Source organism: Lactuca sativa, chromosome 4 (genome assembly GCF_002870075.4).
Source record: "Lactuca sativa cultivar Salinas chromosome 4, Lsat_Salinas_v11, whole genome shotgun sequence".
Lineage (NCBI taxonomy): Eukaryota > Viridiplantae > Streptophyta > Magnoliopsida > Asterales > Asteraceae > Lactuca > Lactuca sativa.
Genome location: NC_056626.2, coordinates 146,988,552 through 147,060,640, shown reverse-complemented (window position 1 = coordinate 147,060,640; position 72,089 = coordinate 146,988,552). Strand labels below are relative to the sequence as shown.

General features: G+C 36.1%; 1 long non-coding RNA gene, 8 other non-coding genes and 1 pseudogene across 9 annotated transcripts; 9 read left to right on the top strand and 1 right to left on the bottom strand.

Moving 5' to 3' along the window:
- Window positions 1-11,940: 11,940 nt before the first annotated feature.
- LOC111892251 (insulin-degrading enzyme-like 1, peroxisomal) lies at window positions 11,941-13,614 on the bottom strand (annotated as a pseudogene).
- Window positions 13,615-19,727: 6,113 nt separating this feature from the next.
- LOC111892340 (U4 spliceosomal RNA) lies at window positions 19,728-19,879 on the top strand. The gene has a single exon (XR_008232294.1). It is a non-coding gene; the product is annotated as a U4 spliceosomal RNA (small nuclear RNA).
- Window positions 19,880-20,203: 324 nt separating this feature from the next.
- LOC128133969 (U2 spliceosomal RNA) lies at window positions 20,204-20,399 on the top strand. Its single transcript, XR_008232290.1, has one exon. It is a non-coding gene; the product is annotated as a U2 spliceosomal RNA (small nuclear RNA).
- Window positions 20,400-21,129: 730 nt separating this feature from the next.
- LOC128133966 (U1 spliceosomal RNA) lies at window positions 21,130-21,293 on the top strand. Its single transcript, XR_008232287.1, has one exon. It is a non-coding gene; the product is annotated as a U1 spliceosomal RNA (small nuclear RNA).
- A 31,186-nt stretch (window positions 21,294-52,479) lies between these two features.
- LOC111892339 (U4 spliceosomal RNA) lies at window positions 52,480-52,631 on the top strand. Its single transcript, XR_008232293.1, has one exon. It is a non-coding gene; the product is annotated as a U4 spliceosomal RNA (small nuclear RNA).
- A 323-nt stretch (window positions 52,632-52,954) lies between these two features.
- Window positions 52,955-53,150, top strand: LOC128133968 (U2 spliceosomal RNA). Its single transcript, XR_008232289.1, has one exon. It is a non-coding gene; the product is annotated as a U2 spliceosomal RNA (small nuclear RNA).
- A 730-nt stretch (window positions 53,151-53,880) lies between these two features.
- Window positions 53,881-54,044, top strand: LOC111892330 (U1 spliceosomal RNA). Its single transcript, XR_002850502.1, has one exon. It is a non-coding gene; the product is annotated as a U1 spliceosomal RNA (small nuclear RNA).
- Window positions 54,045-54,860: 816 nt separating this feature from the next.
- On the top strand, window positions 54,861-56,312 carry LOC111892305 (uncharacterized). Its single transcript, XR_002850486.2, has 2 exons — window positions 54,861-55,631; window positions 56,004-56,312. It is a non-coding gene; the product is annotated as an uncharacterized LOC111892305 (long non-coding RNA).
- Window positions 56,313-70,652: 14,340 nt separating this feature from the next.
- Window positions 70,653-70,804, top strand: LOC128133970 (U4 spliceosomal RNA). Its single transcript, XR_008232291.1, has one exon. It is a non-coding gene; the product is annotated as a U4 spliceosomal RNA (small nuclear RNA).
- A 323-nt stretch (window positions 70,805-71,127) lies between these two features.
- On the top strand, window positions 71,128-71,323 carry LOC111892336 (U2 spliceosomal RNA). The gene has a single exon (XR_002850508.1). It is a non-coding gene; the product is annotated as a U2 spliceosomal RNA (small nuclear RNA).
- The last annotated feature ends 766 nt before the right edge of the window (window positions 71,324-72,089 follow it).

Sequence of the window (72,089 nt, the reverse complement as noted above, 5' to 3'; positions counted from 1 at the left end):
GTTCTAATGCCAACACCAACAATATAAGACTCCACATATCAAACGATGGGCTCCAGTTGCAGGGACACCTTTAAAAGATGGGGGCGGTAGGGCAACATATGCCTTTTTTTTTTAAACTCAACCATCATTTACCAAATACAAACAAGCATTGATAATTGGTTATCAAAATTGCACATTCGAATATACTCCAATAATTTCACATCAACATAAACAGATAAATATAATGAAAATAAAACCTAACTAAACAAAATTTATTAATTGAGTTAAGAGAGAAACATGGAGCACCCGGTGTAACGACCCGTCTCCGGTATGATGATTCCATGGTATTTATTTTGAAGTTTTGCAAGAGGGACTCGGCGAGTTCATAGCCTGACTCGACGAGTAGGGATGGGATTTCGAGCACGTGTTAGCTGGCGACTCGGCGAGTCCATATTCTGGACTCGGCGAGTCTGTCTGTCTGGGAGAAACCCTAAATCCCCGGGTTGCTCCCTATTTAAGCCACCTTATAGCCCCCAATCTCGCCTCCTTCACCCTCAGAGAGCTGTGAGAAAACCCTAATTCGTTCTTGAGTGTTTTAAGTGATCTTGTGTGCATTTGTGAATGCTTGAAGAAGGAGAAGAAGAAAGGAGCAAGGAGAAGAATTGTAGAGCAAAGATTCAAGGGAAAGCAAGAGTTCTTTGAGGTATTCTTCGGATTTCCTTCCCTTTTATACTTTAAAACCCCCTCTAGATCTAGTTGATGCTTTTCTCAAGCCTTATGTTGATATGGAAGCCCTTTTATGTCGAGATATCCTTAGATCTGTTCATTTAGGAGTTGTAGAGCCTAGATCTATTGCCTTTATGGAGCTATTTTGCATCATAACCCTAGATCTACCCTTTTAAGTGCCTTTTTAGCCTTTATTCCCTTTTTCATGTGTTTGTACACGTAAAGTTGGAAACTTTACGTGGTAAATCAGCTTATTGGACTCAGATCTATCATTTGTATGTAATGGATTCAAGCAGAATCGAGTGTAGAATAGTTGCATGGTTGTGACTCGGCGAGTCGGAAGAACGACTCGGCGAGTCGAGTCGCGAGTCCCCGATTTCTTCCCTTTGAGCGGTGTCGAGTGGGACCAGTGAGTAGTGGAGTGGACTCAGCGAGTTTGAGGGTAGACTCAGTAATGGAGGGACTCGGCGAGTTGTTCATACAACTCGGCGAGTCCAAGGCAATCTTCTTAGCTCGAAGAACAACTCGTCGAGTTGTTCATATGACTCGGCGAGTCGGATGCAGATTGCCTAAGTTTTTGATTCAAAAGAAGAACTTGTCGAGTTGATGCCATACTCGACGAGTAGCAACGAGTAGGGTCGAGGAGTGAGAATAGGGACTCGGCGAGTCGGCGGCCCAACTCGGCGAGTCAGGTCAACTGTGAGTTGACTTTGACCGAGAGTTGACTTAAAGGAGTCATTTTACCCAATGCAGTGTTTAGTATTTGATTGAGTGTGTTTATGGACTTGTAGCCGGGGAGATACCGGAGCAGCAGCAGTTAGCTTCCAGAGCCATTCACACAGCAGCCAGTTCACGAGGTGAGTTTCCTTTCAGTAGGAACGGGTCTACGGCCACAATGCCGGCCCGTTTAATTAGCAGTAGTCCCGGACTTTGGTCTGATGCAGTAGCTAGAGTGCTTGATGTCTTTGTGATTCAAGCATATTTGTGTTATGTGTTCCGGACTCTGTTCCGATGCAGTATGCAGTATATGTGATTATAATAGTTGTTATGTTTTATGCTATGCCATGATCAGTCAGTTCCGGACTTCGGTCCGATGCAGTTAGTTCTGGACTCTGGTCCGATGCAGGGGACAAGGTCCCAGTCAGTTCCGGACTTCGGTCCGATGCAACTAGTTCCAGACTTCGGTCTGATGCAGTGGGCAAGGCCCAGTATGTGCTTTATATATGTATTGCATGGTATGTGGTAGTTTGGGGGAGCTCACTAAGCTTCGTGCTTACAGTTTCAGTTTTGGTTTCAGGTACTTCCGCAAGCAGAGGGAAGAGCTCGGGATGATGGCATCGCACACACCACAGCTTCAACTTTTATCCTGGGAGTTGATTCAGTTTTTGATTTTGATATGACATAGATATGATACAGTTTTCCGCACAGTGTTTTTATTATGATTGGAATATATCACGTATGGTTTTATGATATGACACTCAGATTATGGTTTTTGGTTATATTGAAAAATGAAACTTTTGGGTCGTATTTTTGGGTCGTTTCAAGTTGGTATCAGAGCCCTGGTTTGAGGGATTCGGATACACTTCCGGGTGTATCTGAACTCAAACTAAGGGGAAATAAAAAGATTTTTTTTAAAAGGAAAATGTTTTCTAAAGAATTTTGAAAGCACTTAGAAAGAAAGAAATTTTTAAACGAGATAAGGGTGTGGTGCATGCGATCAGCCAAGCTCAAGTAAGTACTCCCAAATTACCCATACAAGTTATTTGTTCAGTTTCAGTTCCAGTAGAACAACATGCTAGTATAGGACTAAGGATCTAGGAGGATGCCTTATGTGCCTGCTTTATGTGTTACAGCTTTATGAGTATTGCATGCTAGTATTGAGTAGACAGCAGTAGGATAGCCTGTTTAGGTTATGCCTGATAGTATGAGCTTAGCATTGTATGCTAGTACAGTTTCTCGTTATGAGAATAGTTTTGCCTGAGTATGTTTCCTTTATCCGAATGCTGCTTGCTTCGTGCTTTGTGGGGTTCTGAGTAATGGGAGTTAGCAATTAGGTGAACACGTCACACCACATGTGATCAGGGTTGAATAATCCCAGAGTACCGGAATTGGCCCTATTGCGCAACTCTTGTTTGAGTCCAACCGTTATAGGGACGAGTCTTTTACTTGAAGGATTATCTGAGCCTCGTCACATGTGATGGTGTTCAGGTGGTGGCTAATTAGCATTATAAAGAGGCCTTCAGCAGCTGAGGACTAGTTGTGTTGAGTCTGAGGTTTCCTTAGGGCAAGCCTAGGATGAGAGTAGCAGAGATCAGTAGTAGTAGAAGTGACTTGGTGGAGTCAAGGCAGTTCTTGAAGAAAGTACGGATAGATGTGGAAGGTAGTATGGGCCCGTACTACTGAAAGCAGAGGATCCGTACTTGAATCAAGAAAGGCTGAGACAAGACCAGGAAGCTAGTTGTAATATCAATGATCCCTTGAGATATTTCAGTTTTTTGATGTAGTTGTGATGTGTTTCAGAATGGTGGTTTTGCGTTCGAGACCAGCAGCCGGCAGTGGAGGTGTCGGGGAGGGATCAGGTTCAAGCTCGGGGGATGAGCGCATGGATGAGCAGACCCGAGAGTTTCTTTCTTCGGAGATTACGCGCATCATTATAGAGCAGACTCCTGTCATCTTCGGTTTGATCAAGGAGGGAATTCTAGAGCTGATGGATGAGAGATTGGGCACCTTCCGTGCCGAGGTGGCGGCCATGATGGGGTCGCACACCCTTACATTCAGGGAGTTCAGGGCATGTGGAGCTCCGGACTATCATGGAGCGCGAGACCCCATAGCGAGTACTAGATGGTTGGCGGATGTGGACAACGCTCTCCACACTAGCAGGTGTCCCGAGGGGGACAAGGTCAGATTGGCATCCTGTCTTCTGAAGGATAGGGCACGGGATTGGTGGGAGGAGGTCAGACATTCCATTGGAGATGACGCATCATTGGACGCCATGACCTGGGCTGATTTCTCTACCAGGTTCAGGGCGGAGTTTGCACCGGTTATTGAGGTGCAGCAGTTAGCTAGGGAGTTTCAGGACCTCACCCAGACTACAGAGACAGTGGCGGAGATCACCGCCAAGTTCAGGGAGAGGGCTCTTCTCGTTCCTCAGTACGTAGCCGATGAGGAGATGAAGAAGGCCCGTTATCATGAGATGTTGCGGAGCGATATCCGCCAGTTTGTGAGCCGGTCCAGCTGTAAAACGTTGGATGACATGATTGCTAGGGCTCGGGAGAGAGAGATTGATCTCGAGATGGAGAAGAAGAGGAAACCGGAGGCGGTTTCGGGTACAGGTAGTTCGGGCAAAAAGCCCAAGGTTTCAGATCACAGATCTAGGAGTCAGCAGAGCCACGGTTGATGTGGCAAGTGTGGGAGATTGCACGAGGGGGCGTGCAAGGCAGGGGGTTCCGGCTGCTACAAGTGCGGTCGGATTGGGCATTTGAGTAGGGATTGTACGGCCCCTGCTACTGCCGTTGCAGCATCAGATCTGATTTGCTTTCAGTGCAATCAGAGGGGACATAAAAAGTCCCAGTGTCCGAGTTTAGCCGTAGCAGGGAAGGTGGTTGCACCTGCCCCTGCTACCTTGAGGATTATAGATGGCCGGCAGGGCCGAGCTGATGCGCCAGTGGCGAAGAGTAGGGCGTTTCAGATGACAGCAGAGGAGGCGCGAGCGACTCCTGATGTGGTGACGGGTATGTATCTTCCCTTCATCTCTTTATTATTATTATTGATTGGATATTGCTTATGATTGTATGTTTCATTTAGGGTCGTTCTCTGTGAACGACATTTCTGCTATGGTATTATTCGATTCGGGGGCTACCCGATCATTCGTATCGCTTGCGCTTAGCAAGAGATTTAGTAGAGCTCCAGGGGAGCTGGATTGTCCATTAGAGGTTGAGATAGCAGATGATAGGACCGTGAGGGTCGGCAGAGTGCATAGAGGGTGTTCTCTTCAGTTGTTTGATGAGCAGTTTTCAGTGGACCTGGTACCTATTTCCCTGCGAGGGAATAAGGTTATTGTGGGCATGGATTGGCTAAGCCCCAATGGGGCGGTGATTGATTGTGAGCTTCAGCTAGTGAGGGTTCGCACTCCCAGTGGGGGAGAGTTAGTGATTCAGGGCGAGAGGCCACAACGTGGACCGACCTTTTGTTCCGCCGCAAGGGCGAGGCGCTATGTTCAGCAGGGTTGTGCCGGTTTTGTAGCTTACGTCTTGGATGCCCGGGAGAAGGGCAAGACGACAGTTGATGATGTTCCTATAGTGCGAGACTACCCGGATGTGTTTCCCGAGGATTTGCCGGGGATACCTCCTGAGAGACAGGTTGAGTTCAGGATCGACCTAATTCCTAGTGCGGCTCTGATAGCCAAGTCACCGTATCGACTAGCTCCCCCTGAGATGCAGGAGTTGTCTACACAGCTGCAGGAGCTGTTAGGCAAGGGTTTCATTCGGCCGAGCAGTTCGCCTTGGGGAGCGCCGATCCTGTTTGTGAGGAAGAAGGATGGGTCGCATCGTATGTGTATAGATTATCGGGAATTGAATAAGGTAACGGTGAAGAACCGTTACCCACTTCCGAGGATAGATGATTTGTTTGATCAGCTTCAGGGAGCATCTTGGTTCTCCAAGATCGATCTACGCTCCGGTTATCATCAGATGCGGGTTAGAGATGAGGATGTACAGAAGACTGCTTTAAGGACCAGGTATGGTCATTATGAGTTTGTGGTGATGCCATTTGGGCTCACCAATGCTCCAGCCGCGTTCATGGATCTCATGAATCGCTTGTGCAGGCCGATGCTGGATCGGTAAGTGATAGTATTCATAGATGATATCTTGGTGTATTCCAAGACGCAGGAGCAGCACGAGGAGCACCTGCGGGTGGTGCTGGAGGCTTTGAGGAGGGAGAGACTCTTCGCAAAGTTCTCCAAATGTGAGTTCTGGTTGTGCGAGGTGCAGTTCCTTGGTCACCTCGTCAACCAGAAGGGTATTTTGGTAGATCCGGCCAAGATAGAGGCCGTGATGCAGTGGGAGGTCCCGAAGTCTCCATCTGAGATTCGGAGCTTCCTAGGGTTGGCAGGGTATTATCGGTGATTTATTCAGGATTTCTCCAAGATAGCAGTGCCGCTCACCTGACTGACCAAGAAGTCGGTGGTATTTCGTTGGGGGCCTGAGCAGCAGGCAGCGTTCGAGACCCTCAGACAGAGATTGTGCGAGGCTCCGATCCTTACCTTGCCAGAGGGAGTAGAGGACTTCGTGGTCTACTGTGATGCCTCGATCACAGGTATGGGAGCAGTATTGATGCAGCGAGGCCATGTGATAGCTTATGCCTCGAGACAGTTGAAGCCTCACGAGGCTAATTATCCTACCCATGATTTGGAGCTGGGGGCGGTTGTGTTTGCCCTCAAGATTTGGAGGCATTACCTTTATGGGGTCCGTTGTACTATTTACACGGATCACAAGAGTTTGAGGTACCTTATGGATCAGCCGAGTCTGAACATGAGGCAGAGGAGGTGGTTGGATGTGCTAAAGGATTATGATTGTGAGATCCTTTACCATCCAAGGAAGGCCAACGTGGTGGCCGACGCCCTAAGCCGCAAAGTGTCGGCGGCCCCTATCAGAGATTTGTGTTTGAGGATGACAGTGATCACTCCGTTGTTGGAGCAGATCAAGGAGGCTCAGGTGGAGGGCCTCAAGGAGGAGAGGCAGAAGTGTGAGAGGATAGTGGGCCGAGTAGCCTCGTTTGATTATGACAGTCGGGGATTGCTGACGCTTCACGGGAGGGTGTGGGTACCGTACTGGGGTGGAGTACGGCAAGTGTTGATGGACGAGGCTCATAAGTCTCGATTTTCTATCCACCCAGGGGCGACGAAGATGTATCGAGATCTTCGACCTGCTTATTGGTGGCCCTGCATGAAGCGGGACGTCGCCTGGTATGTTGAGAGATGCCTGACCTGCAGGCAGGTCAAGGCGGAGCACCAGAGACCTCACGGCAAGATGCAACCGTTAGACATTCCCGTGTGGAAATGGGAGGACATCACCATGGATTTTGTCACCAAGCTTCCCAGGACCTCACGAGGAGTGGATTCGATATGGGTAGTAGTGGATCGGTTGACGAAGAGTGCCCATTTTATCCCGATCCAGGAGAGTATATCGGCGGAGAAGTTAGCCGATATCTATGTGCGAGAGATTGTGGCACGTCATGGAGTGCCGGTATCGATGGTGTCAGACCGAGATGTCCGTTTTACATCCAGATTCTGGAAGCGGTTCCACGACGAGATAGGTACTCGTCTCCATTTCAGCACCACTTTCCACCCTTAGACGGACGGGCAGAGCGATAGGACGTTTCAGACTCTCGAGGACATGCTTAGGGCATGTGTTCTAGATTTCGGTAGCAGTTGGGATACGTATCTTCCGTTAGCGGAATTTTCGTATAACAACAGTTATCATGCGAGCATTGATCGACCTCCCTTTGAGATGCTTTATGGGAGGAAGTGTAGGACCCCGATTTGTTGGGGCGAGGTCGGTTAGCGAGTCATCGGGAGCACAGAAGTGGTGCTCAAGATGACCGAGTTGATCCAGCAGGTCCGTAGTAGACTGCAGACCGCGTAGAGTCGGCAGAAGAGCTACGCCGACAGGAGGCGTTCAGACTTGGAGTTCCGGGTGGGGGATATGGTTCTTCTGAAGGTCTCACCTTGGAAGGGTGTCATCAGGTTCCGGAAGAGGGGCAAGTTGGGCCCCAGATTTATTGGTCCTTTCAGGGTTTTGGCCCGGGTGGGTCGGGTTGCTTATCGGTTAGATCTTCCTGAGGAGCTTAGTCAGATCCACAACACTTTTCATGTGTCTCAGTTGAGGAAGTGTTTGGTGGATGAGTCAGCAGTCGTTCCCCTAGAGGATATTCAGGTTGATAGCAGCCTGAATTATATTGAGAGGCCGGTCGCGATTCTGGACCGGAAGACCAAGACCTTGAGGAACAAGGAAATTCAGTTAGTGAAGGTGCAGTGGTAGCACCGGAAGGGGTCTGAGTGGACGTGGGAGGCTGAGGAGGAGATGAGAGAGCACTACCCAGAGATATTTGCAGATTCAGCCGTAGCAGACTTCGAGGACGAAGTCTGAGATAAGTGGGGGAGAATTGTAACGACCCGTCTCCGGTATGATGATTCCATGGTATTTATTTTGAAGTTTTGCAAGAGGGACTCGGCGAGTTCATAGCCTGACTCGCCGAGTAGGGACAAGATTTCGAGCACGTGTTAGCTGGCGACTCGGCGAGTCCATATTCTGGACTCGGCGAGTCTGTCTGTCTGGGAGAAACCCTAAATCCCCGGGTTGCTCACTATTTAAGCCACCTTATAGCCCCCAATCTCGCCTCCTTCACCCTCAGAGAGCTGTGAGAAAACCCTAATTCATTCTTGAGTGTTTTAAGTGATCTTGCGTGCATTTGTGAAGGCTTGAAGAAGGAGAAGAAGAAAGGAGCAAGGAGAAGAATTGTAGAGCAAAGATTCAAGGGAAAGAAAGAGTTCTTTGAGGTATTCTTCGGATTTTCTTCCCTTTTATACTTTAAAACCCCCTCTAGATCTAGTTGATGCTTTTCTCAAGCCTTATGTTGATATGGAAGCCCTTTTATGTCGAGATATCCTTAGATCTGTTCATTTAGGAGTTGTAGAGCCTAGATCTATTGCCTTTATGGAGCTATTTTGCATCATAACCCTAGATCTACCCTTTTAAGTGCCTTTTTAGCCTTTATTCCCTTTTTCATGTGTTTGTACACGTAAAGTTGGAAACTTTACGTGGTAAATCAGCTTATTGGACTCAGATCTATCATTTGTATGTAATGGATTCAAGCAGAATCGAGTGTAGAATAGTTGCATGGTTGTGACTCGGCGAGTCGGAAGAACGACTCGGCGAGTCGAGTCGCGAGTCCCCGATTTCTTCCCTTTGAGCGGTGTCGAGTGGACCAGTGAGTAGTGGAGTGGACTCAGCGAGTTTGAGGGTAGACTCAGTAATGGAGGGACTCGGCGAGTTGTTCATACAACTCGGCGAGTCCAAGGCAATCTTCTTAGCTCGAAGAACAACTCGTCGAGTTGTTCATATGACTCGGCGAGTCGGATGCAGATTGCCTAAGTTTTTGATTCAAAAGAAGAACTCGTCGAATTCGGCGAGTCAGGTCAACTGTGAGTTGACTTTGACCAAGAGTTGACTTAAAGGAGTCATTTTACCCAGTGCAGTGTTTAGTATTTGATTGAGTGTGTTTATGGACTTGTAGCCGAGGAGATACCGAAGCAGCAGCAGTTAGCTTCCAGAGCCATTCACACAGCAGCCAGTTCACGAGGTGAGTTTCCTTTCAGTAGGAACGGGTCTACGGCCACAATGCCGGCCCGTTTAATTAGCAGTAGTCCCGGACTTTGGTCTGATGCAGTAGCTAGAGTGCTTGATGTCTTTGTGATTCAAGCATATTTGTGTTATGTGTTCCGGACTCTGTTCCGATGCAGTATGCAGTATATGTGATTATAATAGTTGTTATGTTTTATGCTATGCCATGATCAGTCAGTTCCGGACTTCGGTCCGATGCAGTCAGTTCCGGACTTCGGTCCGATGCAGTTAGTTCCGGACTTCGGTCCGATGCAGTCAGTTCCGGACTTCGGTCCGATGCAGTTAGTTCCGGACTCTGGTCCGATGCAGGGGACAAGGTCCCAGTCAGTTCCGGACTTCAGTCCGATGCAGCTAGTTCCAGACTTCGGTCTGATGCAGTGGGCAAGGCCCAGTATGTGCTTTATATATGTATTGCATGGTATGTGGTAGTTTGGGGGAGCTCACTAAGCTTCGTGCTTATAGTTTCAGTTTTGGTTTCAGGTACTTCCGCAAGCAGAGGGAAGAGCTCGGGATGATGGCATCGCACACACCACAGCTTCAGCTTTTATCCTGGGAGTTGATTCAGTTTTTGATTTTGATATGACATAGATATGATACAGTTTTCCGCACAGTGTTTTATTATGATTGGAATATATCACGTATGGTTTTATGATATGACACTCAGATTATGGTTTTTGGTTATATTGAAAAATGAAACTTTTGGGTCGTATTTTTGGGTCGTTTCACCCGGTCTTCTCTGAATCCAACACAATACCAACTTTAAACAAGACATTGCTAAAGACTTAAATCCAAATAGGTTACAATCAAAGACATACAGAAATACAAAAGGAAATAAAAGACAAAGAATAACCAAATACATTCATACAACGAACCTGGATACACAACTTCTGCATTTGGTGAGTAAATATGTAGGAATTTGAATAGATTATTGCCTCTATTCAACTACTACAAAAATAATTGAATACATAAACTCAATGGAGATGAATTGGTACTCTCAAGTTAACTCAGTCACCAAATTGAGAAATATTGTGATTTTAAGTAACTTGTGGGAGTCTTTAAGAAAGAGAATCTGCAAAGATTGAAGAAGTGGGTGAAAAAATAACAAGAAATACTTAGAATCATAAACCACCAAAATACCATAGAAAAAAAAAGAAGTTAAAAGACCAAGAAATAAGAAGATTATATATATCTCCCCTATGAAAATCAATTCATCAGCAAAAATTTAAGAAGGGAGGAAGAGGTTGTGGTGGTGATGGTGAGAGTGTTTAGGAAATCGAAATCCATGCATGAACTTAGCGTGAAGAGGTTGTAGTGTTGGGAAGAAACATTGATGGTGATGTGGGAAAAGCATAGGTCACTACTAGAAAAACATCCTTTTACGACGTTCATTGCGCGTCGTAAAACGCTGAGACGACGCGCAAATGCGCATCAAGAAAGGCCCTGTCATAAAGAGAGACGACACGCTTTTGCGTGTTGTCTATAGATGACGCGCATTTACGACGCGCATTTATGACGCACATTTACGACGCGCGGTTATGACACGCAATGCGTATCAAGGAGGCCCTGTCATAAAGGAAGACGACACGCGTTTGCATGTCGTAACCTTACAACACGCATGCTTATGACACGCAATGCGTATCAAGGAATCCCCTGTCATAAATGAAGATGACACACATTTGCATGTCATAAATTTCAGTGACCATTTACGATATGCATTTACGACGCGTCTTTACGATACTCATTTACGCATAATACAAAAATATGTAAACAAATATATACCAAAACAATCAATTTCATCCAATAACATCATGTCAAAAATTTTGTAATACATTGATATTAAGGGGATCTAATTGAACATTGTTATTGATAGGTTTTCCCTAACTATATAACCTAATACTACATTGTTATTAAGGGACACCTCCTGCAATGTAATGTTATACAAACTAAAAGATATACACAAAGATCATAAACATCAAACTCCAACTAAGTAGAGTTGCATATTGCCTTTCATAATTCTTTAAGACTAATGAACCTCTGCTCCGATAATTCTTATGACCTGATCCAATAAAAGTCAAAAAATTAATATGCTAATACAATTACCAGCTTGTTCCAGCTGCATTAAAATGCTCCATAGCTTGATGCCTCACCTCAACCTTTGTACTTCTATCAAGCCTCTGATACTTGAACCCCTTAATTGATAAGTATCTTGCTAGAATATCCTACATCTTAACCATCTACAATGCATTCAAATATACATATATATTAATACATAACACAATGAATAACCAACTAATAAAAGAGCAAAATCATTTTACTAATCGAAGTTAGTGAAATACAAGTAATATATACTTGTAAATTCTTGAGCCTTTAATAAAGTTTGTTTTTTGGGAACTTCATCTGCTATTGCTCCAAAATAATAACATTTAACATAGTTTATTTACAACATTTATGAATCCATATAATATTAGTAGCATAAGCTAGGAGTAAGGATTTTGAATAAGAATTAAGAAATAGAAAAAACCGCTGAAACAACTTGAAGCTTCCATCAACTATATTGGTCAATAACGTTATTTTTATACCAATATTTACACATTAATGTTATTTTTATACCAATAAATTATCCTAAGGCCAATAATCAAGTGTTATAAGTAAAAAAAATATTGGCCGTTAAATTTCATCATTTTAAATAAAAATATTGGCCATTAAATTTCATCACTTTAAATAAATATAAATAAGTAAATAAAAAGAAACCACCATTCTATTTAGATATTTAATTATAATATTATTCATAAACGATATATTTATTAGTAATATTCCAATATTTACAATTTTGCCCTCACCCGCATCTCTTGAAACTGAAAGCATACAGAGGCCTTGATCTCCTGAAACTCAAAGCATCTTCAATATTAACAACTTTGCCCTCGCCTGCATCTCCTGTGTGCTCTGTAACATGTGTGGTCGAGAAGACTTGCACACTTAAAGCCTTTTTTTGTGGAGCACCCGCTTTTATATGTTCATCAAAAAATTGAATCATTTCTGCCTTGCTCAACTGCTTCAATGCAGCCACCTGTCTCATTACATTGCCAACAATTAACTTCTGTCTTTAGATAAATAATATTTTAAATAAAAGTATCAAGAAAATGACACAATGGGCAAATTTGTAAAAAGCTCCATACGTCGTGATCTTTCCTATCAAATTTGAGGGCACCATCTTGGATTCTCGCCAAAAGTATAGAGATTCTTCTCTTAAGTTCTTGTGCTTCTCAAGCTTCATCTCAATCAGTGCATTAACATTGTTCTGCACCATTATAGTATTAGATATTTAGATCAATAAACAATATTCAATATTTCATATGATAATTCCAAATTGATAAAGAAAACACAACTCTTGTGACCTTGAATTCATCATCTGGCATCTCATAGAGTTTAGTCTCAAACATCTTGAGAAATGCTTGAACCCTTGACTCGATATGTTTAGGGCCCTGTTAAATCCAAGAAACGGGATTAGTATAAATGAATGTGACTGTAATAATCTGTTATATATGAATTTTCTCTCTTGGTTTTTTTTCGTATTGGAGTTTTCCACATATATTTTTGTGTTCTTATTTCTTCATCATCTTTTATTGGGCAAACCGTTGGAAATCTTTGAAACCCTCTTTAGTATAGCAACATGTAACACCCTTTTGTAAGTTGTCCACCCTATTTATCAGATGCTGTGATGGGAATAGAGATTGAGACAAAGGTTTTGTCCCCATAAAAAGTACATCTTCAACATGTTGAATCATGAATTCGGCTTCATTTGATTCAATATTCTCTAGTTGTTGTATAGCTTTAGATAACAAAAGAAGAAAAAAATCATAACTGGTAGTAATGTTATAAAAACCTGCTGCATAGCACTCTATGAAGATTCTTGACAAAATTTGAGGATAAAATATTGAAAGATGTTCAGGTTCAAGAACAGAAAGAATTTCAAGCTCATCAGTCCAAGGCCATGATCCATCTTTTACAAGTAATGAGAAGTGATACATGGATTGCTGATATGGATGTTGAAACTTGTAATTTTCATATTCTTTTATCACCAGTTCCTATAAAAAAGACAAGTAATTACACATACATAAGTAACAATATAAATTCATCGACATAACATAAGTAGCAATGCCTTTTTTTTTTTACCTTGATCACATAGAAAGAGAACTCCACAGTTCAGTCTGATTCACCAGCAGACAAGCTTGTTGCCCAACCCAATTTCTTCAAGACATAGAAGAGGGATCCTTCTCCTTCATGACCAATTAAGTGTCCTAGATACCTACTTGGCCCTTCCATGTAATGATGAATGCCAGGTGTCACTGGCCATGTAATTCTCAGCTTGTGACCACATTTTACAGGAACAGTTTTCACAATAACCTGATAAATAAATGCAACAAGACAATATGTATCCCAAAATCATACAAATGATACATAAAGCAAAAGAAGCTTTAAGGACTCAGACCTGAAGATGTTTAGGGTGCATGGTTGACCAGGGAAACTGGGATGGATGCAGTCAAGCTAGGTGGAAGCAGACAAGCTAGGGAAGAGAAGTGTCGCACACGGTGGAGCAGTAGTGTAGGGCGCAAACCACATATTCGTGATTCTCTCTCCCAAAATTCTGAAACGATAAGTTTTTGGATAAACAACGTAGTTTTCTAAATTTTGGGATGAATCATAGTTGTAAAGGTCAAAGTGAAAAATCTAAAAACATAGAACTACTGAATCAAATCAAGGATACCTTCTAACTTCGATTTCAAAAATGAGGAAATTAGGGTTACCTTCTAGCTTCGATTTGAAATTAGAGAAATTAGTGTTACCTTCGACATTGAATCAGTTACATCTGGAGCGAAATCTCCCACAAATATCGATAGATCTGAACCGGTGCTTTCTCCACACTTTTCTCCTGTGCTAAAAATCGCTCAGTTTAACCGGAAAGCTTGATCAGTATTTGGCATCATGGTTCCATTGTAGGGCTGGAGGATTTTCTCAGTGGATGAATGAGAAAGAAACTAGATGAATCCATAACGTTTTGATTGGCCAGTCTGTTTGTTTGTATTAGTTTTATAGATTTAACCTGTAAATTTAATGAATAGAGTGTCACGAACGCCGGTTTGCGAGAAGCCTGACTGGAGATAAGTTTCCCCTTATCTACTAAACGGATCAGAGAAGAGGAAGAAGGAAGGAGAGGGGAGAATCGATTGCTAAGATGAAAGATAGAAAGAAGGTAGAAAAGCGGGCTTTGAAAATTTTGGGGATTTCGATTTCCCCCTTATCTACTAAACTCGCGTTTCTTTAAAATTATGAAGTGACACTCACAGAGAACGCGCATTTAGCATAAAGCACCCTCCGTGTTTTTATTTTTTTTCTTACGATACTAATTTAAGGGCACGCGATAATGCGTGACCTAAATCCTTAAATTTTTTGAAGAGATGACACTTTTTTAATGTCACTTTCTTTTGCGTAACATTAATCAACGAGTGTCGTGGTTTGCGCGTCATAAAAGGGTCTTTTTCTTGTAGTGGGTGGTTGTGTGTGGAATCATTTCACGAGAGAACAAACAACATCAATGAGATATGTTAATGTAGAAACAAAAAACGGTAGAGGATAAGGTGTTGGATTAGGTGTCTAAGCTCATTATTACTATAATTGGCATATACTTGAATTGATGGTAGCACAGTCCGTTTGGGTTAGCCTTAAAACCTGGTAATTCAATAGGATACCTTTTAGAGAGAGAGGGAGATAGATTGATTTATTAATTTATTATATGATTAATAAATTAATTAGAAATCAAAATAAATGATTTGTTAATATATTATGAGAATAATATATTAGTTAGAAATATTGTTATTTAATTAAGAATTAATCAAAAATGAATTAGAATTAATTTTGGGATTAATTGAATTAATTAAAAGTACAACGACCTAAGCTGTAATTGTTCAATAGTTGAACAAAAGGGTTCCAAAACCTTCCCCATAAGAGATGTACGGTTTTTGGCATGATTCTAAGGTTTTTAGAATATCCCTTGGAGATAATTAGGAAACTAAATAATTACCTGATCTAAGATATTATTATTTTAATCAAGGGTTATATAGGCTTTCTTGGTTAGCTATAAATAGAGTCTCATATCCTTCAAATTTTGGCCACTTGACTCCTCAAGAGTATAACTGAAATTTTATCTCTTATATCCTCTCTCTTCAAGTTTCCTTGGTTGTTAGGGTTTAAGAGTGAACAATTAGAGGCACGAATCTTGTGGTTTCAGCTTCCAAATCAAAGAAGAACGGATTTTTGATTGTTACTACAAAATAAAAAAGGTATGTAATTTTTAACTTGTTTTTCAATCTCGAAATTACCTAGGGTTCATAGGTTTATTGTTGCTCAATAGAATGTTACTACGATAGTGTTATAACATAGATCTAATAGGTTGCATATACTATTAAGTGTTAATGATTTATCCGCGTTAATACATGTAAAACCCATCATAAGGTCTGATGTCGGAGGGATTTCAGAGTAGAAGGAACGGCGGTAGAATCGATTGCTTCGTTTATGTGGTTGAAGGGTGAAGATGAACACAAAATTAATGATCGCTTAAGGGTAGGACGATGGCGTCAACATGTACATTGATGAACAACGTCGACTGTGTAGTGTAGCAGTTCCGGTACGAGCTATGATGTATGTTATTGGTTATGAGAAAGAAAGTAGCGAATCAAAGTATTATGAAGATGACGACTAGAGAAAAAGAGAGAACGAGGATTAGGTCTAATTTTTTTAGAGACAGGGGAAATAAAAATATTTAAATTTTGGTAAAGAGGGAAAATATAATAAAATGTTAGTAAAGAGGGAAAATTGAAATTTTATAGATGACGGAAAAAAATTGTACTTCCTCCGAATACTGTCAACACTGTAACGAAACTAAGACTTATAGTCGCATGTCTTTTTTTTCTTTTATGGTTACCATACAAACTCTTATAGCCACATGTCTTTTTTTATCTTTTATGGTTACCATTTTTTATATTTAGATAAAATAAAAAATAAAATGTAACTGTAACATACTTTTAATTTCAAGTTTCATGTTTTAAATGTCATAATAAAATATTTATAGTCAAATGTTGTAATTTTTTAATATTCAAAATCATTAATTTTAGACATATATATGAAATTAAATCGTTATCATAAAACAAATATAATCACATGTTTTTTAAATATCATAATAAAATACTTTTGGTCACAATAATCTTCCGTGATTATTGGCTAATATTTGTCACAATTTTTATGTAAAACAATGACAAAATGTGTGAAAATAGTTTGCAATGGTGACGAATTTTAGCTAACATGTGGGCTAACACTTTACTCAAGTTTGATTAATGATCTTTAGTGATGCAAATTCCCAAAACCCCCATGACCACCCTTTTTTAAAAACCAGTGACCACAGGTCCGTTTTGTACTAGTGTAAAGTCGTAATTTTATGGATATTACATCTTTTATCTCATCATTTAGCAAGAAATAATCTATCATTACTGGATATAGTATTATTAATATTGTAATATTACTTTTACTATTTAAGAAATTGTGTATCTCCATTGGCTTGTATAAGATATGGGTATTCCATTTCATCACCAAATGTGATCGGGTGTCATAATAGATGTGCTACCCATATTTCCTATAATTACATGTTTTATGAACACAACAAGCACCGTAATATTGACCGGCCGTTTCTATCGATAATCTATCACTAGAAATATAGTTTGTCTATCTCCCACCTCCTCCATGCGCTAGAATACTTATTTATTTATTAAAGCTTTTATCACCATCGACGCTTCTGTACTCTTATTTCCAAAAATATTATATAAAAATGTAAATCATAATAACTTTGAGGAGGGATGATACTATTATGTACATTTATTTTTTAAATCGACATATATTAAGAAAAAATGAGCCCAAGTTAGGCACAAGGTAGCGAGGAAAAACATGCCATTTCAGCAATTTACATATTCGAGCTAGATGAGTTTAACCAAGTACAACAATCCAAAGTCATTTTACTACTCCTAACCGAAATACAATAGCACGCTTTCACAATACAGTTTTGAAAAAAGAGTCTCCGGTTCTCCACACACCCTTTTTAAAAGATTCATCGAGAATGTCGTTTCTTAAATCCCACAGTCCCCCTAAAAGCGAAGTAGACACATCATACAAAATATTTTTCTCTGTATTTGGCACCCAAAATGAGGTCTTAGAGTGTCCAAGTCTTAAATTTCGTAGTTCCCCCGCAACACACGCTACACGACCATCACATGAGAGATAAATCACATAACAAAGACGAGCAAGGGATGATGATTGGGTTCTAATCCCAACATCAACAATATAGGACTCCACTTCTCAATGGATGGGCTCCCATTGCATGGACTCCTTTAAGAGCATTAGGTATGGGCCCGTTGAGATGGTGTTATAACAACTTATAACACCAAGGGGGAAATGGTGTTTATGGTGTTATGACCATGTTATGAGGTAATTACAAAAAAATCCAATAACACGCTTTCACAATACTGTTTTGAAAAAAGAGTCTCCAGTTCTCCATGCACCCTTTTTAAAAGATTCATTGACAATGTCGTTTCTGAAATCCCACAGTCCCCCTAAAAGCTGTAAACAGAAAAAAGAGGGTTGGGAACCATAAATAAATAAACAAATAACATTGGTTGTCAGTTAATTCTGAATTAGTTACCCCCACAGGCAATAAAAAACAAATGAATTAAATTTTTAAAGTGAAAGATAAATTTTTAAATTAATACCATCATTTAACTTTAAAAGATTTTTTTCAACTTTGATGGCATGTAACAGAGTTTTGGCTGAAATTTTCAATTTTGTCGGCATATAACAAGTTATGACTTAAATAATGATATTAGATATTTGGGCAATCAGGTTTTTTTCGGTTCTTAAATTATTTTGCCGAAAGTGGTCCAATTTGGTATTATTGATCTTACAAAAGGCAAGTCTCATGGTTCTTTTAGCATATCCATTGAGTTTAATACTTTATTGTTCATATTTGTTTTTTTTTTAAAAAATGTTAAATCTTGTTTTAGTGAATGCAAGTCAGTAGGAAGTAAAGGTGCAAGAAGAGAAAAATACTAAATATGGGACGATCATGGTTATTTCAAGCCAAAATAAAATTCAAAAGTAACAAATGCTAAATTTAAAAGATAAACACTTGTAATGCATAATACATATTATACTTCCTAAATAAGTAACCAAAAACTAACATCATCCCCAAATAAATTACATATTAACTAACATCAATAAATTATAATTATAGTGTCTTGATTTTTAATTATACATTATAGAGAGTCAGTTAATATGTAGTCATTATTTTTGTATTCGTCTCGGTTTTGAACTACAAAAACTATATTCAAATAATAAAAATGAAATGTAACATATACGATGGTAATAATGCAAAAATAACCTTCAAATTTGGTTTGATACAAAAAAATAGTCTAAAACTTATTTATAAAAGCAACAAGAAATAACAACGAACTTTCAAAAAGAAATGAGAAATTACAACTAACTTTTAAAAACTATCAAGAATGTATAATATAGGATGATAATAATGCTTAAAAACACCGAGTTTGGTCTGATGCGAAAAAAAGTAATTTTATATGAAAGTTGGATTGCAGTAATACTAAAAGAACCTATATGTTTTTTATCTGATGCAAAAGTGGTCGAAACATACTTTTAAATTGGCAAGAAATAGCAATGAACTTTTAATTCATCTTGAATAACCATTTAATAGCTATTTGTGAAAGATATGAATACTCAACATTTAAGATCATAGACCTTACTCAAACGTCCGTAAATATTTGAAGTAAGCATTCATTTTTCCATTATTTTATCATTATCATAAAATAAAAATAAAAAATCATCATTTGTTTAAATTGTTTAATTCGTCTCATAATAACAAGTAAGTTGTGTGCCAATTATGTATTTTGACATTTTTAATAAGTTATGGGCAATATCTAAATCGAGCAAGCATAAATGTTTTTATATTTCTTTGTTATAGAGTTTTATATATATGTAATATTGTGTGTGTGTACGTGTGTGGGGGGGGGGGGGGGGGAGGGGGGTTATGTGGTTCATTTCAAATGCTATTTTTTAAAATAAACAATTCTATTTCATAATATAACCATAAAATAACAATGTATTTTGAAAGTACATTGTCAAACGTTGGATTATACTTACGTAGACCCGTTTTTGCGCATGGTTAACTATATATAGCTATTTCCGGTGTCACAAGTAAAAAAGGTTTGAACGTATTTTGTGGCGATGAAGGTCGTTCAACTAATAAAACAAAAAATGGTGTCTACAAAGAGGTCCTTCAACGACTATAGACATTTATATTTTCTTTATTCGTTCCCCGCGTTTAACGCGGGTCATAATCTAGTTCAATTATAAACTGAAAATAAAGGATGAGGTAGGTATATGATGATGCATGCGTTTCTGTAGAGGGACCGGGTGAAATTAAAGAGTTTTGTTAGTCCCACATCGGTAGGAAAGTAGAAGGTGTTGAAAGAGAGGGAAGAATAAAAGGTGAGGTGGAGGGGCATTAGAAGCATCTTTGCGCTTGGGGCAATGACGCAGCTAATGAGGTATTAACCGAGGCGCGTCAATTGCTGGTTGAAAACTATTTCCAAACTCCCTCTTTGGCCTTGGGTCTCCCTTGGCCATCGAGAATTTCTGGAAGGGTTTCCTTTGACTGGGAAGCCCTAAAAATTCTTAGTTTGTCAAAACTTTAGTATATCCTAATCCTCCCTCCTAATTAGATGGCCTAAGAGTAATATTAATAATCAGACAGTTTTCATGTAATCAAAAAAAAAGTCTGTTAGTAATTATGTGATTTTTTTTTTTTGTATTGTAATTAAATATGGATAGTATTTTTGACCAATTAAATGCATTGATGTTTGTGAAGTCTACATATACGGGAGATTAAATCAGCAAAAATAAAGGTTTGCTCTCCCACATCGGGTGAGAGAAGATTACATACAAGATGGCAGTGGCTATAGAAACCAAGCCCCAAGAAAACAAAAAGCATACCTTTCTCGGCCTTTTGGCTAAGATCAAGTGTAGTATCTGTTCTTATCAGTTTAATATCTGATATGTAGGCCATCGGCCTACTCGATATTAATCTTATTTTTTATGGGGGAGAGTCCATCACAGTGGCTTGCTGCTGGGTCTCTCGAGTGTCGCCTTAGCGTTGCACTACAGCCAGGGCGTGGCGCACCCCTCTAATCCTAGTCTAAAAGTACTTTTAATAGTTTTGAATGGAAGACTTTACTTCTTACCTTGTTATGTCTAATACTTCTATCAGTTTATTCGAACTAGGATCCAACATTCCAAAGAAGAGGTTGGAATTGTTTTTTAGCCTTGGCACACCCGTAGCTCCAATGTAAGTTTAAAACTTATATATATTGGCCTTTAATTAGTAAGATAGGAAGCAAGCTTTTCCTGTGTTCGGAAGGCATATATAGTATAACAGATCCTGCTCAATTAGTAAGATGGTGATCACTTTTATCAACGTTTCCTGATCGCAGTACTGTTCCTATTATACACTTCATCTATAAGTTGACATCGGTAATAATACTACTACAGCACAAATAAGCATATTATGTGGAATTTGATTATGACTATTTATTTGATCCAAAGAAAACATTGTAATTCAGAAGCATGCATCAACTTTGTCTTAATCTTCAATTTTGGAATGGACTTCTCCCATTTACCACAATCAGAGATTACAATTCTCTTAAGAGGGAGAGACCGTATTGATCTAACAGGCCCAGACACACTTGAAATAATGCAATTATATAACTGCCATTTGGCTGTGCGTTTTGCCCAGAGGAAAGGGGAACTAATGGAACACTACAATATATGATGTGAACCTGATCCCACATTGGAGGCTGAAGAAAGAAAACAGAAGCTGGGTTGTTGCATAAAAGGTGAGGGCAGGAGAATGGAAAACTCACTTACCTGGACAGGGTCTATGGGCGATCAAGAAGGTCCATGGCCTAGGTTGGTGATCTCCATTGCACATTACGGAGAGGTGCCTGTCTAAGGTCGGCCCAAGTTGGTCGAACCTATGTCATAATTTGTGCCAGTGGGGGCCTGCGTTCGCGCGGCCCCTACCAATATCCTAGTTTCAACATCTAGCTTTTTTATTGCTTCTTTGAAATAACTTAAATCTGAAAATAAAAATTAAAGAGGATATGTTACAAAAAAGGATGCTTTCAAAATTTCAGGATTTTTTCAAGGTGTAGATTTTTGTCTAAATATGGAAGAACGTGTTAACCAAATGTCTCCGTCACATTTTTCCTTTCTCGAATTTTCAATATCAACTTTCTCTTTACATCTTAATCATGAGAGCTCCTCATGCTATGTTGGTTACTCTATCTGGACCGGGCTTTTTTAGAATGGGGAAATCATAAAATACAAAAATGTGTCCATTTAAATCTAACATGTCTAAGTCCACCGTTACATCTAAAATATATTTTATTATCACAATTCTCCGATTCGGATTAATAAACATCGCATAATAACTTTCAAATTGCACGTCCAAATATCTTTTATCATTCAAATTTCACATCCAAACATTCTTTAGTATGATAAATTTAGTTTCCTAAGGAAATATTAATATAAATTAATATGTGGAGGGTTATTTGGTAACTTAACCAAAGTATAGGTTCCAATACTAATTTAGATAAATTAAATGGACTTAGTTTGTAAATGACTTCCAAATAAAGACTACAAATGGGTCATTTAGTTTTTAAGATTTAAATCTTGGACTTATGTTCATAGATTTTTCAAGTAAGGGTAGTTTGTGACATTTTTAAAATGAAGTTTTAAATGGTTAGGACTAGTTTTGAAATATTTCTAGGAGAGGGGTGAATTTTGGACATTTTAAAATGAAGTTTAAAAGCTTAGGACTAGATTTGTAAATTTTTTGAGAATGGGGTGAGAAACATTTATTTGGCATGTATGTTTGGTTAACTGGAGGTCCTCTCTTCTCGTTGAGTCCGTGCACACACAAAAAAAAAGGTCCTGTGGCTTCTGATCGATCGATGAAGGGCAATAATCAACAACTAAAAAACAAGACGGAAGTGGAGGTTACTTACAGTCATAAGAGGTGGCTGATGGCGGTGGCATGAGCTCCGACGAAGTGGCAGGGGGGAGGGTTCCGAGTAGTTGCTGCCTTTGGTTCTCCTTCTGTTTTCGAGCTGAAATCGACGAGGGGAAGGGTTGGGCTGGTGGTGGGGATTAAGTAGAGGTAATAAGGAGGTGCTGGTGGGTTTAGGTTGGTGGAACGGTGGTGTATGGTGGGGTGTGTGTGTGTGTGTGTAACTGAGAGAGTGAGATAGAAAGAGTTTAGAGAGAAAGAGATCAAGAACTTGAGAGGGGAGATGATGGTTGATGTTGTGAGGATTGAGGGAAGACATGAGCTTCTATTTATAGCCTAATGAGGCACTTACATGCCTAAGGAAGCCATACTCTCAAATAAAATCAAACACTCAAGATGGACATAGGCCTTGTACAATTGGAGATGGGGTGTAAGCAAGAAGGAAGGGAGTGGTGGACGGAGAGAGGCACGTGGGCTTGAGAAATTGGGAAAAGAGCTGATTATTCTTTCTACTAGCAAAGCCATATGGGCCCCACATGAGGTTACACTCTTTAAATACCCAAAAACACACATAATCGGGTGCATCAGGTCCTAATGTCAAGAAATTTTTCGAACGTGCCGATAGATAGAGTTCAATTCAAGGATTTCAAAAACCCAAACAGATTAATTGATCGAGTTACGGAACTCCAGGAAATCGCGTTTAAAGTTTCGCGTCTAAATAGCCCATAATGCTCGATTTTTCGATTTTCGCAAATATTTTTGCTAAAAATATTTTGAGTATGTAATCAAATATTAGGCTATAACATGAGCCCAAAAAAGCTCTCGGAATTTCCATCAGAGGTGTGTAAGTGCCTCAACGAATCGATTCAGTTTTACACGATTAAAGAAAATTAGTGTTTTACTTTCTGTTTTCTTAAAACTATCGTATATTTTTCATACGAACTCCGTTTTGGACGTTCTTTAAATTTTCAGAAATTAAGTAACACGTACTATAAGATTTTAATGTTTGATTTGCTTATAACTACTTAATACAAATTTTCAGTTTTCCAGACGCATTACCTAGTGTTACAGTTTTAGCTGTTTGATTTGTTTGACATTTTCCACATTTGGAAGTAAGGTATCGTTTGATGTCTTATAATATTTTAAATGAACTCATTTATTTTACATTAGATGCACTACAATTGAATGAGTTAAATTACAAAAATATTTATTGTAATTTAGTCGTTTGTAGTTTATGACCTAAATTCCGGGATGTTACAATAAGTTAAAATTAAGAAATATATTTATTTGATTACCTACCTGCCATATATTGGGTTCAACCATTCAACATATGCAACCCTTTTCTTTATCTCTTCGGCTAGCTTATATGCATGTCCATATGTGGAATAATAACCAATATAAGGATCAAAATGAACTAATAAATCTCTCTATCAAACTCATTTACATTGGGAACTCATGTAATTTAGCATGATCATGCCATCTATTTAAACACATGGTAAGCGTTATTTATCAGATTGTCAGAACAATATGAGATAAAGAAAATCTGACAAATTTATAGTACCTACAAAAAGAAAAAGCAATGCTGACTAGAGATGCTCCTTTTTACAACCTTAACTCATCCATTATTCACAAAACACACACAATCATGGATAATTGGTTATCAAAATTACACATTTAAAAATACTCCAATATTTTTACATCAACATAAACAGATAACTAGAATAAAATTAAAACCTAAATGAAGTAAATCGATTAACTGAGTTAAGAAAGCAACAACGAACACTCAATACCTTATTTCAATTGATTTCCATTTGTTCTAGTTATCTCAGTTTTCTCTAAATCCAACACAATACCAATTTTAAACAAGACAATGTTAAAGACTTAAATCTAAACACTTGACAGTCAAATAAATATATAAAGAAATAAAAAAAGGAAAAGCCAAAGGCTAACCAAATACAAGAATACAACTAACCTGGATACACAAACTTCTTCCTTTAGTGATTACATATGTTGGAATTCGAATAGATTATTTCCTAGATTCAGGTAATGCAAAAATAATTGAATGCATAAACTCAACGGAGAATAATCATTACTCTCAAGGTAACTCAGTCACCAGATTGAAAAATATTTTGATTTGGAGTAACTTTTAGGAGTCTTTAAGTATGAGAATCTACAAATATTAAAGAATACGGTGATAAATTAACAACAACTATTTGCATCGTAAACCCACCAAAAGACCATAAAAAGAAAAGAAGCTAAAAGAGGCTGTGGTGGTGATGGTGAGATGGTTTAGGAAATCGAAATTCATGCCTGAACCCGGCGTAAAGAGGTTGTGGTGTTGGGGAGCAGTGTAGATGGTGATGTGGGAAAGCACCTATAGTTGTGTGGAATCGTTTCACGAGAGAACAAATGATGTCGACGAAATGTGTTGATGTAGAATCGAACACCAATAGAGGATAAGGTTTGGTGTCAGAGAGGGATTTCAGAGGAGATGAGGATGTCGGAGGAGAAGGAACGACGAAATAATCAATGGATTCGTTTATGAGGTTGAAGGGTGAAGATGAACACATAATCGATGATCGCTTCAGGGTATGATGGTGGTTTCGGCGTCGACATTGATGATTGGCGTCGAACGTGCAGCAGTTCTGATAAGGGTTGTTATGGATGTAATTGGGTATGAGAAAGAAAGTAGTGAATCCAACTGTTTTGGAGACGACGGTTAGAGAAAAATATAGGATGAGCGATTAGATCTAATGTTTTAGAGACAAAGCGAAATGAAATCTAATTTTCGTTAAAAGAAGGAAAAATATTAAAATTTTAGTAAAGAGGGAAAATTGAAAATTTTATAGATGATGGAGAAAAAATTGTAATCCCTCAAAATACTAGTTTCACTTTTCAACACCGTCACCATACAAACATTTATAGTCACATGTGTTTTTCTTCTATCTTTACTATTTTTAAATTAATACAATAAAAATTATAATGTAACTATAAAATATTTTTAATTATAAGTTTTAATTTTTTAAATGTCATAATAAAACACTTACAGTCACATGTTGTCATTCTTTAATATTCAAAATAATTAATTGTAGACACTCGTATGAACTTAAACTACTATCATTAAACACTTATAGTCACATGTTTTTTTTTTTTTTTTCATTTCAAAATAAAATACTTACGGTCACAATTATCTACCGTGGTTATTGGCTAGTGTTTGTCAAGATTTTTATGTAAAACAATGACAAAATGTGTGAAAATAGTTTGCAATGGTGACTGATTTTAGCTAACATGTTGCTAAAACAATATTGTAATTTGATTAATAATTTTTAGTGACGCAAATAACCAAAACCATGACAACCCTTTTTTACAAACAATGACCGTAGGTCCGTTTTGTACTAGTGTAAAATCTTAATTTTAAGGATATTACATCTTTCGTTCCCTCATTCAACAAAAAATCATCCCTCGTTACCAGATATAGTATTATAAATATTTTAACGGTACTTTTACTACTTAAGAAATTGTGTGTTTCTGTTGGCTTGTATAAGTTCTGGGTATTCTATTTCATCACCAAATGTGATTGGGTGTCATTATAGATATGTTACCAATATTTCCTATAATGACATGTTTCATGAAAACAACCACCTTAAGATTGATTAGAAGTTTCTATCGATAATCTGTCACTAGAAATATAGTTTGTCTATCTCCCACCTCCTCAATCCGCTAACATATCTATGTACTAGGTTAAAACTCGTGGAGTCCACGGGTGTTAATTTTAAATATAATTAAAAGAATTGATTGCGTAATAAAATAATATATCATTATTTTAAAAACTTAAGAGTTATAATGTTGTATTTTCTTTTTCATTAGTGGCATATTTATAATTTATTGTTAGTTTTCAAATTCTTATTGCTTGTGGATTTTGTTATGTATTTTAATTTTTAATCATTGGATATTTTAATATTTTCTAGTATTATTATCTCTATGTTAATATTATGTATAGTATTTACGCTAATAAGTTTGAATATATTTATTTGTGCCGGTAAAAAATTAATATTCAAACTATTGATGCTTTTTTTATTGTATGAGATAATTTTTATACAAATAATTTAATATTTAATCATCACCTTTTCATAGTCATTTTTAATTTTTGTTTTATATCAAGAAGATTTTTTGACTAATATCTTTGCAACCAATTTTCTCCTATTGTTCATGGTAGATTTGCTTCAAACCAAATAAATTAAATTAAAATTTATAAACCATATCAAACAAATTAAATTAAAATTTATAAACCATATGAAATATCTCCGTGAAACATAATATCAAACCCTACATAGTAGAAACACCTTGCATAAATTTCAACCAAATTCGTAGTCAAGTGATTATGCAAGAAAAAAATGCATTGTAAAAAAAATTGAACACAAAACATCAAAACCTACATAGAAACACACTCCAGCTTAATCAGGCAGTCCATTTTTAATCAAGAATACTGCACAATCATTAATACTAAAAATAAATACCAAATATTTAGGAACCTATACAAAAAGAATGAATATATGAAATCTTAAATATGATCCCTTATTTCTATTATCAATAAATTTTGTGCATAATAATATAAAGAAAAAAAGTAGGATGCTATAGAACACAAATCAACTAAAGTACATTGCTATTTCTTGCCTTTAACCTTGAACTAAAACCCAGAAAGCAGGAAAGTTTATTTCAAATATCTTAATTTATTCTAAAACTAATCGAGATTCCTTGATACTCTATATTGGTAAACCTCCAACCGACCTTAAAGTCTTTGAAAAGACTAATAAATATCTAGTGGTTAAGAATTGAGATGGTGGAAACCTGCAATAGAAAACTTCACAACCCTATTTAAATTGTACATACATGATGCTAACGACTCCTTAAGATTCATATTCAATTGATATACATCAAAGTAACACAAAAGATCTAAAGTCAAAAGATGATTATTATTTTGAGTAATATGTCGAACATTTGGTGTTATCTTGATTTCCTTTAAAAGAGTCCTTTAAAAGAACGACTTTAAATTTTACTTGTACCTTTTTTCCAATTCTTGAAAAAATAATAATAACACCATATACAATTCAAAACATTTTCTTTGTATATAAATGAACTTAATCTTCTTTACCATGAGGCCGAATTGAATCTCCAAAAAATCTTCTTAGTCAAATTCCAAAAGTACCAAATAACTTTATGAGCAAATCCATTGTATAATCCAATCACTTTTCTATATAATGATCTGTTAAAAGAGTACATCTTATGGAACATGACATCTCCTCAGCCCCTCCTGCATAATGTTATATACAACAATAATTTTTGTTTATTTTTTAATAAGTTAATATATAAGCACAAGATTTAGGAGCAGAGGGGTATTTCTGGAAGAAAAAACAAACAGAGTTATAGACTCATATCTTTTGTAATCAGTGGATAGAAGACATAAATCACCCAAAAACCTTATTTGAGATTCAATGGAACTAAAAGGTCAGCATATAAAATGTTAAAGAAATCACAACACCTCTTGGAAGTATCCTCATTTGATTAAGATTCAAGCTTAAATTTCCTTACGCCCTAAAAAATCAAATTTCAATATCTAAAATCATGCAGTAAGAAAATTACAAACATGAGTCAAAATATTTTTGTAGCAATGACAATCAAAATGTGTTTCAAATATGAGAATTTTACACTTTAGCCAGTGTATATTAATTGGAAAGGAAACCTAACTTAATTAAACAAAAACACACAATTTGAAATGTTGATCAATGCAAACTAATACATACAGCAAGAATTTAGTATCTCAACTATAAGTGATAGGGATTTAGAACACACAACAAAATATATACATGTGTTTAATAGAATAGAACATACCTGGATTAAGAACTGAAACTGGTTTGCTATTTCCCAGTACACTTGGAGTCTAACAAGATTTAGTATCTCCACTATAAATGACAATAATTAAAACACACAACAGAAGAACAGATGTTTAGAGTCTCTCAATTGTCCAAAAGAATATTCAAACTGAAAAAAGAATAGCACCCAACACTACTGAATATTAATGGTGAAAGGCGATGTATAAATAAAAACTCTTGCTGTGAATTCCAAAAAGAATGTTCACGTCTCAATTTGAGTGTAAATGTCTTCAATTTCATCTTCAAAATAATCAGTGACTGCTATTTATATTTAAAAAAAATTTAACTAAACCCTAAAAGAATTAGGTTTTGAAGATCACAGAAGTTGGTATTGTTAAATATGGGCAGCACAAACTTTAGTGAAAAACTGTGTTAACTTTAATCTTGTGATGATCGTTCAACCAATCAGACATTGAAAGAAAGAACTATTGCTTTGGAAAGAACATCAACAGAAACTGTGATTTAGACCAATTAAACCCTAACGAAAGGCAAGTCCACGTATGTGATTTTAGAGAACAGATGAGAATACCCGAAGAAAAAAAATAGAAGGAGAAGGAGAACAGCCAAGAACGCTTGCTCGTCGACATCATCGTCTTCATCCAATGTCGCCAATTCTAGAGATAAGTTTGTTTCTTGGAACTGGAGAATACGACTAATATTAGGAATTTCAAGTGTTCCACGAAGAACCTAAGAACCTACAGAGGAATGGAATGGAAAGAGCATCAACATATCAACATATAATAATGTGTTTAAAACCCTACAATGGAGAAAACGCAAATGCATTTTGGATCTAGAGAAAGACGATTTGTATACCAAGAAGCAACGCTAGAGGAAAGCGATTAACATCATCCTCGTAATTTCAAGAAAACAGAGGTGAATGCGAGACCAGATAAAACATATAAAACAAAGCATCTTACATTGTTACATCTTTGGGTTGAATAAAAAAATACAACACCATAAACACGTTCCACGTTCACTTCTAATAGACGGATGAAGAGACCATAATCTTGATGTTTGTGAATTGTGTCTCATGTTCGAAGACACTAAGAAGTTGAAGAAGGAAGCGTGCCGCCCTAGTTTATATGAATTGATTTGGAGATGATTTCGTTTCAAAACCCTAGCTTCCTCTAAAAGCGGTAGCCTTGTAACTGTTTGTGAGATAAAACGAAACCGCATGTAGAGGAAATTTAGGGAACTTCATAGAGTGAAAATGAGTGGGAAAAAATAGCGCAGTGCTAAGAGAATGACACCCGGCAAAAATGTACTTATTTATTAAATTAGGATTTATTATCGCTTTTATCACATGGATACTTCTCTACTTTCCTTTGCAAGTTTTTGTTATATAAAAATGTCAATCATATATAATAACTTTGAGGAGGGAGGATACTATTATGTATATTTCTTTTTAAATGACATATATTAAGAAAAAGAAAGCCCGAGTTAGGCACATGCTAGCGAGGAAAACCATGCCATTACAACAAGTTACGTATTCAACCTAGATGAGTTTAACCAAGTACATCAATCGAAAGTAATTTTACTACTCCTAACCAAAATCCAAAATTTTTTATTTCTTAATACTGTTTTGAAAAAAGTGTCTCTATTTCTCCACACACCCTTTTTAAAGGATTTATCGATAATGTAATTTCTTAAATCCCACAGTCCCCATAAAAGCGAAGTAGACACATCATACAGAAGAATTCTTTCTATTTGACACCCGAAATGAGGTATTAGAGTCAGTGGCGAATCTAGGACTAAAACTTACGGGTGTCCATCTCAGATTGGGTAACTAAAGCACCAAGATTAAAAAAAAAAAAAAAATCGGGTCAGATTGTTAATAAACTATCCAAGACAAATATAATAAACTTTAAAAAAAAAATCGGGTCAGATTGTTAATAAACTATCCAAGACAAATATAATAAACTTTAAAACTGAAGATTAAGAGGTTAAATATACTTCTACATATATTTTGAAGGGGATAGTTTTTCATCGTTCCTATGTGTTTTTTCTTGATCACAAGACAAAAGAGATTTTGTTTTGCTTTTCTTTTTAAAAAACCTTAACATTATTGTTGAAATAAAAGACAATGGTTGAAAACTCTTACAAATTTTACATTGAACTATAAGTTAAACGATTAAGGCGACATTAATACAATTTTACCATCCATTTACTAATTTGAAAGCATCACTATTAAAACTATAAAACCCTAAATCTAACTCTAATTAAACAACTAATAACATACTAATACAACCTTACTACCCATTTACAGATTTTGAAACAAATACTTATGCTAATAATTTGACAAAAGAGTAAATATGATTTACCCTAGTAATTTGACAAAATGGAACTTGGTAAAAAAGTTTTCTAGCCATGTTGCTAGTGGTAGGGCCTGGGGGAATTGTTTGTGACTGTGTGACATAGACTTTTCGTGTACTACAATAATCAAGGAAGGCAGAGGCAATGCTAGACTTTTTAACTGTTTCAGATTTCTTTGTTTTAATTTACAAAGTAAAAAAAAAAAGAGAGAGAGAAAGAGAATATGGACTCACATAAAAAGGGGAAAGCCATAACCGAGATGGAGAAGTTCACCAAAGCAGGTCGTTCAAGGTTGTCGGTCGCCGGATGAGAGTAGCAAATGTCGATAGAGACATCAAACAATGTATATGGTCTCTATGACAGCAGATATATGCATAAAACGACACGGAGGGGCAACAAAGAGCAGGAAGGGCAGCAAATGGCAGATATGGACAACAGACCAGACCATTCTACCGGCGACAAGAAAACAACGATCGTCGGCGAAGATGGTAGAGCATGACGACAGTGATCAAAGAGAAAAGATTATGTAATTTTTCTTTAGGGTTTTATGGCTTTTTTTTTCAAGTTTTTAACTTTTACCCGTCTTCCATATCATTTTTTATTTCTTTACTTATTCATTTCCTCTTCTTTTCCGTTTCCTATTTTTTCTAATTGTTTCCATTTTATAAAATTTTATACTAATATGTTACAATTATGTAATTATTGATTTGGTTTGGTTAAAGAATTCATGGGTGTCCTTCTAAAAAAATCAAGGGTGTCCTAAAAAAATCTTATATACTCTCTAAATAAAATTTCAAAGTAAGGGGTGTCCTTGGACACCCTTTGAATATACGTAGGGTCGCCCCTGATTAGAGTATCCAAGTCTTAAATTCCGTAGTTCCCCATGTAACACACGCCGCATGACCATCACATGAGAGATACGTCACATAACACAAACAAGCAAGGGATGATGCATGGGTTCTAATGCCAACACCAACAATATAAGACTCCACATATCAAACGATGGGCTCCAGTTGCAGGGACACCTTTAAAAGATGGGGCGGTAGGGCAACATATGCCTTTATTTTTATTTTTTTAAACTCAACCATCATTTACCAAATACAATCAAACATCGATAATTGGTTATCAAAATTGCACATTCGAGTATACTCCAATAAATTCACATCAACATAAACAGATAAATATAACGAAAATAAAACCTAACTAAACAAAATTTATTAATTGTGTTAAGAGAGCAACATGGAGCACTCAGTCTTCTCTGAATCCAGCACAATACCAACTTTAAACAAGACATTGCTAAAGACTTAAATCCAAACAGGTTACAATCAAAGACATACAGAAATACCAAAGGAAATAAAAGACAAAGAATAACCAAATACATTCATACAACGAACCTAGATACACAACTTCTGCCTTTGGTGAGTAAATATGTAGGAATTTGAATAGATTATTGCCTATATTCAACTACTGCAAAAATAATTGAATACATAAACTCAATGGAGATGAATTGGTACTCTCAAGTTAACTCGGTCACCAGATTGAGAAATATTGTGATTTTAAGTAACTTGTGGGAGTCTTTAAGAAAGATAATCTGCAAAGATTGAAGAAGTGGGTGAAAAAATAACAAGAAATACTTAGAATCATAAACCACCAAAATACCATAGAAAAAAAAAAGAAGTTAAAAGACCAAGAAATAAGAAGATTATATATAACTCCCCTACGAAAATCAATTCATCAGCAAAAATTTAAGAAGGGAGGAAGTGGTTGAGTTGGTGATGGTGAGAGTGTTTAGGAAATCGAAATCCATGCATGAACTTAGCGTGAAGAGGTTGTAGTGTTGGGGAGAAACATCGATGGTGATGTGGGAAAAGCACAGGTGGTTGTGTGTGGAATCATTTCACGGGAGAACAAACAACATCAATGAAATATGTTAATGTAGAAACAAAAAACGGTAGAGGATGAGGTGTTGGATTAGGTGTCTAAGCTCATTATTACTATAATTGACATATACTTGAATTGATGGTAGCACACTCCGTTTGGGTTGCCCTTAAAACCTGGTAATTCAATAGGATACCTTTTAGAGAGAGAGGGAGATAAATTGATTTATTAATTTATTATATGATTAATATATTAATTAGAAATCAAAATAAATGATTTGTTAATATATTATGAGAATAATATATTAGTTAGAAATACTGTTATTTAATTAAGAATTAATCAAAAATTAATTGGAATTAATTTTGGGATTAATTGAATTAATTAAAAGTACAAGGACCTAAGCTGTAATTGTTCAATAGTTGAACAAAAGGGTTCCAAAACCTTCCCCATAAGAGGTGGACGGTTTCTGGCATGATTCTAAGGTTTTTAGAATATCCCTTGGAGATAATTAGGAAACTAAATAATTACCTGATCTAAGATATTATTATTTTAATCAAGGGTTATATAGGCTTTCTTGGTCAGCTATAAATAGAGTCTCATATCCTTCAAATTTTGGCCACTCGACTCCTCAAGAGTATAACTGAAATTTTATCTCTTATATCCTCTCTCTTCAAGTTTCCTTGGTTGTTAGGGTTTAAGAGTGAACAATTAGAGGCACGAATCTTGTGGTTTCAGCTTCCAAATCAAAGAAGAACGGATTTTTGATTGTTACTACAAAATAAAAAAGGTATGTAATTTTTAACTTGTTTTTCAATCTCGAAAGTACCTAGGGTTCATAGGTTTATTGTTGCTCAATAGAATGTTACTACGATAGTGTTATAACATAGATCTAATAGGTTGCATATACTATTAAGTGTTAATGATTTATCCGCGTTAATACATGTAAAAACCATCATAAGGTCTGATGTCGGAGGGATTTCAGAGTAGAAGGAACGGCGGTAGAATCGATTGCTTCGTTTATGTGGTTGAAGGGTGAAGATGAACACAAAATTAATGATCGCTTAAGGGTAGGACGATGGCGTCAACATGTACATTGATGAACAACGTCGACTGTGTAGTGTAGCAGTTCCGGTACGAGCTATGATGTATGTTATTGGTTATGAGAAAGAAAGTAGCGAATCAAAGTATTATGAAGATGACGACTAGAGAAAAAGAGAGAATGAGGATTAGGTCTAATTTTTTTAGAGACAGGGGAAATAAAAATATTTAAATTTTGGTAAAGAGGGAAAATATAATAAAATGTTAGTAAAGAGGGAAAATTTTCCCAAAACCCCCATGACCACCCTTTTTTAAAAACCAGTGACCACAGGTCCGTTTTGTACTAGTGTAAAGTCGTAATTTTATGGATATTACATCTTTTATCTCATCATTTAGCAAGAAATAATCTATCATTACTGGATATAGTATTATGAATACTGTACTATTACTTTTACTATTTAAGAAATTGTGTATCTCCATTGGCTTGTATAAGATATGGGTATTCCATTTCATCACCAAATGTGATCAGGTGTCATAATAGATGTGCTACCCATATTTCCTATAATTACATGTTTTATGAACACAACAAGCACCGTAATATTGACCGGCCGTTTTTATCGATAATCTATCACTAGAAATATAGTTTGTCTATCTCCCACCTCCTCCATGCGCTAGCATACTTATTTATTTATTAAAACTTTTATTGTCACACCCCGAAAACCGAAGGCAGAAACATTTCCGGGGTTGACTCCACGTTGAGTATCAATTCCAATGCACATAGTAAGTAAAGTAAAACAACCATTACATTACATATTGAAAAGTTTTACAATTGTTTTAAAAGCAAACTTGTACAGTTGTGATACATAGTATATATATAAACAAAATGAAACATGTCTTCTGCGCACTCCATCTTTGGACAAAAGGATCTTCGGTACCTGTTCTAACGTTGACCTGAGAACACAAGCGGTTTGAAAATCCGCATAATGCTGGTAAGTTCGTAAGCGGTTTTGTTTTGTTAAAATGTTCAAGTTCCTTTCTGTTTCTGAAAATGTTACACACACCAAGAAAATCCCATATTTTCTTAAAAGGTTGGTTAATGGTTCTCAAGATGAAAAGCAAAGTAAGGTTGTACACTGAAAACACGTTTATCCTTGTGAAATGTACAGTTAGGTTATCTGGTTTGTTATACTGTTCTGGTTATGTACAAATGTATTCCCAGGAAAGTCCCATACCTTCCTGATTGTTGGTTATCAAATGTATTACCCTTCTGAGATGAAAAGTTACCCGATTTGTTACCCTTTTTTTTATGTATAATGTTCCCCCAGGAAAGTCCCATACTTTCCTGACTGTTGGTTACCAATGTGAAAGATGTATACTGAAACCTGGTTATCTTGTAAAATATATTACGTTATTCATTATTACTATTAAGTAAATTTCTGTTATCCTAATTGCGAGTTCCATAACCATACGATAGACTAGATGTGGCAATAAGTAGTACACATCACCTTATGACTTTCGTCACCCTTGAACCATTTCGGTTCGGCTGTAGCTAGCAACCAGGTGTGGGGTAGTCAGCCCCGTATAGATCTATACACTCAAGTCACGCTCCCTATCCTAGAGATTCTGGTTACGGGTGCAGTCCTCCACTCGCGTATCTCTGTGGAGTGTTCGCCGAGGACGTGTCTCCAATCATACAGGACTAACAATTTACTAGTAATAATATGATAATCCTCCACTCGCATATCTTTGTGGAGTGTTACCGAGGACAAAACAGTGTACAAGTTTTATGTTCAAAGGTTCTAATGTCATGCTTTTAACTGATAAAATGTGGAAAACCATTTGTGAAATATATATAAAACATAACAGTTTAAAATCCATTTCACAAATATATGTTTACGTGATCTGCATGTTCAAACGGTTATCAGTTGTAACAATCAGTGTTAAAAACATATAAAATGTGAAACACACACATGAAAACAAGTTTTGAGTACAAGTAATTCCTGGTACTTTGCTTGTGTTCCCCACTGAAAACAGTGAAAAACAGTGAAAAAGGGTAGGGATATGAACTCACCAGACGAGGAAATGTGACGATTTCGGATGCTAAACGTTGGTTCGGGGTTTGATTACTCGCGAGGTTCCTATGTAAAATGGAATAATGTCCAAATATATCTAATTAGATTCACAAATACTAATTAGATGGGACATTACACTCCAATGAGCTAAAACACTTCAAAATGAGTGTTTGGAGTGACCTAGGTGACATCTACGGACGTGTAATGATGCGAGGGACTTGGGAATTGAGTTTACTCTTCAAGAGTAAACTCCTAATGGAGTTTGCGGCCATATATCCCATACATACATGAGTTCACGGCCGTGAACTCATGTTTGGGTGATTTTGAGTGCTAAATGGCTTGAATGGACATGGGAAATGCTAGAATGGATTTTTCTAATGCCTTAGATTGGATTGATTCAACATATACATCACTTATGGGAGTTCACGGCTGTAAACTTGTAGTTTACGGCCGTAAACTCCCCCAAGCTCAAACCATATTTATTTTGTGATGCTTAGGACAATCACATGTGATTCTAACTAATTTTCCAAGCCTTGGTATGAATTTAGGGTATCATTTGACATGTATAAAGGAGTTTACGGCCCATGAACATGTTCTTGGGGTGACTTGGCCATAAACACCTAATTGGAGGGTGTTTGACATGTTTAAGGTCCCCAAACTATTTTTAGATGATTCTAGGATTTATTCCAAGGCTTTTGGTGTAGTTGTATGGCTTTCTAACATGTTTAAATGAGTTTACTCCCCATGAATGAGGAGTTTATGGCCCAAGCATGCTCCTTGGCCGTAAACTCTTATTTGTCCCTCAAAATCCATGTCTAGGGTGTTCTAAGTCCGGGTTTGAAAGCCTTAAGGTCGTATCTAAGTCCCAGTGATGATTTGGAAGGGTTAAATTGCTCAAAAACCCCAATTTTATGTGTTTACGGCCCAAGCATGTTCCTTGGCCGTAAACACATGTTCCACGTCCAAAATCACAATTTAAACATAGATTTGAAGGCTTAAGAGGTTGGATAACAAGTTAGGAAGGTTACCTCTATGATTTGGAGCCTTAATTCATTGATTTTGGACCTAAATCTTGGGTGAGGAGAGAGGTTAGAGAGAAGAGAGTAGTGAGATGAAGCAAAAGCTTCAAATGAAGGCTTAGAAAACTTTAAATAGTGTTTGGGATTTGGACACGGTGAAATTCTACCCGATACCGGCTTTAGACGGGGCTTTTGGTCGCACCCGACCAAGTTGCCGTAACCCGATATGGTTGATTCTAGAAATGTTCCGATCACTAGAATGGGGTTTTAGAATGATTTCTAAATGCATTAGGACACCCATTAAGTCATTTTAGATAATTACAATTTAATGACTTAACTAAATAGCTAAATCGGAAACGAATTTGGAAACGACGATTGGTTGATTGAAATGGATTACGAAAAGGGTTACAAGTAATGATACGAAATTTCGGGTTGTTACATTATCCCCCCGTTAGAGGGAATTTCGTCATGAAATTCAAAATTAAGGTACAATACAAGATACAAATCATGGATCTGGAAAGAGATGCGGATACTTCTGTTTCATCGAGTCTTCACGCTCCCAAGTGAACTACGGTCCCCGCTTGGCATTCCAACGGACCTTCACTAACGGGATGCCGCTTTGCTTTGTACGTTTGACTTCTCGATCCATGATGTCGATCGGTTCCTTCACGAAGTTGAGGTTTTCATTGATCTCGATCTCGTCAATGGGAATCACTAGGGTTTCATCAGATAAGCACTTCTTGAGATTTGAAACATGGAAGACGGGATGAATGTTACTGAGCTCATGGGGGTAAACGAAGTTTTTAGGCTACCGGACCGATCCTGGCGAGGATCTCAAAGGGTCCAATGTACCTAGGGTTAAGTTTCCCACGCTTTCCAAAGCGTACCGTGCCTTTCCAGGGTGAGACTTTCAACAGGACACGATCTCCAACTTGGAATTCCAGAGGTTTCTGGCGGTTATCAGCGTAACTCTTTTGACGATCTCGTGAAGCTTTCAATTGTTCCCGGATTTGGATAATCTTCTCAGTGGTTTCACGGATGATTTCAGGACCAGTGAGAGCACTGTCGGGGACTCGACTCTTGGCTAGCTGTGTATCCCCCACCTCGGCCCAGCACAGAGGGGATCTGCACTTGCAACCGTAAAGGGCTTCAAACGGGGCAGCCCTGATGCTGGTGTGTCCCATGACTTTCCGAAATCAATGACACACGCTCTAAGCATGTCCTCCAGGGTTTGGATAGTTCTCTCACTCTGTCCATCGGTCTGAGGATGATAAGCCGTAGTCATGTCTAGTTTGGATCCAAGAGCCTTCTGAAGAGACTGCCAGAATCTGGAGGTAAACTTGCTATCTCGATCAGAGATAATGGATGCAGGTACACCGTGCAGTCGGACTACCTCTTGGATGTAAATCCGCGCGAGTCCTTCCATCTTGAATGATTCTTTAATCGGGATGAAGTGAGCGAACTTTGTCAAACGATCGACAATTACCCAAATGGTGTCGTACCTACTCGGACACTTGGGTAGTTTGGTGATGAAATCCATGGTAATCATCTCCCATTTCCATTCGGGTATCTCGGGCTGCTGGAGCAGACCTGAGGGTTTCTGGTGCTCAACTTTAACCTTGGCGCAAGTCAGAAACTTGCCCACGAACGTAGCTATCTCAGCTTTCATGTTTGACCACCAATATTGTTTCTTGAGATCCAAGTACATCTTGTCAGAGCCCGGGTGAACAAAGTATTTGGTCTTGTGTGCTTCTTCCATGACAATCTCCCTGAATCCTCCGGACTTTGGAATCCAGATTCGATCCATGAAGCAGTAGACTCCATCACCTCTGATCTCAAGTTTCTTTTCCATTCCTCTCAAGGCTTCGTTTGACACGTTCTCGGGTTTGAGGGCTTCTAACTGGGCTTCTTGGATTTGCATGGATAAGTTGGAATGGATGGTCATCGTCTGGTTCTTCACTTTGCGGACTGAACTCTCCTTTCGGCTAAGGGCATCTGCTACCACATTGGCCTTGCCGGGATGGTAACGGATTTCACACTCATAATCGCTGAGTAGTTCTACCTATCGTCGTTGCCTCATGTTCAAGTATTTCTGATCAAAGATGTGTTGCAGGCTCTTGTGGTCAGTGAAGATCGTACACTTGGTCCCGTAGAGGTAATGTCTCCAAATCTTCAATTCAAAGACTACGGCTCCTAATTCCAAGTCATGTGTGGTATAGTTGACCTCGTGTGCTTTCAGCTGTCTAGAGGCATAAGCAATTACTTTTCCTCTTTGCATAAGCACGCAGCCTAAGCCTTGATTAGACGCATCGCAGTAGACAACGAAGTCCTCTGTCCCTTCGGGTAGGGACAGAACAGGCGCGCTGCACAAGGCTTTCTTCAACTTCTGGAATGTGGTTTCTTGCTTCACTCCAACAAAAGGGTACACCTTTCTGGGTTAGATTGGTTAAGGGTTTGACGATTCTAGAAAAGTTCTGAATAAATCTCCGATAATAGCCGGCGAGACCCAAGAATTGCCGGATTTCTGTGGGCGTTTTCGGTGCCGACCAATTCTCTATCGCTTTAATCTTGGAAGGATCTACATGAATACTCTCCTCGCTTACCACGTGACCGAGGAAAGTTACCTTCCAAATCCAGAACTCACACTTTGAAAATTTCGCGTACAACTTCTCGGATCTAAGGGTTTCCAACACTAGCCTCAAGTGTTGTTTGTGATCTTCTTTGCTTCGGGAATAGACAAGTATGTCATCAATGAATACAATGACGAACTTATCCAGATAAGGACGACACACCTGGTTCATCAGGTCCATGAATACTGTCGGTGCGTTGGTTAGACCGAAGGGTATCACTACAAATTCGTAGTGTCCATAACGAGTTCTGAAAGCTGTTTTGGACACATCACTCTCATGAACTCGTAGCTGATGGTACCCTGACCGAAGGTCTATCTTGGAGAAGTAACTGGCTCCCTGGAGTTGATCGAAGAGGTCATCTATTCGTGGAAGAGGATATCGGTTTTTGACGGTCAACTTGTTCAGCTCGCGATAGTCGATACACATCCGGAAGGATCCATCTTTCTTCTTGACAAACAATACCGGAGCTCCCCAGGGTGAGGAACTCGGTCTAATGAATCCTTTACTGAGCAACTCATTGAGTTGACTGGATAACTCCTACATTTTTGCTGGAGCTAAACGATACGGAGATTTCGCTACAGGAGTAGCTCCAGGAATTAGGTCAATACGAAACTCGACCTGACGCTCGGGAGGAATTCCTGGAAGCTCTTCGGGAAATACATCAGGAAAGTTACAGACTTCGGGGATGCTCGCGAGGTCTTTAACTTCCTGTTTCTCGTTGATTACATGGGCTAAGAATGAAATGCACTCCTTTCGCTGGAGCTTTTGAGCTTTGATGCAGGAAATGATACGAAGATTGGAACTAAGTTTATTGCCATAGATTACGAGAGTTTGATCCGAAGGAAGGTTGAGACGGATGGCTTTTTCGAAACAAAGGATATCAGCATGATTGGGACTCAACCAATCCATGCCAATGATGACATCAAAGCTCTTTATGGAAACTGGCATCAGATCAATGGGAAATGAATGGTCATTCAGGGTAAGGGTACAACTTACGAATATCTCGACGGTAAACGTTTCAGTTAAAGGTTGGGGATTATGTTTTAGGTTATGTTTGAACGAATGACTAACCAAGCTTCTTTCAGCACCCGAATCGAAAAGAATACTAGCATATGAGTTGTCGAGAAGGAACGTACCCGAGACTACAGTGGGATCGGCGACTGCTTCCTCCCGTCCCATGACTAGGACTCTTCCAGTGTTATCGGCTGAAGACTTCTTGGGGCAGTTCCTTTTAAAATGTCCAACCTCTCCATAGTTATAGCAGGCTTGACCAACTCCTGCTCCAGATGATTGATTGGCCGATTGGGCCGGAGCTTTGCAGAATCGGACTGTGTGCCCCTTCTTACCACAATTGGTACATGATAGTTCTCGACAGGGGCCAGGGTTGTGATGGTATTTGCACTTGTCACACAGAGGAAGATTACCAACATATCTACTAGTAGGAGTTGGAGTTGTGGATCCCACAACAGAAGCAACAACAACGGGGGTAGTAGCAGCATGGACTGCTACAGTCTGCTGTCTCTTGGAGGATCCTTGGGAGGATTGACCCTTCTTCTTCTTCCAGAACTTTGTTTTCTCACCACTCCTCTTGGTCGGCTCAGGAGCGGTGGTGGTTTCCTAGACATCATCATTGTGATCAATTAGGGTTTGGGCTAAACTCTTGGCACTATCATAGGTATCCAGACGTGCAGCTAAGACTTTTCCCTTTGATGGCTGGGTCAGCCCCTAGATGAACTTTTCTATCTTTTTACTTTCAGGAGTGACCAATCCCGGGCAAAGAAGTGCGAGGTCATCAAATCGAGAGGTGTATGTTGCAATATCGGAACCCTTCATCTTCAGGTTCCAGAGCTCGTGCTCTAGTTTTTGCATTTCACCACGGGGACAGTATTCGGCTATCAGGAGTTCTTTCATGGCTTCCCAGCCCATGGCGTTGGCTACGGGTAGGGTCAGAGATTTGACTCGGACATTCCACCAAGTCAAGGCTTTATCAATGAAGGTACAAGCTGTGAACTTGACCTTATCAGATTCCGCACAGGCACAGATTTCAAAGATGGATTCGATTTTCTCGAACCATCGGGATAAGGAAATGACACATCCAGTGCCATCGAAGGATGTTGGTTTTGGATTCATGAAATCCTTATAGGAACCCTCCTTTCAGTGTCCCTGATTGCTTTCTTGATCCGGAGTTTGAGTACCACCTCCCGTACCACCGGAACCACCGGTGTTCAATTGATACATAGCAGCTGCCATCGCGGCGGTAACAGCTGCCTGAAATACCACGGGGTCAAATTCAGGAGGAGGTGGTGGCGGAGGGTTGTTGGTCTTTGAGCTGGGTCTCTTTCTGGGAGGCATCTTGATCTAATAAGATCAAGAAAGAGAGGATGATAAGTCCTCTGAACCGAATTGAGAGATATGACAGATATATATTTCGAATAAGCGATAAAGCAGGAAAGAGTTATCAAAGCAGGTAAACAATCGCTAACGGAATGATCAAGGATCTATACATGAACGAGGATTTCTACAAAGGATTGGCTCAAGAAATACTCCCATAATATTTCATGATTCGCTACGACACTGGCTCGATGTTTGTGGTATTAGGGTAAGTTTTAGGCATGCCGCATACCACAGTCACTCCCAAGCACATGTTGGCCGTGTCTCGAATGAATATAGTTGGCCAGGCTATATTGATCCTAGACACGACTACATAACTACCCAGGTTTAACCGCAGCGTACGACACCGATTTACTTATGTTTTGTTCTACTTGTAGTTACGGATCTCGACGGTTCAGTATACTTGTATACTTTTGAAAATACTTATAGTTTGAAGATACTTTTAATTCAGAGCACTTAGGCCCTTTAGTGTTTATAGTTTTATACCATGTAAGGTTTGGTATACTTTATTCACAATAAACAAGGGCTCTGATACCAATCTGTCACACCCCGAAAACCGAAGGCGGAAACATTTCCGGGGTTGACTCCACGTTGAGTATCAATTCCAATGCACATAGTAAGTAAAGTAAAACAACCATTACATTACATATTGAAAAGTTTTACAATTGTTTCAAAAGCAAAGTTGTACAGTTGTGATACATAGTATATATATATAAACAAAATGAAACAGGTCTTCTGCGCACTCCATCTTTGGACAAAAGGATCTTCGGTACCTGTTCTAACGTTGACCTGAGAACACAAGCGGTTTGAAAATCAGCATAACGCTGGTGAGTTCATAAGCGGTTTTGTTTTGTGAAAATGTTCAAGTTTCCTTTCTGTTTCTGAAAATATTACACAAACCAAGAAAATCCCATATTTTCTTAAAAGGTTGGTTAATGGTTCTCAAGATGAAAAGCAAAGTAAGGTTGTACACTGAAAACACGTTTACCCTTGTGAAATGTACAGTTAGGTTATCTGTTTTGTTATACTGTTCTGGTTATGTACAAATGTATTCCCAGGAAAGTCCCATACATTCCTGATTGTTGGTTATCAAATGTAAAAGATGTATTCTGAAAAACATGTTTACCCTTCTGAGATGAAAAGTTACCCGGTTTGTTACCCTTTTTTTTATGTATAATGTTCCCCACGAAAGTCCCATACTTTCCTGACTGTTGGTTACCAATGTGAAAGATGTATACAGAAACCTGGTTATCTTGTAAAATGTATTACATTGTTCATTATTACTATTAAGTAAATTTCTGTTATCCTAATTGCGAGTTCCATAACCATACGATAGACTAGATGTGGCAATAAGTAGTCCACATCACCTTATGACTTTCGTCACCCTTGAACCATTTCGGTTCGGCTGTAGCTAGCAGCCAGGTGTGGGGTAGTCAGCCCCGTATAGATCTATACACTCAAGTCACGCTCTCTATCCTAGAGATTCTAGTTACGGGTGCAGTCCTCCACTCGTGTATCTCTGTGGAGTGTTCGCCGAGGACGTGTCTCTAATCATACAGGATTAACAATTTACTAGTAATAATATGATAATCCTCCACACGCGTATATCTGTGGAGTGTTACTGAGGACAAAACAGTGTACAAGTTTTATGTTCAAAGGTTCTAATGTCATGCTTTTAACTGATAAAATGTGGAAAACCATTTGCGAAATATATATAAAACATAACAGTTTAAAATCCATTTCACAAATATATGTTTACGTGATCTGCATGTTCAAACGGTTATCAGTTGTAACAATCAGTGTTAAAAGCATATAAAATGTGAAACACACACATGAAAACAAGTTTTGAGTACAAGTAATTCCTTGTACTTTGCTTGTGTTCCCCCCTGAAAACAGTGAAAAAGGGTAGGGGTATGAACTCACCAGACGAGGAAATGTGACGATTTCGGATGCTAAACGTTGGTTCGGGGTTTGATTACTCGCGAGGTCCCTATGTAAAATGGAATAATGTCCAAATATATCTAATTAGATTCACAAATACTAATTAGATGGGACATTACACTCCAATGAGCTAAAACACTCCGATTCGGATTAATAAACATCGCATAATAACTTTCAAATTGCACGTCCAAATATCTTTTATCATTCAAACTTCACATCCAAACATTCTTTAGTATGATAAATTTAGTTTCCTAAGGAAATATTAATATAAATTAATATGTGGAGGGTTATTTGGTAACTTAACCAAAGTATAGGTTCCAATACTAATTTAGATAAATTAAATGGACTTAGTTTGTAAATGACTTCCAAATAAAGACTACAAATGGGTCATTTAATTTATAAGATTTAAATCTTGGACTTATGTTCATAGATTTTTCAAGTAAGGGTAGTTTGTGACATTTTTAAAATGAAGTTTGAAATGGTTAGGACTAGTTTTGAAATATTTCCAGGAGAGGGGTGAATTTTGAACATTTTAAAATGAAGTTTAAAAGCTTAGGACTAGATTTATAATTTTTTTGAGAATGGGGTTAGAAACATTTATTTGGCATGTATGTTTGGTTAACAGGAGGTTTGTAATCTCTTCTCTTCTCGTCGAGTCCATGCACACACAAAAAAACAAAATGGTCTTGTGGCTTTCTGATCGATCGATGAAGGGCAAGAACCAACAACAAAACAACAAGACGGTGGTGGAGGTTACTTACAACCATAAGAGGTGGTTGATGGCGGTGGCATGAGCTTCGATGAAGTGGCAGGGGTAGGGTTTCGAGTAGTTGCTGCCTTTGGTTCTCCTTCTGTTTTCGAGCTGAAATCGACAAGGGGAAGGGTTGGGCTAGTGGTGGTGCTTAAGGAGGGGTTATAAGGAGCTGTTTGGTGGGTTTAGGGTGGTGGAATAGTGGTGTGTGGTGGGGTGTGTGTGTGTAACTAAGAGAGTGAGATAGAAAGAGTTTAGAGAGAAATAGATCAAGAACTTGAGAGGGGAGATGATGGTTGATGTTGTGAGGATTGAGGGAAGACATGAGCTTCTATTTATAGCCTAATGAGGCACTTACATGCCTAAGGAAGCCATACTCTCAAATAAAATCAAACACTCAAGATGGACATAGGCCTTGTACAATTGGAGATGGGGTGTAAGCAAGAAGGAAGGGAGTGGTGGACGGAGAGAGGCACGTGGGCTTGAGAAATTGGGAAAAGAGCTGATTTTTCTTTCTACTAGCAAAGCCATATGGGCCCCACATGAGGTTACACTCTTTAAATACCCAAAAACACACATAATTGGGTGCGTCAGGGTCCTGATGTCAAGAAATTTTTGGAACGTGTCGATAGATATAGTTTAATTCAAGGATTTCAAAAACTCATACAAATTAATTTATCGAGTTACGGAACTCCAGGAAATCGCGTTTAAAGTTTCGCGTCTAAATAGCCCATAATGCTCGATTTTTCGATTTTTGCAAATATTTTTGCTAAAAATATTTTGAGTATGTAATCAAATATTAGGCTATAACATGAGCCCAGCAAAGCTCTCGGAATTTCCATCAGAGGTGTGTAAGTGCCTCAACGAATCGATTCAGTTTTACACGATTAAAGAAAATTAGTGTTTTACTTTCTGTTTTCTTAAAACTATCGTATATTTTTCATACGAACTCCATTTTGGACGTTCTTTAAATTTTCAGAAATAAAGTAACACGTACTATAAGATTTTAATGTTTGATTTGCTTCTAACTACTTAATACAAATTTTCAGTTTTCCCCAGAGGCATTGTGCAGTGTTACAGCTTGAGCTGTTTGATTTGTTTGACATTTTCCACATTTGGAAGTAAGGTATCGTTTGATATCTTATAATATTTGAAATGAACTCATTTATTTTACATTAGATGCACTATAATTGAATGAGTTAAATTACAAAAATAATTATTGTAATTTAGTCGTTTGTAGTCTATGACCTAAATTCCGGGATGTTACAATAAGTTAAAATTAAGAAATATACTTATTTGATTACCTACCTCCCATATATTGGGTTCAACCATTCAACATATGCAACCCTTTTCTTTATCTCTTCAGCTAGCTTATATGTATGTCCATATGTGGAATAATAACCAATATAAGGATCTAAATGAACTAATAAATCTCTCTATCAAACTCATTTACATTGGGAACTCATGTAATTTAGCATGATCATGCCATCTATTTAAACACATGGTGAGCGTTATTTATCAGATTGTCAGAACAATATGAGATAAAGAAAATCTGACAAATTTATAGTACCTACAGACAGAAAAAGCAATGCTGACTAGAGATGCTCCTTTTTACAACCTCAACTCATCCATTATTCACCAAACACACATAATGATGGATAATTGGTTATGAAAATTACACATTTAAAAATACTCCAATATTTTCACATCAACATAAACAGATAACTAGAATAAAATTAAAACCTAAATGAAGTAACTCGATTAACTGAGTTAAGAAAGCAACAACGAACACTCGATACCTTGTTTCAATTGATTTCCTTTTGTTCTAGTTATCTCAGTTTTCTCTGAATCCAACACATTACCTATTTTAAACAAGACAGTGTTAAAGACTTAAATCTAAACACTTGACAATCAAATATATAAAGAAATAAAAAAGGAAAAGACAAAGGCTAACTGGATACAGTAATACAACGAACCTGGATACACAAACTTCTTCCTTTTGTGATTGAGTGTGTGTTCTAATGGTGAATGTTATATAAGCTTTTCTTAGTCAAAAGTGAAGAAAAATCACCACCGTTGTGAGGTGGTGGTTGCCGCTGTGAGCCACTATCGACCACCACCGAGGTGGCAGTAGGTGGTGGTCGACCTAGTGGAACCCTAATCAACCTAAAAACCTAATCATTGGACCTAATTGGCATGTGTTGGGTTGGAAACCCTAATTACGGCTTAGAAAAGCCTAATATTAGAGACTCTTGTTTGGGACTTACCGGGACCCGCATTTTGGACCGTTGGATTGGAATAATGAACTATGTCCGACCATATTGTATGATTGACCTACTAGAATGATGGGCTTAATGTATTAAGTCCTTAATGGGTTAAGAGATTCTTACTTAGACCTAATCGTCATTTTATGTGAAACCCTAATCGTGTCTGGGCTTCAAGTTGGGCCTTTCTTTGGGCTTAAGTGTTGAGGTTCTTGTTGGGCCATATGAGAACAAGTGTATAAACTAGGCTATTTGGATGGGCTTTAGGGTAAGGCCTATGTAAGGGGTTTGGGCCCAATTTGGAAAATTGGTCCATGATTGAGCCTTGGTTAATTATTTGGCTCTTGGGCCTTCAGAGTGTAAGTTTGGGCCTTGGTCTTGGACCAAGCTTTGTTAGGGCTAAAATGGTCTTTTTACCCCAAGTATGGATTTATGGTTATGCATTGGAACCCAATTGTTAATTAGGTGTTGTTTTGATGTTGACAATTCATGGATCTGTCAGCCAGCAGTCAGAATTTTATCCACGAGACTTCAACAGTACGAGGTGAGTTTCCCTTCGTAGAATCCGTGGGTCGAAGGCACCAAGGCTGGCCCACTAGTATTGATATAGATTAATGATTGTCTTTGTGATAATTATTAAGATGGTAGGTATTGTTTTGATGTTTATGTGAGATATGCATGATTTTATATGGTAGTGGTAAGGGTGAAATAGACCCCGTCATGGGTTGGAATAAGACCGAAGGGTATGTCGAGCACCCATATATGCTCGACAGGGTAGGTCGGGCACCCAAATATGCCTGACAATATGTTTGTGTTGTTATTATGTGGAAGTGGTAGGGGTGAAATAGACCGGAGGTTAGGTCAGGAACCCAGATATGCCTGGCAGGGTAGGTCGAGCACCCATATATGCTCGGCAGGTGTAACACCCGTAGACCAGACTAGTCAATTTAGAGACGATAAGCATCAAAAATGACTTTTTAATAGAAGATTATTTAGAATGAACAATCTTAACTAAGTTGTTGTATATGTTATAAGGATTTCGTACATGTAAAGAACGTTGAAATCCGAGTTATAACAAAGAAGTTATGATTTTCTGAGTTTCAGCTTAGCGGTATGCAGCCCGAATACTCGATTTGAGATCGAGCGGTTTTTAGCCGAAACAAACTAAACGAGAATTGAATATCTCGTCGATAGTAGTCCAACGGTGAAAAAACAGACGAAAACGGATGTCGGATGAAGAAGTTATAAATTTATAACGGAGTTTTCCTGTCCCGGCCTACTAAAAATAATATAATAAAAATAAATTCGAAATCATCCGATGGAGTGTCAACGAAAGTTGTAGAGCATAGTCTCACCTACGCATGGATATAAAGAACGTCGAAACGGAGCTCGTATGCGAAAGTTACGCAAGTTTGAAGTCTGCTTAATCGAGTACGCCCAACGTAATTTTGGAGTACGCCAGCGTACCTGGAACCGCCTCAACTACGCATGCAATGACGTCACTCGAGTACATACGCATGCAATCGCATACGCCCAACATACCGAGATTTACTCCCAGTGTAATCGAGGTTTCAGCACCCTATAAATAGATGTCGTTGGCTGTCGATTTCTTTTGTTCAAATTCTTCTCTCTCACTCGTTTTTACCCCGTTTTACGTGCAAGAAATATCCCAAAGCCCCGGTATCATTCCCGAGCCCCGAAGCCCTGAAGATCCCGAGAAGTAAAATTCTCGAGCTGAAGCTCTGCCCGCGAGAAGCCAATTTTTGTGAAGATCTTCCAGATCTACCGAAGAATACTACTTTTACAAGCCGTAATGTTGTCCGATCATCTTCTGATCAAGTGAGTGTATAGTCACTTTCATCTTACACATAGATATGAAGTATTTTATAAAATACGTGCTATGTTTATATATATATATATATATATATATATATATATATATATATATATATATATATATATATATATATTGTTATAGTCACTTTCTTCTAACACATAAATACGAAGTATTTGCTATGAAATACGTGCTATGTATTTATATATTGTTTGTCTGTTTGAGATGGGCATAGAATTGATGTTTTATATAGGTGTTAAATGATTTAAATTGTGTAAGTATTTATATCTACGAAAATGTTGGGTAGAACATGGGTAAATGGGATAGTTGGTGACTATGGAGTTAGCGCCTATTGTATAAACCTTGGTGACTATGGAGTTAGCGCCTACTGTTAAGTAAACCTTGGTGACTATGGAGTTAGCACCTATTTGATAAACCTTGGTGACTATGGAGTTAGCGCCTATTATATAAGCCTTGGCGACCATGTGACTTCGTGCCTATTTGATGAACCTTGGCGACTATGGAGTTAGCGCACGTTGAGTAAACCTTGGCAACTATGGAGTTAGCGCTTGTTGAGTAAACCTTGGCGACTATGGAGTTGACGCTTGTTAAGTGAACCTTGGTGACTATGGAGTTAGCGCCTGATAGCTATGGAATTAGTACCTGATAGATAAACTTTGGCAGCAATGGACTTCGTGCCAATTCCTTACGTAAATCCTTAGGAATAAATAGGGTAAACCCTTAAGAAATAAAGAAGATAATGGGGATGGGCAATTGGGTTGATTGTTTGATGAATGAATAATATATATATATATATATATATATATATATATATATATATATATATATATTATTATTATTATTATTATTATGGGTTGAAAACCCTATATGCTCACCAGGCTCCCAAGCCTGACCCACTCAGTTTGCTTTGCGTTACAAGTAATGGCATAAAAGTATAAGCTGGTGGACTTGAAGAAAGATTTTGGATTATAGATCAGTAGTTATAAATAACTGTTGTAAGGTTTATTTTATACTGTTTATGCTTTTGGTCTGTATCGGAACACGACATCCCGAAATTTTGTTATTTAATAAAAATACATTCTCTTTGAGAAATGTTTTGATAAATGGTTATCGTATTTTGTTTTATGAACAAATTCCGCATCTGTTTTCTATAAAAGATTACTCTGATTTTAAAAACAAAGCATAAACAAATCGGTCTTTTCTGACCGTGAAATTAGGGATGTCACAGCAGGGTAGGTCGGGCACCAAAATATGCCTGATAGTATGTTTGTGTTGTATGTAGTATGTTGACGGGAACTCACTAAGTTTCATGCTTACGATTTTCAGTTTGTATTTCAGATACTTCTGGTTCCTAAGGGAAGAACTTGAGACGACTGCATCGCACATACCACTGAGATTCCGCATATAATATTCTACTCTGATTTTTATGACATTATACATCAGTTTCTTTTGAGTTGTAAGTCTGGTTTTTGAAAAATAATATTTGATCTAATTTAAAAATAAAATTTTGGGACCATATTTTTTTGGATGTTACAGTCACACTCCACATGTTGTTGGCCAACCCTGAATGAGGAGACGATGTACATCCTCATAGGAGGTATGGATAAAAAACAATGAAAATGAGGTTACAAATCATTTTCAAGTGACCAAAGTTATGAATTAAATAAATAAAATCATCAAAATCGGTTGAGTAAAAACTACAAGAACAAGAACTATAGTAACTAAATTTCATAATTAAAAACAAATAATGTGAAACAAACACTTGAACCATGATCATTGGTGGCGACAAAGTCGTACAAGTTGAAATTTAGAGTTTAAGTGGCCAATTGGTGGCATCGAGATTTTGTCTCAAAAATCGCAGATAACAACCACTTGAAGTGACCAACAAGTGGCCAAGATGCCTATTCCAAACTTCTGTGATAATTTTCAAGGTGGTCGTGACGTCGTGTGTATATGCATGGTATATTAAAATTACAACACTCTACATTAATACCAATACACCGAAGAATAATCCAAATAATAAACAACGTGTGATCTTCTTTCTTCGGTGGCTTTCTTAAAGCTCTTTTTATTAGGAACCTATGTGAACCACATATTCCAATAATCCACATTGATACCAAAATAATTTAGTTTTTGTGGTTATTATTGTTATTGGTCTGTGATAAATGAATAAACTTCCTGGAAAATCTTCATTATCAGACTCTTAACATTGATCGTTAATTTTAAGTTGCTTAACATATGATATATTCCAACAGTCTTGTACCTCACAACTTAACTCACATTGGGTGCTCACCTTGTAAGTTGATTTCCATGTCGCATTACACATCACGCACCACATAATAGTTATGACTTGTTTTATTACTAGACTACTTGTGCGTAAGTCTCATTTGTCTTGACACTTATTACATAAAATTTCTTATGTATAACCACAATATATCATGACATACACTTTCCATAAATTTTTAGCTTAATCAAATTCCTTCCGAGCATTGCACTTTCATCTAATGGTTATTAAGGTAGCGTACCTTGGTTTATTGCTTATTCAAAACGATCGAAAATTCACCATTTACTTATTGCAATATTTTTATCTTTCCGTATACTAATTCCATGACTTTCAATCCGTTCACTCATTATATAATGAATAACATCACACTTTAATTACCATTTAAGTATACTATTTTCAATATTTATATTTTAACTAACTCATTATCGTTTCATGCATGATTCCATGCATAATATGCAACAAACTTTCCATAAAATCAACGCTCAATACCATTCCATCATCTTATCCTTGTACATCTATTATCCTTTTTAAGCATCATACTTTTATCTCTTTGTCATCTAGACATTATGTCTTAGGTTTTATGATTATTCGTCATCCAACATTATTACTTTATGTCATTGGAAATATATTTTTATGTTTCTTATTACAATTACCATGTTTTCCATATAATGGTATGTAAAGGACAACTTACAAGTGCATTAGGCACAACTGTTTTTTAAATCCATTTTAAGGAACTTGTGATTAATCATGATAACTCCAAATACAACCATACCTAAAATCATAATTTTGTGGATATTACATCTTTTATCTCCTCATTTGGCAAGAAATAATCCCTCGTTACCAAATTATGAATATGGTAATGTTACTTTTACTATTTAAGAAATTGTGTGTTTCCATCAGCTTGTGTAAGATATGTGTATTCCATTTCATCACCAAATGTGATCGGGTGTCATAATAGATGTGTTACCCATATTTCCTATAATTACATGTTTTATGAACACAACAAGCACCGTAATATTGACAGGCCGTTTCTATTGAAAATCTATCACTAGAAATATAGTTTGTCTATCTCCCACCTCCTCTATCTGCTAGGATACTTATGTATTTATTAAAGCTTTTATCACCAGGGATGCTTCTCTACTCTTATTTCCAAAAAAATTATATAAAAATGTAAATCATAATAACTTTAAATGACTGGGGCGGTTGGGCAACATATGCTTTTTTGTTAATTAGCTCAAGCCATGGGTTTACATCTCTAATGTAAAGAGTGTGGTGGTATTGGAACTTGGTGTCACGATGGAAAGCAACCGAACAAAGAACACTCCAGAGGCTAATAATGAATGGTCCACACGATATAACTAGAAAAAAAGAAGCAGAGCTTGTGCGGCGTCTCCCTTAAAATCACAGTCAGTAGATATATATATATATATATATATATATATATATATATATATATATATATATATATATATATATATATATATATATATATATAAAAGAATAGTAAAAAGTTGTAAACAGAACAAGAGGGTTGGGAACCATAAATAAATAAACAAATAACGTTGGTTGTCAGTTAATTCTGAATTAGTTACCCACACAGGCAATAAAAAACAAATGAAAAATAACAACTTGTCATTTTAAAGAACTGTATATTGTATGTTATTCAATTATAAACTAAAAATAAAGGATGAGGTAGGTATATGATGATGCATGCGTTTCTGTAGAGGGACTGGGAGAAATTAAAGAGTTTTGTTAGTCCCACATCGGTAGGAAAGTAGAAGGTGTTGAAAGAGAGGGAAGAATAAAAGGTGAGGTGGAGGAGCATTAGAAGCATCTTTGCGCTTGGGGCAATGACGCAGCTAATGAGGTATTAACCGAGGCGCGTCAATTGCTGGTTGAAAACTATTTCCAAACCCCCTCTTTGGCCTTGGGTCTCCCTTGGCCATCGAGAATTTCTGGAAGGGTTTCCTTTGACTGGGAAGCCCTAAAAATTCTTAGTTTGTCAAAACTTTAGTATATCCTAATCCTCCCTCCTAATTAGATGGCCTAAGAGTAATATTAATAATCAGACAGTTTTCATGTAATCAAAAAAAAGTCTGTTAGTAATTATGTGATTTTTTTTTTTTGTATTGTAATTAAATATGGATAGTATTTTTGACCAATTAAATGCATTGATGTTTGTGAAGTCTACATATACGGGAGATTAAATCAGCAAAAATAAAGGTTTGCTCTCCCACATCGGGTGAGAGAAGATTACATACAAGATGGCAGTGGCTATAGAAACCAAGCCCCAAGAAAACAAAAAGCATACCTTTCTCGGCCTTTTGGCTAAGATCAAGTGTAGTATCTGTTCTTATCAGTTTAATATCTGATATGTAGGCCATCGGCCTACTCGATATTAATCTTATTTTTTATGGGGGAGAGTCCATCACAGTGGCTTGCTGCTGGGTCTCTCGAGTGTCGCCTTAGCGTTGCACTACAGCCAGGGCGTGGCGCACCCCTCTAATCCTAGTCTAAAAGTACTTTTAATAGTTTTGAATGGAAGACTTTACTTCTTACCTTGTTATGTCTAATACTTCTATCAGTTTATTCGAACTAGGATCCAACATTCCAAAGAAGAGGTTGGAATTGTTTTTTAGCCTTGGCACACCCGTAGCTCCAATGTAAGTTTAAAACTTATATATATTGGCCTTTAATTAGTAAGATAGGAAGCAAGCTTTTCCTGTGTTCGGAAGGCATATATAGTATAACAGATCCTGCTCAATTAGTAAGATGGTGATCACTTTTATCAACGTTTCCTGATCGCAGTACTGTTCCTATTATACACTTCATCTATAAGTTGACATCGGTAATAATACTACTACAGCACAAATAAGCATATTATGTGGAATTTGATTATGACTATTTATTTGATCCAAAGAAAACATTGTAATTCAGAAGCATGCATCAACTTTGTCTTAATCTTCAATTTTGGAATGGACTTCTCCCATTTACCACAATCAGAGATTACAATTCTCTTAAGAGGGAGAGACCGTATTGATCTAACAGGCCCAGACACACTTGAAATAATGCAATTATATAACTGCCATTTGGCTGTGCGTTTTGCCCAGAGGAAAGGGGAACTAATGGAACACTACAATATATGATGTGAACCTGATCCCACATTGGAGGCTGAAGAAAGAAAACAGAAGCTGGGTTGTTGCATAAAAGGTGAGGGCAGGAGAATGGAAAACTCACTTACCTGGACAGGGTCTATGGGCGATCAAGAAGGTCCATGGCCTAGGTTGGTGATCTCCATTGCACATTACGGAGAGGTGCCTGTCTAAGGTCGGCCCAAGTTGGTCGAACCTATGTCATAATTTGTGCCAGTGGGGGCCTGCGTTCGCGCGGCCCCTACCAATATCCTAGTTTCAACATCTAGCTTTTTTATTGCTTCTTTGAAATAACTTAAATCTGAAAATAAAAATTAAAGAGGATATGTTACAAAAAAGGATGCTTTCAAAATTTCAGGATTTTTTCAAGGTGTAGATTTTTGTCTAAATATGGAAGAACGTGTTAACCAAATGTCTCCGTCACATTTTTCCTTTCTCGAATTTTCAATATCAACTTTCTCTTTACATCTTAATCATGAGAGCTCCTCATGCTATGTTGGTTACTCTATCTGGACCGGGCTTTTTTAGAATGGGGAAATCATAAAATACAAAAATGTGTCCATTTAAATCTAACATGTCTAAGTCCACCGTTACATCTAAAATATATTTTATTATCACAATTCTCCGATTCGGATTAATAAACATCGCATAATAACTTTCAAATTGCACGTCCAAATATCTTTTATCATTCAAATTTCACATCCAAACATTCTTTAGTATGATAAATTTAGTTTCCTAAGGAAATATTAATATAAATTAATATGTGGAGGGTTATTTGGTAACTTAACCAAAGTATAGGTTCCAATACTAATTTAGATAAATTAAATGGACTTAGTTTGTAAATGACTTCCAAATAAAGACTACAAATGGGTCATTTAATTTATAAGATTTAAATCTTGGACTTATGTTCATAGATTTTTCAAGTAAGGGTAGTTTGTGACATTTTTAAAATGAAGTTTTAAATGGTTAGGACTAGTTTTGAAATATTTCCAGGAGAGGGGTGAATTTTGGACATTTTAAAATGAAGTTTAAAAGCTTAGGACTAGATTTGTAAATTTTTTGAGAATGGGTTTAGAAACATTTATTTGGCATGTATGTTTGGTTAACAGGAGGTTTGTAATCTCTTCTCTTCTCATCGAGTCCATGCACACACAAAAAAACAAAATGGTCTTGTGGCTTTCTGATCGATCGATGAAGGGCAAGAACCAACAACAAAACAACAAGACGGTGGTGGACGTTACTTACAACCATAAGAGGTGGCTGATGGCGGTGGCACACGGTGGCCAAGGCTGGCCCAAACACCTGGGAGAGTGGGGCAAAGGCCCAGGGCAGCAAGCTGGGAAGTGGCATCATGTTAGGCCTGGTACTTTTAGCATGTATAAAATTTAGCCCAAACTTAAATGTGGCCCAAAGCTCTCAAATTCCTTAATCAGTTCAACCACATAGGGTGGGCGCTAGACTTGAGAGACGGATGCACGCCAGCCACTCTTGCACAATAAACGAGAATCACTTCGATTCTTGAGCATCGATTGATTTCACTACAGATGCATCACATATAGTGGTTTGGTGGAGTAGAGAAGATGTTAAGACTCAAGACGTCAAGACTCAAGACGAGACTCATGGCTGCTTCTAATATCTAGGATCCAGTATTTAAGATAAGAAAAAAAAATAGAAAAATCAATATCCCATCCTCTTTTTCCTTTGATTTATTTTTATATGTTATCTAATTTGATTTCCTACGTGCAGTCTTGCTAATTAATTGATTTCTGGAGACTTGATTGTCGGAGAGATTCTTTGGAGACTTGAGAAGCAGGGATGGAATTTTTTGTAAGGTATGATTCATATTTCTGGAAAAGTGGAAATCAAATTTATGAAATATGGACTTTTGTTTCTTACTTCGGTAAATCTCATTTCTTTCTTATTTATGGAGTTCATTAATTTAATATATTTTTTTTTATTTCCTGTAAATTAAATATATTTTTCTGGAAATGAAAGTTCCATTGTTTCATAATTATTTTTCTGGAAATGAAAGTTACATTGTTTCCTAATTATGTTTCTAGTTACATTTTTCCTGGAATATTGAGTTCATTAGTTGAAGATTTGTAATTTGTCCTAAAATTACATTTTTCCTCATTCAAAAACAACTTTAGTTTTTAATATACTAATTTCTATGTTGTTTTGGTTTTAACATTGTTATTATTTAGATTGTGGACCGGAGCAATGATGAAACCAAAGAAAACAAAAGAGAATCATGAAAAAGGAATAACATTGAGTGTTGTTGATGCTATTTGGAAATGAGAAAGGGCATCTAGTTTTTCAAGGTCAATTAAAATGCAACATGGCACATGTGATTAATTTTATGTTTTTAAACGAAGTATATTTTTGTTAAGGGACTCAAGGCTTATTTATTTATTTATTTATTTTGAATAGTAGTTTAATGTTAACAGTCAAAAGAATATAACATACTCAGATTCGATTTTGATAAGTGTTATAAGCAAAAGTAGTTGTTTTGAGTTTGTTACTATTATGGTTATGCTATTTCTAGTTTTATAGTTATTTTTACCAAAAGTATTGAAGGTTCGGTCTTGATCCTATATATAACCTCTGACTTCACCCACTTTTGAAACGCAAATGAGTAAGGGTCCGGTTAATGGAAAGTGATTAATAAACCATGTTCTTTATTCGTTTACCTCCATGTTTTCTTAGAAACTATAAAACAGGGGCATTATTTTCTTATCTCGCCCTGGGCATGGAAAACCAATGGACCGGCCCTGACGGTGGCATGAGCTCCGACGAAGTGGCAGGGGTAGGGTTTCGAGTAGTTGCTGCCTTTGGTTATCCTTCTGTTTTGGAGCTGAAATCGACGAGGGGAAGGGTTGGGATGGTGGTGGGGCTTAAGGAGGTGTTTGGTGGGTTTAGAGTGGTGGAACGGTGGTGTGTGTGTGTGTGTAACTAAGAGAGTGAGATAGAAAGAGTTTAGAGAGAAAGTGATCAAGAACTAGAGAGAGGAGATGATGGTTGATGTTGTGAGGATTGAGGGAAGACATGAGCTTCTATTTATAGCCTAATGAGGCACTTACATGCCTAAGGAAGCCATACTCTCAAATAAAATCAAACACTCAAAATGGAGATAGGCCTTGTACAATTGGAGATGGGGTGTAAGCAAGAAGGAAGGGAATGGTGGACGGAGAAAGGCACGTGGGCTTGAGAGATGGGGGAAAAGAGCTGATTTTTCTTTCTACTAGCAAATCCATATGGGGCCACATGAGGTTAAACTCTTTAAATACCCAAAAACACACATAATCGAGTGCTTCGGGGTCTCAATGTTGAAATTTTTTTCGAACGTGCCGATAGATAGAGTTTAATTCAAGGATTTCAAAAACCCAAATCAGATTAATTTTTCGAGTTAAGGAACTCCAGGAAATCGCATTTAAAGTTTCACATCTAAATAGCTTGTAATGCTCGATTTTCTTATTTTCGCAAATATTTTTGCTAAAAATATTTTGAGTATGAAATCAAATATTAGGCTATAGCATGAGCCCAAAAAAGCTCTCGGAATTTCCATCAGATGTGTGTAAGTGCCTCAACGAATCGATTCAGTTTTACTCGATTAAAGAAAACTAGTGTTTTACTGTCTGTTTTCTTAAAATTATCTTATATTTTTCATACGAACTCCGTTTTGGACGTTCTTTATATTTTCGGAAATAAGGTAACATGTACTATAAGATTTTAATGTTTGATTTGCTCATAACTACTTAATATAAATTTTCAGTTTTCCAGATGCATTACCTAGTGTTGCAGTTTGAGTTGTTTGATTTGTTTGACACTTTCCACATTTGGAAGTAAGGTATCATTTGATATCTTATAATATTTGAGATGAACTTAGTTATTTTACATTAGATGCACTACAATTGAATGAGTTAAATTACAAAAATATTTACTATAATTTAGTCGTTTGTAGTCTATGACCTAAATTTCGGGATGTTACAATAAGTTAAAAGTAGGAAATATATTTATTTGATTACCTACCTGCCATATATTGGGTTCAACCATTCAACATATGCAACCCTTTTCTTTATCTCTTTAGCTAGCTTATATGCATGTCCATATGCGGAATAATAACCAATATAAGGAACAAAATTAACTAATAAATCTCTCTATCAAACTCATTTACCTTAGGAACTCATGTAATTTAGTATGATCACACCATCTATTTAAACTCATGGTAAGCGTTATTTATCAGATCGTAATAAGAACAATATGAGATAACGAAAATCTGATAAATTTATAGTACCTACATACAGAAAAAACAATGTTGACTAGAGATGCTCCTTTTTACAACCTAAACTCATCCATTATTCACCAAACACACACAATAATGGATAATTGGTTATCAAAATTACACATTTAAAAATACTCCAATATTTTCACATCAACATAAACATATAACTAGAATAAAATTAAAACCTATATGAACTAAATCGATTAATTGAGTTAAGAAAGCAACAACGAACACTCAATACCTTATTTCAATTGATTTCCTTTTGTTATAGTTATCTCAGTTTTCTTTAAATCAACACAATACCAATTTTAAACAAGACAGTGTTAAAGACTTAAATCTAAACACTTGACAGTCAAATATATAAAGAAATAAAAAAAGGAAAAGACAAAGGCTAACCAAATACAATAATACAACGAACCTGGATACACAAACTTGTTCCTTTAGTGATTACACTAGGCGTGAGACCCATGTATTACATGGGTTTAATTAAAAAAATATATATAATTTTAACAATTTGAAAAGTTTCAATTTATAAGAAAATGAGAAAAAATTTGAATTATTAAAATTAATGAGACTTTAATGTATTGAATACATTACATATATAAACACTTTCTAATAAATACTTTACATATATATTACCTTACACATTAAATGTGGAAATTTATTTCAATAAAATGAAAAATACAATAAAATGACAAGTGGAAAATAGAAAATTTAAAAATTCTAGAAAAATGACATGTGTCCAAATGAAGGAGAAGAGAACATGTGGCAAAAAAAACCTTCATTTATTATAGTAGATATGTTGGAATTCGAATAGATTATTTCCTAGATTCGGGTAATGCAATAATAATTGAATGCATAAACTCAACGGAGAATAATCATTACTCTCAAGGTAACTCAGTCACCAGATTGAAAAATATTTTGATTTGGAGTAACTTTTAGGAGTCTTTAAGTATGAGAATCTACAAATATTAAAGAATACGGTGATAAATTAACAACAACTATTTGCATCGTAAACCCACCAAAAGACCATAAAAAGAAAAGAAGCTAAAAGAGGCTGTGGTGGTGATGGTGAGATGGTTTAGGAAATCGAAATTCATGCCTGAACCCGGCGTAAAGAGGTTGTGGTGTTGGGGAGCAGTATAGATGGTGATGTGGGAAAGCACCTATAGTTGTGTGGAATCGTTTCACGAGAGAACAAATGATGTCGACGAAATGTGTTGATGTAGAATCGAACACCAATAGAGGATAAGGTTTGGTGTCAGAGAGGGATTTCAGAGGAGATGAGGATGTCGGAGGAGAAGGAACGACGAAATAATCAATGGATTCGTTTATGAGGTTGAAGGGTGAAGATGAACACATAATCGATGATCGCTTCAGGGTATGATGGTGGTTTCGGCGTCGACATTGATGATTGGCGTCGAACGTGCAACAGTTCTGATAAGGGTTGTTATGGATGTAATTGGGTATGAGAAAGAAAGTAGTGAATCCAACTGTTTTGGGGACGACGGTCAGAGAAAAATATAGGATGAGCGATTAGATCTAATGTTTTAGAGACAGAGCGAAATGAAATCTAATTTTCGTTAAAAGAAGGAAAAATACTAAAATTTTAGTAAAGAGGGAAAATTGAAAATTTTATAGATGACGGAGAAAAAATTGTAATCCCTCAAAATACTAGTTTCACTTTTCAACACCGTCACCATACAAACATGTATAGTCACATGTTTTTTTCTTCTATCTTTACTATTTTTTAAATTAATACCATCAAAATTATAATGTAACTATAAAATATTTTTAATTATAAGTTTTATTTTCTTAAATGTCATAATAAAACACTTACAGTCACATGTTGTCATTCTTTAATATTCAAAATAATTAATTGTAGACACTCGTATGAACTTAAACTACTATCATTAAACACTTATAGTCACATGTTTTTTTTTTCATTTCAGAATAAAATACTTACGGTCACAATTATCTACCGTGGTTATTGTCTAGTATTTGTCAAGATTTTTATGTAAAACAATGACAAAATGTGTGAAAATAGTTTGCAATGGTGACTGATTTTAGCTAACATGTTGCTAAAACAATACTGTAATTTGATTAATAATTTTTAGTGACGCAAATAACTAAAACCATGACAACCCTTTTTTACAAACAATGACCGTAGGTCCGTTTTGTACTAGTGTAAAATCTTAATTTTAAGGATATTACATCTTTCGTCCCCTCATTCAACAAGAAATCATCCCTCGTTACCAAATATAGTATTATAAATATTTTAACAGTACTTTTACTACTTAAGAAATTGTGTGTTTCTGTTGGCTTGTATAAGTTATGGGTATTCTATTGCATCACCAAATGTGATTGGGTGTCATTATATATATGTTACCAATATTTCCTATAATTACATGTTTCATGAAAACAACCACCTTAAGATTGATTGGAAGTTTGTATCGATAATTTGTCACTAGAAATATAGTTTGTCTATCTCCCACCTCCTCAATCCGCTAACATATCTATATATTTATTATCGCTTTTATCACCATGGATACTTCTCTAGTTTCCTTTGCAAGTTTTTATTATATAAAAATGTCAATCATATATAATAACTTTGAGGAGGGAGGATACTATTATGTATATTTCTTTTTAAATGACATATATTAAGAAAAAGAAAGCCCGAGTTAGGCACATGCTAGTGAGGAAAACCATGCCATTACAACAAGTTACGTATTCAACCTAGATGAGTTTAACCAAGTACATCAATCGAAAGTAATTTTACTACTCCTAACCAAAATCCAAATTTTTTTATTTCTTAATACTGTTTTGAAAAAAGTGTCTCTATTTCTCCACACACCCTTTTCAAAGGATTTATCGATAATGTAATTTCTTAAATCCCACAGTCCCCATAAAAGCGAAGTAGACACATCATACAGAAGAATTCTCTCTATTTGACACCCGAAATGAGGTATTAGAGTATCCAAGTCTTAAATTCCGTAGTTCCCCATGTAACACACGCCGCATGACCATCACATGTGAGATACGTCACATAACACAAACAAGCAAGGGATGATGCATGGGTTCTAAAGCCAACACCAACAATATAAGACTCCACATATCAAACGATGGGATCCAGGGACACCTTTAAAAGATGGGGGCGGTAGGGCAACATATGCCTATTTTTTTTAAACTCAACCATCATTTACCAAATACAAACAAGCATCGATAATTGGTTATCAAAATTGCACATTCGAATATACTCCAATAATTTCACATCAACATAAACAGATAAATATAATGAAAATAAAACCTAACTAAACAAAATTTATTAATTGAGTTAAGAGAGCAACATGGAGCACTCGGTCTTCTCTGAATCCATCACAATGCCAACTTTAAACAAGACATTGCTAAAGACATAAATCCAAATAGGTTACAATCAAAGACATACAGAAATACAAAAGGAAATAAAAGACAAAGAATAACCAAATACATTCATACAACGAACCTGGATACACAACATCTGCCTTTGGTGAGTAAATATGTAGGAATTTGAATAGATTATTGCCTATATTCAACTACTGCAAAAATAATTGAATACATAAACTCGATGGAGATGAATTGGTACTCTCAAGTTAACTCAGTCACCAGATTGAGAAATATTGTGATTTTAAGTAACTTGTGGGAGTCTTTAAGAAAGAGAATCTGCAAAGATTGAAGAAGTTGGTGAAAAAATAACAAGAAATACTTAGAATCATAAACCACCAAAATACCATAGAAAAAAAAGAAGTTAAAAGACCAAGAAATAAGAAGATTATATATAACTCCCCTATGAAAATCAATTCATCAGCAAAAGTTTAAGAAGGGAGGAAGAGGTTGTGGTGGTGATGGTGAGAGTGTTTAGGAAATCAAAATCCATGCATGAACTTAGCGTGAAGAGGTTGTAGTGTTGGGGAGAAACATCGGTGGTGGTGTGGGAAAAGCACAGGTGGTTGTGTGTGGAATCATTTCACATGAGAACAAACAACATCAATGAAATATGTTAATGTAGAAACAAAAAACGGTAGAGGATAAGGTGTTGGATTAGGTGTCTAAACTCGTTATTACTATAATTGGCATATATACTTGAATTGATGGTAGCACAGTCCGTTTGGGTTGTCCTTAAAACCTGGTAATTCAATAGGATACCTTTTAGAGAGAGGGAGATAGATTGATTTATTAATTTATTATATGATTAATAAATTAATTAGAAATCAAAATAAATGATTTGTTAAGAATTAATCAAAAATTAATTGGAATTAATTTTGGGATTAATTGAATTAATTAAAAGTACAAGGACATAAGCTGTAATTGTTCAATAGTTGAACAAAAGGGTTCCAAAACCTTCCCCATAAGAGGTGGACGGTTTTCTGGCATGATTCTAAGGTTTTTAGAATATCCCTTGGAGATAGATAGGAAACCAAATAATTACCTGATCTAAGATATTATTATTTTAATCAAGGGTTATATAGGCTTTCTTGGTCAGTTATAAATAGAGTCTCATAGCCTATAAATTTTGGCCACTTGACTCCTCAAGAGTATAACTGAAATTTTATCTCTTATATCCTCTCTCTTCAAGTTTCCTTGGTTGTTAGGGTTTAAGAGTGAACAATTAGAGGCACGACACTTGTGGTTTCAGCTTCCAAATCAAAGAAGAACAGATTTTTTATTGTTACTACAAAATATAAAAGGTATGTAATTTTTAACTTGTTTTTCAATCTCGAAAGTACCTAGGGTTCATAGGTTTATTGTTGTTCAATAGAATGTTACTACGATAGTGTTATAACATAGATCTAATAGGTTGCATATACTATTAAGTGTTAATGATTTATCCGTGTTAATACATGTAAAACCCATCACAAGGTCTGATGTCGGAGGGATTTCAGAGGAGAAGGAAAGGCGGTAGAATCGATTGCTTTGTTTATGTGGTTGAATGGTGAAGATGAACACAAAATTAATGATCACTTAAGGGTAGGACGATGGCGTCAACATGTACATTGATGAACAACGTCGATTGTGTAGTGTAGCAGCTCCGGTACGAGCTATGATGTATGTCATTGGGTATGAGAAAGAAAGTAGCGAATCAAAGTATTATGAAGATGACGACCAGAGAAAAAGAGAGAATGAGGATTAGGTCTAATTTTTTTTGAGACAGGGGGAATTAAAAATATTTAAATTTTGGTAAAGAGGGAAAACATAATAAAATTTTAGTAAAGAGGGAAAATTGAAATTTTATAGATGACGGAAAAAATTGTACTTCCTCCGAATACTGTCAACACTGTCACGAAACTAACACTTATAGTCACATGTCTTTTTTTTACTTTTATGGTTACCATTTTTTATATTTAGGTAAAATAAAAAATAAAATGTAACTGTAACATACTTTTAATTTCAAGTTTCATGTTTTAAATGTCATAATAAAATATTTATAGTCAAATATTGTTATTTTTTAATATTCAAAATCATTAATTTTAGACATATATGAAATTAAATCGTTATCATAAAAGAAATATAATCACATGTTTTTTAAATGTCATAATAAAATACTTTTGGTCACAATAATCTTCCGTGATTATTGGCTAATATTTGTCACAATTTGTATGTAAAACAATGACAAAATGTGTGAAAATAGTTTGCAATGGTGACGGATTTTAGCTAACATGTGGGCTAAAACATTACTAAGTTTGATTAATGATCTTTAGTGATGCAAATTCCCAAAACCCCCATGACCACCCTTTTTTAAAAACCAGTGGCCACAGGTCCGTTTTGTACTAGTGTAAAGTCGTAATTTTATGGATATTACATCTTTTATCTCATCATTTAGCAAGAAATAATCTATCATAATTGGATATAGTATTATGAATACTGTAATATTACTTTTACTATTTAAGAAATTGTGTATCTCCATTGGCTTGTATAAGATATGGGTATTCCATTTCATCACCAAATGTGATCGGGTGTCATAATAGATGTGCTACCCATATTTCCTATAATTACAGGTTTTATGAACACAACAAGCACCGTAATATTGACCGGCCGTTTCTGTCGATAATCTATCACTAGAAATATAGTTTGTCTATCTCCCACCTCCTCCATGCGCTAGCATACTTATTTATTTATTAAAGCTTTTTATCACCATGGACGCTTCTGTACTCTTATTTCCAAAAATATTATATAAAAATGTAAATCATAATAACTTTGAGGAGGGATGATACTATTATGTACATTTATTTTTTAAATCGACATATATTAAGAAAAAAATGAGCCCAAGTTAGGCACAAGGTAGCGAGGAAAAACATGCCATTTCAATAATTTACATATTCGAGCTAGATGAGTTTAACCAAGTACAACAATCCAAAGTCATTTTACTACTCCTAACCGAAATCCAATAGCACGCTTTCACAATACTGTTTTGAAAAAAGAGTCTCCGGTTCTCCACACACCCTTTTTAAAAGATTCATCGAGAATGTCGTTTCTTAAATCCCACAGTCCCCCTAAAAGCGAAGTAAACACATCATACAAAATATTTTTCTCTTTATTTGTCACCCAAAATGAGGTCTTAGAGTGTCCAAGTCTTAAATTCCGTAGTTACCCCGCAACACACGCCACACGACCATCATATGAGAGATAAATCACATAACAAAGACGAGCAAGGGATGATGATTGGGTTCTAATCCCAACATCAACAATATAGGACTCCACTTCTCAATGGATGGGCTCCCATTGCATGGACTCCTTTAAGAGCATTAGGTATGGGCCCGTTGAGATGGTGTTATAACAACTTATAACACCAAGGGGGAAATGGTGTTTATGGTGTTATGACCATGTTATGAGGCGGATAAGAGGAGAAAACTAAAGAGAGAAGAAATGTACAGCCAATCAAAGTTCCCGTTTCAATATGTCATAACGCCAACAAGATATGCCATAACATGAAGGAGGAAATGGTGTTCATGGTGTTATGACAATGTTATGAGATGCTACATCAACAAAAATATAAGTTTCGTTGCCCATACCATATGCTCTAAATGATTGGGGCGGTTGGGCAACATATGCTTTTTTTGTTAATTAGCTCAAGCCATGGGTTTACATCTCTAATGTCAAGAGTGTGGTGGTATTGGATCTTGGTGTCACGATGGAAAGCAACCGAACAAAGAACACTCCAGAGGCTAATAACGAATGGTCCACACGATATAACTAGAAAAAAAGAAGTAGAGCTTGTGCAGCGTCTCCCTTAAAATCACAGTCAGTAGAGATACATATATATATATATATATATATATATATATATATATATATATATATAAGAATAGTAAAAAGCTGTAAACAGAACAAGAGGGTTGGGAACCATAAATAAATAAACAAATAACGTTGGTTGTCAGTTAATTCTGAATTAGTTACCCACACAGGCAATAAAAAACAAATGAAAAATAACAACTTGTCATTTTAAAGAACTGTATATTGCATGTTATCTCTAAATATTATTAAAAGAGAACCTTTAATTCACAACTGAAACAATCAAGACCATTGATTGTATTTCGTTCATATGATTTTTACCATCAGATCAAATTGATGACATCATCTTCTCAAAATAGAATTCAAAGTTTTAATTATAGAATCTTTAAATTTACCAATTACATTTTAAACACAATTGCATTAAATTATAAAATTTGTAATTATAGAATCTATTCATATTTAATTATAGAATCTATTCATACTTTCAAAAATATATTTCACAATTCGGGCAATAATTACATTTAATTATAGAATCTTTAAAATCAGTAATTATGTTACAAATTAAAACATATAATTCTATTTATATATGAGACATCGGTTTCTCCATAAATTTGGCCAAAAACTTGAATAACCGCCCTCATCTTTCTCCTCAGTTTTCTCTTAAACACTAATTCCCTAATCCTCTTCTTCCTCATGTCAATGGTTGTGCTTTAAGTGATGCTTTGTGTGTTCATAATAGAATGTAGCACAATAAGGTGGTTCCTTTTTCTCATGTATTCTTAGAATTTGCGTATTGCCTCTTCCTTGCATCTCCAATTATCACACCTCTGTTTTGGCCACACAAATCTCTATAAACTGAAGCAAGCATCTCCTTCAAGACATCTTTTGACGATCTATGTCATCATGAACCCTAATTAATATTGTTCATAATTTAATTCCATTATTTATAGTTTTTGGCTTCAAAATTTAAACCTGATTAGTTTTTTTATTTTTAAACAAACTTCTTAAATAAGCATATCAATAATTATGTTATCTTTAATATATATTGAAACAAAAATCTTATGACATCATCTTCTCAAAATAGAATTCAAAGGTTTAATTATAGAATCTTTAAATTTACGAATTACATTTCAAACACAATTACATTAAATTATAGAATCTTTAATTATAGAATCTATTCATATTTAATTATAGAATCTATTCATACTTTCAAAAATATATTTCAAAATTCGGGCATAATTACATTTAATTATAGAATCTTTAAAATCAACAATTATGTTATCAATTAAAGCATATCGTTCTATTTATATATGAGACATCAGTTTCTCCATAAATCTGGCCAAAAACATGAATAACCGCCCTCATCTTTCTCCTCAGTTTTTTCTCTTAAACCAGAATTCCCTAATCCTCTTCTTCCTCATGTCAAAGGTTGTGCTTCAATTGATGTTTTGTGTGTTCATAATAGAATGTAGCTCCATAAAGTGGTTCCTTTTTCTCATGTATTCTTAGAATTTGCGTATTGCCTCTTCCTTGCATCTCTAATTATCACACCCCTGTTTTGGCTTCACACAAATCTCTATAAACTGAGGCAAGCATCTAATTCAAGACTTCTTTTGACGATCTATGTCATCATGAACCCTAATTAATATTGTTCATAATTTAATTCCATTATTTATAGTTTTTGGCTTCAAAATTTAAACCTGATTAGTTTTTTCTTTTTAAAAAAAACTCCTTAAATAAGCATATCAATAATTATGTTATCTTTAATATATATTAAAACAAAAATCTTATGATATCATCTGAAACAATTTGGTTCATTGATTGCATTTCAATCTTATGTTTTCCACCATTAGATCAAATTGGTGACACCATCTTCCACAAATGGAATGTATTTAATTCCAATAAAAGTTTTCTAATTGTCAAACAAAATTAACTTAAATCCATTGAAATAGAATGTATTTAATTTTAATAAATTTCCTCCTATTTTAAATCTTGAATTTCCGGTTATAAAGGTTTTAAAATAGTCAACTTTAAAAACATATTACTAAAAACCATTTCAATTAAGGCATTAAATATCTATCATCAATATAAATCCGTTTATATTAGCAAACCATTAATATAAAATCCATTTTTATTAGGAAACCATTAATATCAAAAAATCAGATTCAAATTATCATATACATATACGATTTATCCTTGAATTTGCGGCTCACACTTATTTTCGATCGTTGCTTTTCTTCAAACCTTCTCCTACAACATCATTCTTATTGTTTATCACTACCATCATCATTATCTGTTTCAAACCTTCATTGTTGTGCACTAGAAGGTCAGTACCTTCTTTCGCTTTTTTATATTTTTTTCGATTATTTTTTGTTCCCGTATCAAATACGTATTCATATATATTTTTATATTCTTTATCACAGCTTATATGAAATCGATTAACATCATTCAGTCTAGATTAAGTCAAACAAAACAAAAATGTATAATTTTTCATATTAAATTCTTAACCTATTAACTTGGACCCATACTCAACAACCTCTACAAACTGCAATAGCTATGTGATTTTTTTTACAATTTATAGCAACATACTTACCATGAAAAAAGAACTTTTAATTTAAACTACAACTTAGTTTTTTATCGGTAATAACAATATACAACACTTAATATCAACATCATTTCCTACCGATTTCTCTAAATATTAATACATGAACCATATCAAAAGTAGGCTAAGAAGTTAGAATCTAAACTAGGAATAATCTTATTTCCTTGAATATCATATTTACGGTATTATAGAATTTTTTTATTTGATTGTAGAATCAAATTGCATAATTACAATTAACATGGTTTTTATTAAACTTTGTAAGTAGGTATTAAACAACAATAAGTATATTTTTGAAGGAACAATGTTCAAAATAATTTGTATAATCTAAATACGTGTTAATTTAGTTCATTTCTATACTTTCCTGTAATATTGGATTTTTTTTTGTCATGTTACATTCAAAATATGGGTTATTAGAACAAACACCTTAGGTGTTTGATGAAATGTCTCAAAGAATCTGACACAAGTTCTCTACGCTCACCTCACAACCATGTATAAATTTTGTTTTTTTTTCTAGATTTTTAGCATCATGTGTTTTTTATGTTTGCAACTTTGTAGTGTTACATGTTTTTTTGTCTCATCTTCAGGTTTTTCTATCTCTGATAGGACTTCATTTTTTATATTTATTGTAAACTATCGATTCAACCTATGTCACTTTGTTATGACTTTTATCAGCGTAATCAGATTTTAATAAATTGTCCATTTCTTGATCTTTTAGAAAAAGATGTTCTAAACTGGATTATCATCTACGACCGTGGTATTCTATTTTGTTGATCAAGCGGTCTATGATTTGGCCATGATGGTTTTTACGGATTATGTTTGGACTGATAATTGCTCTTGTCATCAAAAAAATACATCTAACAAAAAGTGAAAGATAATTTTTTAAATTAATACCATCATTTAACTTTAAAAGATTTTTTTCAACTTTGATGGCATGTAACAGAGTTTTGGCTGAAATTTTCAATTTTGTCGGCATATAACAAGTTATGACTTAAATAATGATATTAGATATTTGGGCAATCAGGTTTTTTTTCGGTTCTTAAATTATTTTGCCGAAAGTGGTCCAATTTGGTATTATTGATCTTACAAAAGGCAAGTCTCATGGTTCTTTTAGCATATCCATTGAGTTTAATACTTTATTGTTCATATTTGTTTTTTTTTTTTTAAAATGTTAAATCTTGTTTTAGTGAATGCAAGTCAGTAGGAAGTAAATGTGCAAGAAGAGAAAAATACTAAATATGGGACGATCATGGTTATTTCAAGCCAAAATAAAATTCAAAAGTAACAAATGCTAAATTTAAAAGATAAACACTTGTAATGCATAATACATATTATACTTCCTAAATAAGTAACCAAAAACTAACATCATCCCCAAATAAATTACATATTAACTAACATCAATAAATTATGATTATAGTGTCTTGATTTTTAATTATACATTATAGAGAGTCAGTTAATATGTAGTCATTATTTTTGTATTCGTCTCGGTTTTGAACTACAAAAACTATATTCAAATAATAAAAATGAAATGTAACATATACGATGGTAATAATGCAAAAATAACCTTCAAATTTGGTTTGATACAAAAAAATAGTCTAAAACTTATTTATAAAAGCAACAAGAAATAACAACGAACTTTCAAAAAGAAATGAGAAATTACAACTAACTTTTAAAAACTATGAAGAATGTATAATATAGGATGATAATAATGCTTAAAAACACCGAGTTTGGTCTGATGCGAAAAAAAGTAATTTTATATGAAAGTTGGATTGCAGTAATACTAAAAGAACCTATATGTTTTTTATCTGATGCAAAAGTGGTCGAAACATACTTTTAAATTGGCAAGAAATAGCAATGAACTTTTAATTCATCTAGAATAACCATTTAATAGCTATTTGTGAAAGATATGAATACTCAGCATTTAAGATCATAGACCTTACTCAAACGTCCGTAAATATCTGAAGTAAGCATTCATTTTTCCATTATTTTATCATTATCATAAAATAAAAATAAAAAATCATCATTTGTTTAAATTGTTTAATTCGTCTCATAATAACAAGTAAGTTGTGTGCCAATTATGTATTTTGACATTTTTAATAAGTTATGGGCAATATCTAAATCGAGCAAGCATAAATGTTTTTATATTTCTTTGTTATAGAGTTTTATATATATGTAATATTGTGTGTGTGTGTGTATGTGGGGGGGGGGGGGAGGGGGGGTTATGTGGTTCATTTCAAATGCTATTTTTTAAAATAAACAATTCTATTTCATAATATAACCATAAAATAACAATGTATTTTGAAAGTACATTGTCAAACGTTGGATTATACTTGCGTAGATCCGTTTTTGCGCATGGTTAACTATATATAGCTATTTTCGGTGTCACAAGTAAAAAAGGTTTGAACGTATTTTGTGGCGATGAAGGTTGTTCAACTAATAAAACAAAAAATGGTGTCTACAAAGAGGTCCTTCAACGACTATAGACATTTATATTTTCTTTATTCGTTCCCCGCGTTTAACGCGGGTCATAATCTAGTTCAATTATAAACTGAAAATAAAGGATGACGTAGGCATATGATGATGCCTGCGTTTCTGTACACGGACTGGTAGAAATTAAAGAGTTTTGTTAGTCCCACATCGGTAGGAAAGTAGAAGGTGTTGAAAGAGAGGGAAGAATAAAAGGTGAGGTGGAGGAGCATTAGAAGCATCTTTGTGCTTGGGGCAATGACGCAGCTAATGAGGTATTAACCGAGGCGCGTCAATTGCTGGTTGAAAACTATTTCCAAACCCCCTCTTTGGCCTTGGGTCTCCCTTGGCCATCGAGAATTTCTGGAAGGGTTTCCTTTGACTGGGAAGCCCTAAAAATTCTTAGTTTGTCAAAACTTTAGTATATCCTAATCCTCCCTCCTAATTAGATGGCCTAAGAGTAATATTAATAATCAGACAGTTTTTATGTAATCAAAAAAAAGTCTGTTAGTAATTATGTGATTTTTTTTTTTTGTATTGTAATTAAATATGGATAGTATTTTTGACCAATTAAATGCATTGATGTTTGTGAAGTCTACATATACGGGAGATTAAATCAGCAAAAATAAAGGTTTGCTCTCCCACATCGGGTGAGAGAAGATTACATACAAGATGGCAGTGGCTATAGAAACCAAGCCCCAAGAAAACAAAAAGCATACCTTTCTCGGCCTTTTGGCTAAGATCAAGTGTAGTATCTGTTCTTATCAGTTTAATATCTGATATGTAGGCCATCGGCCTACTCGATATTAATCTTATTTTTTATGGGGGAGAGTCCATCACAGTGGCTTGCTGCTGGGTCTCTCGAGTGTCGCCTTAGCGTTGCACTACAGCCAGGGCGTGGCGCACCCCTCTAATCCTAGTCTAAAAGTACTTTTAATAATTTTGAATGGAAGACTTTACTTCTTACCTTGTTATGTCTAATACTTCTATCAGTTTATTCGAACTAGGATCCAACATTCCAAAGAAGAGGTTGGAATTGTTTTTTAGCCTTGGCACACCCATAGCTCCAATGTAAGTTTAAAACTTATATATATATTGGCCTTTAATTAGTAAGATAGGAAGCAAGCTTTTCCTGTGTTCGGAAGGCATATATAGTATAACAGATCCTGCTCAATTAGTAAGATGGTGATCACTTTTATCAACGTTTCCTGATCGCAGTACTGTTCCTATTATACACTTCATCTATAAGTTGACATCGGTAATAATACTACTACAGCACAAATAAGCATATTATGTGGAATTTGATTATGACTATTTATTTGATCCAAAGAAAACATTGTATTTCAGAAGCATGCATCAACTTTGTCTTAATCTTCAATTTTGGAATGGACTTCTCCCATTTACCACAATCAGAGATTACAATTCTCTTAAGAGGGAGAGACCGTATTGATCTAACAGGCCCAGACACACTTGAAATAATGCAATTATATAACTGCCATTTGGCTGTGCGTTTTGCCCAGAGGAAAGGGGAACTAATGGAACACAAACTTCTTCCTTTTGTGATTACATATGTTGGAATTCGAATAGATTAATTTCTAGATTCAAGTAATGCAAAAATAATTGAATGCATAAACTTGACGGAGAATAATCATTACTCTCAAAGTAACTCGGTCACCA